Genomic DNA, 72,089 nt, shown 5'->3' with positions numbered 1-72,089 from the left:
AAATACTTTTGGTTGGGCATATTAATAACCGAAAGACAGTTGCTGGCTTGATTTATGCACGGCGTGGGGTTTTTTCAATACCCTCACGCTAAGATGCTTACCGCTCTTATCGTTTATCGCTGGCATTTCGCTGTCTTCCACATGTGTCAGCTTCGGTAGGAATTTATTTCTTATTCCGAGAGTTATATCCAAGGATTATGCAATTGACCACAGTATAATTGATATGGAGTCGAACGCTTGCTGGAGCATTTGCCCAAATGATACTGCTGATGGGGAAATTAAAAAACCAATTATAATTAATTATCATTCCGAGCTAGGACCCTGCACGAAAGTTGCGCAAAAATAATTTACATATATTTTGCGAGCGAAATCAACTAATTACATTCTGAAGACCCAAACTGAACGCAACTATGAACTGTGGCCCACCTTCCCCCCTTTTCACTTAGCAGCCATGCGAACCAACGCAACGCGGCGTATACGTAATCTGAATTTTGCGACGCTTGCCTGCACAAAAAGTTATCGATTTAATTGGTGTTAAAATTTATGCGCACCAAAAATTGTGGCAGGCTTTTCCTTCTGCCCCATCCCCGCAATAAAAGTTTTCGAAATCCATGCAAATCACCCTACCGAAGCCATCAAAGAGTGCTGCGCCAACATTTTTCAAATTATAAAACCAAAAATGTTTTACGGTAGCGCAAAATTGTGATAGTCTATGGGATATGCTCTTTAATTATGTGTTGAGGTATTTTTGTTTCAAACTAACATATAATTGTACACTTCTATGTAAATCATATTTATTTGAAAAACCAATAATTAAAACATTTTCCATCTTCTTAAATAAGTGGTAACGAAAAATACTTTTTGATTCTCGTAACAAAATGAATCGCAAATTTAATAGAGTCGAATATATATGCTTTCAATTGACTTGTGCTAAAGCTATCGTCAAGTGGTCGAATTCGAATAGCAGTGGGTGCTAACATCGTTTTTTAGTTGAATTATTATTTGGTGAGTTCGGTAAACGTTCATAAATTTGCGGCCAATTAACTGGGATTTTATTTTCGCAAGGCCACTGAAAATAAAATGAAAGCAAAAATGTTTTCGTTTTTATTTTCAAGGCAACGCTGTTGTTTTGTTATGAATATTGGCCTTACTGATGGTGTGGTTGTTATTGGAGCTTTTATCGGTCTTCATTTTAATGGATAATCGCGCAACCTTGTTAGTTGTATTAAATATTTTATAAATGTGCAATAAAATAATTTTAAATAAAATTAGGTTTTGTTTTAGTTAAACAAAAAGGAATGTGAAGAGCTTACTTTAAATACGATCTCAAATTTAAGATTTATCCAATCAACGCTATTAAACACTCGAAGTTAGGAATTCGATGATGTCGGCAATTGTAATGGTAAATACCTGGCGGATGTTTTAGAGATTGCATGCCAAGATTATGACCGATCAATCAAAGGGCACGGCAAACACGATGCCCAGCAAACACGGCTCTGTTCGCATACAAATTGAATCCCCGGCCAGACGGCTGTAAACGGCTGCTAATCCCGGTAACTGCATCATTTTAATGCAGCCTGAAACTGCGATGACATTTATTGCAGTCAATAAATTTGCAATTAGCGCTCGAGCCGGTCTCGCCATTTGCGTGGGCGTGGCCGCACTCTCGATATACATATATTCTAATTGTAATTGCATTTGCGACATTCGAGGATGGTGCCCGTCTGTGTGTGTATGTGTGTGTGTGTAAGTGTGTGAGTGTGGATTTAAGTGGGGCTTTTGAAAGGGATTGCCATTGAATGTCAATGCGCCAACGGCTTTCGTCGCCTGTCAACACAGCGCCAAGTGCCAAGGTGCAGCTGTATTAGTGAGTAATTGCGAGCGTGGTAGTGTGCGAAAGAGCATTTCAAATATATCGCTGCAGCTAATGAATATTTAAGTATCATTTGCAGTGCAAGCTGATGGAATTTCCATGCCAAGTCCCTCGAAATCAGCACTTCCGTGCTCCGGCTTTCTTTCTCTCTAATGGATTCACTATATTTTGGATAATTAAATTTCCATTCCTCTGCCTATTTGTTTAGCTTCACTTTGTTTGCACAACCCTGCAGCCGGATGTTTATTGTGCTTTATTTGATTAAATGCCAAAATTAGAATAGAATACAATAAACCTTTTAAATGGTTTAAGTCCATTTAATGACTATGAATTATTTTAAAGCTTTTTAATATGGAAAAAATAATTTAAATAAAATAAATGAAATAAGAGGGCAACCTGAAGTTTTAATTTAACCTAACAACTGTCCATTAGTTGTTTTATTTTTTCGGTGTATTCGCACTAGATTATTTTTACCATCTGGTTGAAAGCACAATAATCACCTTAAATCGCACCTGAAACTATGCTGAAGTTTCACCAAGGACCTCTAGCAATGCATTTCACTTTTATATATGTTTTTTCTGCCACTTGTGAAACTATTTTCGAACGCCAGGCGCATACCAAAAAGCGGCGATAATGATTCCGTTAAAGATATTTTCGCACCATCGTTCGCACGATGGCCCAGGAGAATGTTTTCTAATGTGTTTGCCACGGTTTGTTCGGCTGACTGTGTGTGTATGTGCGTGTGTTTCTGTTCGATTGCAGTGCTGAGGTCAAAACTTTGCCTGGTGCAAACCCGCAAAATCAGCGAAAATATTCGAGCTCAGAAAATGAAATGAGTTTCCCCAGCGCGAGACCCCTTATTCCCACCTGCACTGAATTTTCCCCCAGCGAGTTGAAGGGAGTTGTGGCTGCCATTATGCGGTCTTCAAGCGAAGAACACTTTCGCTCGCGTTTCACCGGCTTTTGATCATAATTGCGTTGCGCGTTGATGATGCAGCACGATTATTGAGTTGGCAATGCAACGGCGGGTGCTGCCACCAGTCTATGCAGATAGCTACCGCCCATCTCCCAGGCAACCCAATGAAAACCCACTAACTGGCAGCACCTTTTTGTCCCAATATTCCCAGGCACACTGAAGAAAGAAGAGCTTAACTAAGATTAATTTTTATCTTTTATAAGCAATACAAAAATGTTTGTTTAAGAAATTTACAGTTTAAATAATTTTGTTTTAGCTTCTATAACTACAACAATTTCAATTCAAAAGTTAAATGTTTTTAAAACTGAATATATATAAGGCAAAGTTTTAAGATATAAACAACGTTCACCTCGCAACATATTTTGTGAAGTGTTGAAGCTTGGCTAACTTGACGACCTGGCTTTAAGGTAACCCATAAAAGTGGATCTTTGGCGCTGATTCACAAAAGCACTTTATGAAAGACATAATCATAGCGCAACCAATGGCCACCATAAATTGCAATTAGCCTAAAGTTCCTTTGGCTTATAGACGGTTTATCAGTCACTAACAACTGGCTTACAAAGTAGGTAAAACGACTTGAATTTTAAAGTCACTGGGGAGTCTTCCAGTCTTGTCAGTCGTTCCCCTTATCACGAATTCACACACACTACAGCCGTGTCGAGTGGAAGATGAATGGACACGGACTTAAATGAATTGTCTGAGTCTTGAGACAGGGCAACAACATGGCGGCAGCAGCAACACATCGCAGCAGCAGCAACATATCGCAGCAGCAGCGGCAACAACAACAGTAGATGTGGCAACACATCAGCAGGGGACTTGCCACGCCACGCAGACGTCTCGGGCAATGACAGCTGTCAAAATTGGTGGGAATAAGTCGTTTGGCATGCCGAAAATTCCACAACCTATGTGTGGTGCTAACTGCATGAATAAGTGGCCATATGTATGTATATAGGTGTTGGGCGAGAATTGTCTCTAGTTTGGTATTCACACCCATATCCAATTTGCATGTTGACTGTCAAGGAAAACCGAGTTGTTTTTTTTCTTTTTGTTATTTTGGCAGAGAGGTGTAGAAGCGAAGCCATTGACATTGATTGGTGATGCCTTTCTATTTTTTTTGGAGAGGGTGAGGGGCTCGGGAATATTGTATATTCGAAATTGAAACGGAACACAAAAGATTGCCCCCTCGGTTCAATCTGTTCGATGGCAAATACCTGCAGTGTCCATCAGCCGCAAACACACACACACACACAATACCATTTCGCAATTACTTAAGAATATGCAAAACATTTCAAAATTGCATTCCGCAAACAAAACATATATATGCACGTATCCTAAAACCCATTGCCTGACCAGCTCACGTGCCAAGGTCCTGGTTGGCATCCGGATTCGGGATCGCAGACGAGCTGCATGCCAAGTGCCGAGCCCTAAGTCCTCGCAAAAGTCAATTCAACGTCTCCTTCGCCTTGAGAGATGCCACCGGGACACATGCCTCGCTCGCCGCAAGTCTCAGTCTCGGTTTAAAACAGAACCTCGGGGAGACACTCGTGCCGGAAACGAAAGTGCAGCTCCCTTCCTCCCAAAAACCAGAACAATGTCCATTGTCGTAAAATAGAATTCTGTCGTGAAGAGCTTTGAGGGTTATTGCGATTGAAGTGGAGCTGTAAATGATAGTACCCATTAAGTGAATTCGGATCTCCATAAGGTAACAAAGTAAGTGATTGGGGATGCATTCACAGATGCGGAGGGAAATTAAGTGTTCTTCAAATCAAGTATTTAAACAAACAAAGCTCTGGATTATTATTTCGAAGAAGCACAATGTAATTAGAGCTTAGAAAATACGTTTTGAATCACATAAAGGATACCAATAAAAGTTTATAATCCTTTAATGAAATCATTTAATTTGTTGTATCCATTTATGTTTAAAAACTTTCTCAACTATGCAAGTTATTAAAAAACATTAAACAGTATAAAAAGTTTAACAACAATTATTTTACATGTTCTTATAATGATTCCCAGTATGTGGAACTCGTTGCATAATATTTTCTGCAATTTTGCTCTCACCTCAAAAATATTTAAATCATTTGAAGACCCAAAAATGCAAATTGAATGAAATTTAAGCAGACTGGCTGTGGCATGCGGGGCTCAATGGCATCAGGATTGCACAAGGACTCGCTTGAGGCCAGGAACAGGATGCTGGCGGGCTGAGCAAGGCAGACTGTTGGCCGCAAAACAAATTACGCTGCAAATAGACAACATTTACATCGTCGTGTTGTTGCTGCGGCTCCAACGATGGTGGCGAGAAAAATTGGCATCAAATATTTCACGCTAGCTTTTTCCGTGGGCCACCACATACATTTATCTTAATTTAGGGGCCGCTGCAGGTTCAGGTGGGAGCTTTTCGGCGGTGTGGCGCAACCAGTTGGGGCCTATAGGCAAGACTGCTAATGGCGTTCGCCGTCGAATCCTTCACGTGTCCTTGGCATGTGCCTCAGACCCTGCTAACGGCCTTTATGTCGGCCAAACCGAAGTGTATTTACCCCGAAAATTTGTCTCGTGTGTGTATTTTACACGCGCACCACCCCCTCCGCACCGCCTCTCCGCCAACTGGCCTAAGGTCTCACCTGCATTTATAATAGAGTTTGAGCAGCTCGGGGCACGAAACACGAAAGGAGCCGCAGAAAGTTCGTTGCCTTCGTCAGCCGCAGGCAAGTCGATGTCGATGTCGATGCCTCGCCATGTGTGCCGTATGATGTACTGAAAAAACTTCTTTAGTTTGCGGTCTCTTTAAGAACTTATAATATCTAGCGATTTATTTCAACGGCCAAATTCTACGATAAAGGGTTGATATGTGTGTATATCTAAAGTTTGTTTTATTGACTTTTTATTTCATTAAAAATGTTGTTGAATTGATATAAAAACTATTATTAAACTGTATATTTTGTTTCAGAACAATTCTTCACTAAATACGTAATCTATAAATCATCTCCAACTCAGAAATAAATATTTCTGTAAAAGAATTAAAGTCATTATTGGATTAATGTTCCTTATCCTTTCTTTTTATAATCAATTATAATATATATAATATAAAATATGAAGGATTATCCCGATTATTATTTATTATATTTTAATCCTGTTTTTAGCTTAGTGTACAACCAGCCCACCTCCCCGAAAATTAGCTGTGCTGTGTAGAAATTGTATATGCCACACATGATTGGCATTGCAATGCAGTGGGGGGCAGGTTGAAGGGGGCGACAGGTGGAACGGGTGGCAGCTCGATTACAACAATGCGGAACGTGGGACACGTGTAGCAAGGCAGCTGCAAAATGGGGGGAAGAAAGGGGAAAGGGGGTTTTGGTCATGCGAGTGCGGAACAATTTTTATTGATTGCATTGATTTTAGTGCTCGATTTGTTGCGTTCCAAGCGACCGATATTGTTACGCTTCTCACAAACTTGCCAAGCTGTTTGTCGGTCCCTTCAAAGTGGCCTAATTAGACTGGCTTACTGCAGGTATCCCCTCTATTATTCAAGTGCTCAGTTGCAATTATTTTTCACTTAACCAGAGCTAATTAAATACAGTTCTAGTCCCCTTTATACTTCCCAACAAAATTATATTTAATTAACTGTTAAAAGATATAAATTTTACCCGGTTTCGGAGTTAAATTAAGCCGCAGGGGAAATTGTTTTTCGTTTCTTGTCAAACTTTCAGTCCTTCGTTTTATTTTTTTCCAACTTTACATAGAAAAGGTGTTTGCCTCTAATTGATGGCCAGAAAATTAATTGAGTGGCATTTTGGAGCCAGTCAGGCGGCACGCCCCGAAAATGTTGTTGTCCGGGGTTTTTTGTCGTCCAATTCTGTTTTCCCTGTAAACCAGGTTTGTTTAGAACTTTTTACGTGCAGATTCGCTTTGAAAGTTACTACGAACTTTCGCTGAATTACATTTTTTTGCTGCCCATTTCCAACTCTCTGTAATTAACTTTATCGATAAACATTTTTTTTCCCCCAAATGCCCCCCTTGTTTGCTGGCCAGCCACCTATGAGTTGTAAAAATTTCGGGTTTACGGAAGTTTAGCAGCCACTTTAGAGCACTTGCTGGCATTTGTTTGGATTATTAATTAGTTTGTTGGCTGGTTTACCGGCTGGTTAAAAAGTTGTGCCTTTCAGTTTGACAGATTGCACAAAAGGCAAATGCACGGCGTAGCGGCGACAACAATTCGGCGGTTTCGTTTGTGAAATTCGTTAACAATTGTTTAACAAAAGGGTGGTGCTCTAACCCGGCGGCAAGGACATGCAGCGCATTGCAATTTACGGGCTCCCTAGCCAAACCCATAGCCATTGCCAGGCCAGACCCGAACCAAACCAGACCCCAATCCAAATCCCCCATGGCAAGTTGCCTCGAATGGCAAACACCGGCGGCGGAAGGATGGAAACTGGGCGGTGGCGCCGCCAACTGGAGCAGTGGTAAATACTCGGGCGTTTGTTGTATAATCCCCTGGCAGCTAACAAATGTGCGCACATCCGTATTCCCGGCCACTAAAGCCCCGCCTGCAATCCCAGCGCCGATTCCGAGCAAACACGAGCTCAGCTATACTCAGCTATACTCCATTCCCCTCCGCTCCACTTCCCTGCACTCCACTCGATTCCAAGTTGCCACCAAACTCGGGCAAACTCAACCCAACTCGACTCCACTTTCCTCGCCTCGACACGCAACATGCAAACATACGCATTGCAGTCGGGCAAATGTGTTGAGCACACAGAGCGACGTTGTTTTCTGGTCCATTGCCATCACCTGGCTATAACTCTATCTGGGCTATCTGCGATAACTGGGCTATCTGGACTATCTGGTCTATCTGGTCTATCTGGGTCTCGGGTCGTCAACGACTTGTACCTAGCGCAAATTGCTTAGTGAAAGCAAACAAATTAATCAAAATCAACTGGAAAGGTGTGCCACAGAGCCGGCATCAAACAATGTCCGCAAAACCTGCAGTTCCGTGCACTTCTTCGACGCCTTTTCCAACTTTTTACTGAAAGAAAAACTTTCTTAAACTCTCTCGGTCAATGGAGGTCTTTATTTCATTTTCCTTTTCTTCTTACAGAAGGAAACAACTAAAAACTAAAGGTAAAAGGTGATAATGTTGTTCCATTTTAAGTAATTAACGTAAACAAGTATATTTACAAGCATATTGATTTCCAAATTTCAACACTTTTTATTTTTAAGTAGCAGTAGTATTTGGATTTAGTTAAATATATATTACTTAAAATGAGTGAATGAGTGTATTTTCAGATATTCACATATCTAATGTTGGATTTTATTCCACTAAAAATCTTATTTCTATTTATCAACGAAGTGTGAAATTATTTTCGTCCTCCTTAAGATTAATTCTAGCAATTCATGGAATTATTTTAAATTTTGAACTATTAAACATATATGAATAAGATTTTGTTAGATAGTACTAAATTTTTCCCCAGTGTGTCGAGCATGGAGTCATCAGTGACCGGGACTCACCGCTTGCATCCCACGTTCGAGTTTTGCTCTTATTTGGACAGTGCCATCTGCAGGTGGAGCCGGTTGAGGTGGCTTACAATTGGGAGTGAAAGGTCTCCGGAGAGCTGTTGGCATGGGGTTAACTAACGCAACGATTGGCTTCGTTAGGCAAACCGAAAAATTGAGGTTTTCGTAGGTCACTTTGTTTTCGAGTGGTGCCCATATTGGCATTTCCTCACCCACAAGCAGTTCAAATTGCGAGCCAAGGAGCCTTTCTCAACCTAACCTGGCTGTATTGTTTTTGGATGCATTTCGGTACATTTGGGAAAAGTTTTGTATGCTTTGGGCGGAGATATAAAAGCCAAGTAAAGTTCAGAGAGGCCAGCTGGGAAAATTCGGTTCAACGGAAGGTTTTCCCACAAACTTTGGAGACGTAAGATAGATTGGAGGCTAGCGAAGTTAATTTACATTGTGCATAACAGGGTTGCGAAAACTAAGTTTTAAAGTTTATTTGGTTAAATTTCATATCAAGAAACATAAATTTAAAAAACATAAAAAAGCGTTTAGGTAGTTGGGAAATGTTTTGGATTGATCAACCTGCTTACCCTTAAAAGCATTTTTTTTTTCAAAAGGGTAAGTAATCAGTGACAATATGGTGTTATCTTGTATATCAAAACCAAGTAAGTATTTTTACTACAAATCAATAACAAATTACAATCCCAGCACTTTAGGAATTTCATTATAAGTAATAAAGGGAATGCTATCATAACCTTTTAATTATATTGTAGAAAATAATTTGTAAAGAAAACGTTACCACTCCGGTGGTCAAATACTCCCTAGACCATATCCAAAAGCAATCACTTTCAGGAATGGTAGTCTTTGGGAGGACACAGCGACACATGCACACGATTTGAGGTAATCATTCCCCCCGAAAGACAGCACATTAGACTAGGCAATTACGTCACTTTCCTGGCCCACATTGAATTGGTTTATTTTGGGCAGGTGGCATGGGTCTAATATGTGGGTAGAAGAGAGCCATGCGACCCCTATTTTCGTGCGTGGGAGTTTTCCGCAGAAAAGGGGGACATTGATTGTGCAACAATTGTGCACAACGAACCGAAAGCAGCAACGGCGGGCAAAAAAAAGAGAGGGAACGGGAAACAAGCGTGGGAGTTCAGGTGAGGTCAGGCATATTGGCTCGTCCTCTCACCTGACTTTACCCTGCCGGCGCCTGACGTTTAACCTTTTTTGACGGAGCCAAAATAGAGCACGCAGCCCCATCCCTTCGCCTTTCGCTTTTGCCTTGTACCTGCGTGCCAGCCTGATAATACCCCACCGGCAATTTTTCGCATTTGCCGCCATGTCACAGCCGCCGTTTCGATTGTTTTGCGGGGGTGGGGGGAGAAAGGGGGTAAAGGGGGTAAAGGGGGGCCGGGTGAAAGGGACCAGCTGAGCCGCTGACAACACACGCTAATTGCCATGTATGAAACAATTTTTGTGTTGTCGTGTGTCGGCCTTTGGGCGCTACAACGGACTAAATGCAGCCGTGGTCCGGAACACAAGTGACCTGCGGCCAACTTCCTTCTTACTATGGAATCAATTTTTTGCCCAGCCTCACCCCCCCCTTATCCGCTTTCTGTTTTTGTATATGCTTTCTATGGGGTATAGCGAAAATGCAAAAACGTTTTATAAGGATAAAGAAATTTCGTAATTATAATGAATCCAAAAAACGTTTATTTATATTATGTATATTTAAATTAAAGAGTTCTGATTTTCTAAAGAAAGTCAAGCTAATTCGTTTTCTTAAAATAAGGTCATATGTAAAAAAATTTGATTTTGACCATGTTTGGTTTAATGTAATATTAATTTTAATTTATTCCAGTTTATTCCATTTCTTTATATTCAATATTTTTCATATTTCGGGATTAAATTATACTTACAAAATATTTATTTATTTATATTTTTTTATTTCGTTTATCTTGTTATACTTACTGAGTAATTTTTTAGAAGGGTATTTTTGGATTCTTTTTTTTTTTTGCAGGCAATTTCGATTGAGGATTGCTGATTTGATAGTTTGGCCGCTGGCTGTGGTGTTGAGCAGCTGCTTGGGACTTAAGTGTTGGCATCAGATGTGGTGTCGCCGGAAGAGCGGAGATGGTGGCGGAATTGGAAAAGAAATGCGAAACCATCCGTAAAAAGCAAACAAAAGTGTGAGACCCAATTTCTCAGCTCGCTTTCCGGGGCTTTCGCCCTTTAAGAGTGTCCCCCTTTGCATTAAGGCTCTTGGGGGGCTGCATAGCAAATTTGAAGGGAGTGAGCGGGTGAACCCCACATTAAATATGCATGGCCAGAGTGGATCCCCACCGCCGGGGAGCGCATCAACTCATCATCTTCGGGGGATGCGTGTTTGCATAATGGGGATGCGAGTGCGAGTGGGAGTGCGAGTGCGGATGTGTGACGAGCAGAAGCCCGACACATGCTTGCTTAATTAGCCAATTTAATAGTTGGCTTTCTTGTTTATGGGGCCAACGACGAATCCTGGGCCCTGAAGCTGCTCAAGTCTCTGGCACGCATGGCGAGGACATGAAACTCTAATTAAGCGACAAATATAAAAGTCTGCCCGGCGATTATTTATTATTTGCCATCGGAATAAGAATTCGCCTTCTTTCCGAAAGCGAAAAATTACGCCCCAAGGAGCAAAATTTTCTAATTAAACCGAATGCTGCACAAAAAAAGTAAAAAAAAAAAAAAAAAAAACTGAGCGGAAAACAGAAAATAAAAGGAAACAGAGCTAAACAACCCGAAATGCTTTCTAATTAAAATGGAACACAATTCGAAACATGCAAAGAAAGAAGCCAAGAGAAAGCAATTTGTGTGAGAAAAATGAAAAGTTAGCAGCCGGACAAAAAGTGAAACGAAGTAAAAGCAACAAATCACCGAAGAAGGTAGGCTCGAGCCATCAAAGGAAGTGCGGGGGAAAATGGACCACGCCCCTACACAAGAGTGGTCAGAAACTTTCAAAATTAATTTTCAACTTTAGTCTGCAGCCAGAGCATAAAAGAAATATAATAAACAAGTCGGCAACCAAAGGCCCTCTCGCCCCGGCGACAATGTGTGTGACTGTCAGGTCTGCTGAAAACCACTCCCTTTTCGCCAGCAACAAAGGCACAAAAATATCAATTAAAATGGCAGCTTGACTTGAGAACTGCTCCTAAGCAGGCAACGTTGTAGTTGTTCCCGGTGTGGTTGTTCTTGTACTAGTTGTTGACTCAACAACCGCACCGAAAGAAACTTTAGAGTGGGAGAACGAATTAGAAATGCTGTGTGGGGGCAAAGTTGCTGGAACAATTCCCCACTCGCCCAGTCGAGCTTAAAGTTGTTTCTGCCGCTGCGGCAGACAGTTTTGATAGTTGGCAGCAGTTCCCCAGCCCAAGCTCCCCGATCCCACCTCCCCCCGCCCACAATCAGTCAGCCAAAGTTGAATGGCATCTCGGGCAGAAAGTTCAAAATGCAACCCCTGCTGCTGAAGTATTTTCCAGGCTGACGTGAAGATGACTATCAATAAATCCAGGCATTCGTATATGTTTGCGCACAGTTGTGAGTACGATTATATAAGCTTTTCTTTAAATTTTAAATAACTTAATTATTAAATAAATTTAATATAATAGTAATTTAATACATACGTTTCAATAAAAAAAAAGATTTGAATAACCTTTAGTATATACCTATGTACATTTAAATAGCTAGAAGCTAATAGCTTGATAATCTCTTAATTATATTATTCATTTATTTAAACGATTCTATTAAAAAGCTAAATTTACTTTAGAATCTTTTTTCGTGCTTTAAGGATGTGAATATAAATTTGTAGCCGCTATTGCGAACAAACATTTTTGGAAGCGAATTGGTGCCGTTGGCGACATGGCGTATGCGCAACGCGCAGTCAGATGCTAAGTTAATTAATCATACGCACCGCATGCAAACATTTCCAATAAGTTAAATTGAATTTTCAATAAAATGTGCGCAAAACAGATTCAGCAATGAAACACAGAACTTTAAGAGATCTTAAGTGAAATCAATCACAAATGCAAAGAAGTATATCAAGTGAACTGAATATTAAAACGTCGTTAAGTGAGCAAGCTTAACTTGTAGGTACGTTGCCGAAATACAAAAGGCAAGCTGATAAATGATTCCTTATCGCTTATTAAAAAGTTTGTTAAGTGGATAAAAAAGCTTCTCCACATAAACAAAGAAAAGTAGAACTCTTAAACTTGATTTCAAGTTTTTTTTAACAAATTTAAAACAATATTTAATTGAAACAGAAAGAAAACCATTTGAGTTTAACGTTTTAAATAAAGAACGTCTAGCTTTTTGCACTTGGTTGAATTTCCTAAATTTACGTTGGCTGTCATCGTATAACCCCTGGCATCTGTGTCAGTTTTCATTTGAGCCCTGGCCGTGGCTATACTTTTTCCCAGTCAACCGACTTTGTCCGTGGCCCATTTTTGCTGCTGCTGCCGCTATGCACGATGTGATTTAGCCCATACAAATTGTGTACGGCATTCGGTGCACCAGCAGTAGCAGAATCAGCAGGTGATGGAGCAACAGCAGCAGGAGCAGCAGGAGCAGGAGCAATCCAGAAAACGGGAGGCGAACTACCGCGGCAGCAACAGTTAAATGAATCAAATCCATTTCAAAGCTATTCATCAAATGTCAGCGCTTTTGCTGGCCAACCGCGCACCAGGCAAAAGCCACATCCACTCGCAACAGCAACAACAACAACAATAAGAACCAAAACAACAACAACAACAACAAAAGCATCATGCAGATGTAGATTTAGCGGGGGAAACATCGAAACGAAACGAAACGGATCCGGATCCGGGTCCCTCAGCTTCGGACGTGGAGCTCTGCGGAGTAAACTCGTTTTATAATTGAATTGATCCCATTATGTAGATGAAAACGTTTTTACGTTTCGTTTCGTTTCGCTTCGTGCAAAATGGCGGCCAGTGTCTGGCAGTGCAACTTCCGGCCAAATCCGAGAGTCGTGATAGAGGAGTGGGTCACCGGGGGGGGGCGGGGGGTGCGGTGAAGAAGATAGGACAGCTGGTTAAGGCAGTCCTGCCAAAAGCATAAACACCAAATGGAAGCTCTGCCCAGCTAAGAGCAAATGACGACCCTGTTGTTGTGGTTGCTAATGTTTAGTTATACTCTGACCTCCAAGGAGTGGTGTTTTCAATAAGGTTAAGGGATAGGGAATGGAATCAGGTTAATGGAAATTTAAAATTTATGTTAAACTATAACATAAAAAATTTAATATATTAGAATCAAAAGATTGCAAATGGAAAGTTTGTTCTCTTTATCATAATATATTATATATATTTGTATGTTTAAATTTAAATCTCAATTTAATATTCTTCAAATATTAAATGTATTTCACGTATCCAATTCGAGTTATGCTTTTTGAAAAAAAATATTTGCAATCATGAAATATACGAACGATCTCCAAAATCAATAAAATACAACGTGTGTAATTAAATTAGGCCTAATTAAGAGCAAGCTTTAGAGTATATTTTAAATTAATGAAATAGTGTTGACAGCTTTAAATTAATAAGTGGGCTTCCCACAAGAAGGTTACTAGTTTTGTCTGTTAATTTTACTATTAATATCAATTAATTCATAGACAACAAGAATAGCACTTTAATCTTTACAGGCAAATAGTCCCTTGACTCCACTAGAGCATTAGCCTTTCGAAGTCACATTTTCAAGAAAGTCTTGCTCTCTGCTTCCACTCTGCTGTCTTTGTTGCCGTTGGCTTTACTAGGAAAATGCAAGGAAAGGATACAGTTTGAGCAAAATAAATTGAATTTAGTGCTTATGTCCTGACATTCGCTTTTAATTTCATTTGGTCTTAAGCCGAGCCACCCTGAAAGCAAACACGGCCGAGGGGGTACATAAAAGTAGGTGGACTATGGGCGTGGGGCGAAATGGCTAGCGATTCGCTGGTTCGCGTTTAATTTGCCACAGTTTCCAACGTTTTCCGTTGTTGTTTCTGTTGCTCTCGCTCGCTTAGTTTGTTTGATTGCCTCGGTTGCGAATGCATTCTGCACTGAAAACTAGACCGCACCCAATATTCCCAGACACAAGTGCACTGGGAAAATTTCCTTATACTAACTATACATTTAATGAATTTATAAACTAACAAAATTGATTCAAAAAGTTAAAATAAGAGTATGTTTGCATTTTATAATCCTTTTTTAACAAAAATTTCTTATTCAGTTAATTTAAATGTTATGTGTTATATATTTGTTATGATATGAAAAAAGCGTTTTTTAAAAAGTACCTTATAAAATAGATTTGGCCGCTTTAAATCACTTGATTTATATCGTTTCAATTTTCAAAATTTAAAAAAATTTTTTTGTGTAGTGCCAGCCACCTCGGCACACATCCTGAGGGCAAGATATCCTTTCAGAAATCAGCAGTTTAATTGCAAATTGCCAGCCGGTAATTCTGTTAGCGCTCAGTGGTTATGATTTCTAATTGGCTTTTAAGGTGAATCTGGAAAAAAACCTCATCGAGAATATTGTACAAAAATTTGCATTTGGAATAAAGAATCGTTTCTCCGACGTCAGTCATGTATTCGGTCAGCCAAAACCCTTGGGTTCGAGTGCGAATGGGAGTCCTTATCGATATGGGTTCGGTTCTGTGCATTTAAGCCGCAGACAATGCACAACTCAACTCTTTCAACAATGTGGCACATTGGAAGTACAAAATGCATAAATCATTTTGCTCGCTCCTCATGCAGCAAACTACTTTTGCATGCGGCACCAAAACATAAATGTTTAAGCGTGTTTTGTTCGGTTTTGTTTTCCCCATAATGAAAGATACGCACACACAGCACACACACAGTTCACACACTCACACACACACACACACACAGGGAAGCAATGCTATTCACATCTCGAAACAATGTGCAGGAGGCTGAGCAGCCTCGAACATTTTGTTGCACAAAACTTTCAATGGGGTAAATCTGTTCAACAAAATCGATGCACAATAAATTTCGTTGCAACATTTTTGCGACTGGAATAAAGTCTATCGAGCATGTGAAATGGCCAAAAACCCTACATCAATTCGGGGCAGCTTCGGTGCAGTGCAGCTGTCCTCGTTTCTAGGTTGAGGTCTAAGGATTATCAATGTGGATTTTGATGTATTACAAGTCCTGGCAAGCTCATTGATATGCAGCAGCAATCGGGACTGAGCTCCTTTGTAATCGGAGTCAGAGGACTTCTGGCACAGGTCAGCATGGAAAGGAAAAAGGGAATTTGAATGACTGTTGGTAAGTTCACTGGGACATACGTTTAAAATATAAACTTCGGTAAGCTGCTTTGCTTTCTTAAATCAATAAACCTTTGTAAAGATAACAACTTATAAATTAATTTGCAACGAAGGAAAAAGCTGATCAAAATTCATACGGAAATAAGTCGACAAGCAAAATGTCTGGGAAGATTTAGACAAGACTTGAAACCAAGTACTTTGAAAAAATTTTCGTTTTCTAACAGTTAAATATAATAATAAATACTTATGAGATGTAAATTAAAGTTTAAGTTAAGCAACCTAGTATCAGTCAAAATGTGAGTAATTTTATTAAAAGTTAATGACTGAGGTCCAAGTTAAGTTGATTTTTTGATATTTTTGTGATGACCACTAAAGCAATTTACTTAGTCCCGCGGAAAAAACGTTTTAAAAATATTTATATATTCCAGCTGAAAGCTCGTTGCCAACAAATCAGGATCTTGTTGCTGGCCAGCTGGACACTCTGTATCCCGGCTGATGGCAGCATGATTGGCCTTAAGCTGCATTTGTCTTTGACCAACACTGCGATGCGGATGCATGGAGCTCCACCTGCAGGTCGTCACGCGTTTTTGGCATAAATTATCCATGGCATATGTGCCATAGCGCTCTTGCCAACACCACCCGAATAGCTCTATAAAAAACCCCTCCCCCTTCCTCCCCTTCTCCTCGCTTGAACATTGCACTGGTTCAATCCCTTGCCAATCTATCGTGTCATGTCAGCAGCTGCTGTGTTTAATTTACGCCCCCCAACTAAAACACAGGTAAATCCCGTAAAGCGTTTCCACAATGCACAATACAACACCGCCGGACTGCATCCATATAAATGGGCAAAGCATACAGAAGGATACGGATATATGTACACCTCGGGTAGGGGCAGCGGATATATATGCATCAAATATCAACGCCATTATTTGTGTTTTGCTTCCAGTGATGTTGTTACTCCCGCTGTTGTTGTTGTTTGCTGCTGCTCGTTCTATTGAATAAGCGGGCACCGTAACTGGGTTAATTTATATATATCGCTTGTGGGCTAAGCTGTTGATATATAATATCGTGGTATAAATTGTGAACATGGCGGCGGAATCCCAGGCAAACAGCACTAAAGCCGCATTCATCGTGTTAGGCCAATAAGTTTGCAACTCTATACAATTTATGAGAAAGGCGAGAATATTATTTCAAAGTTTAAAACAGCTTCTTCTTTTTATCATATTTTTAAGAACAATTTTGGGTCAAAGTTTAAAAAGTAGTACACAACAAGGGCAAAAGAGTAGAATGTCAAGTGCTATAAAATTGCATTGCTCGTCTACCTTTCCTTCCTTCTCCTGTTCTTCATTCCGCAAATATATCTCGCTCCTTTATTCTTTTATGTATTTTTGCCTCTTTTTTGCCAGCCTGTTGTGCCCTTCCAAACTGAGTGACTGACTATAAAGAAACGCGGTCTAGAGAGTCTTACTAAAAGTAACTATCGGAATAATACGAATTGGTAGTACCCTAACTATCCAGAAATATATAAATACATTTAATAGAGTAGAAGCAACGGTTTTTTATTTTCGGTAGAAGTAGAAATTATTTAACGTAGAAGTACAACTGCTGAAACGAAATCTTACACAATATAAAAGGTAACATTTAAAATCTTAATTTTAAAAACTAATTTAATCTAAACTCACGCTGAAATATAAATTATACAATATTACAATTACATTTATAAATATAAAGTATTCTTAAAATTGTGCATTATAATATATATATATTTTTTTAAATTAATATCTGTTAGAACAATTACTTATCATTTGGTAAATAGATTCTCACATCTGTGAAGAGCAGTGAAAAGCTTGCACTGCAAGAAGGATGAAGAGCATTTCTCCACAATAAACAGGCCAATTTTCAGGGCTGGCCGGGCAGACAGAGATGGAGTAAGATGGGGACAGACAAAGCGACAGACGTTCTGTCACATTTAGGGGCCAGGACAAAGTCCAAAGTCCACTTAGAAGCAACAAAAACGGGAGTGAAAAGCGCGACACAAATTGAAAACGAAATACCCCAACTGATGCCAGAGAGTGAAATGCCTTGCTTATATTTATTTTCCTCTATTCTGTCCACCATCGTTCTATAAATATTTTGATAAGTTCTTAAATCTCTTAAAGTGCAGGGCAGCGGACTCATTGCAGTGGACCAAAGACTTTTTGGGGGCGGCCAGCGTGCGGAATTTAAGTAATTTTCCAGGCTAAAAAGGACACCCAGCAGGACCTTTTTGGCCGGAGAAGGGCTCATCGAGTTCATTAATTTTATGCACATTGCCCTGCCAGTCACTCAGTCAGCTGCAGCTTCCTCCCCGATTTGCTCGCTTTTCACTCAAGAGCTCGGGCAATCAAATTAAAGCGTTCGACAATTCCGAATACTCTGTGCGGTTCATTGGGTTTTTACCCACTCTGACTTGGCCCCGAAGACTCGCTCTGGTTGCCATTGCACTTGCTGATGCCATTGCCGATGCCGATGCCGAAACTGCCACTGCCAACTCGAAGTGACAACGAAACTTCAGTTGCACTTTTCGTTTTGATTGCATTTAATTTGGGTTAAAGCCCGTGCAAATGAGCTTTCCAATTGAGCGCCGCCAATCAAATTGCCGGTGTCGGCATTTCACTGCAAGGATATCGAAGCTGCTCACAATAACACTGCTCAAATTTTCAAGACAAATCTTATATTTTCGAAAATAAAACCGATCGCCCCTGAAAAATTAAATTTAATTATTAATAAATCCCTGTTCTAAAACTTTTTATATAATTGCTGGTTTTTATGTTACGAATTATTTAATTCACATAAATATTTATTTAAAAGTTTTCGCTTTATAAATTCAAAGAACTTGTGTATGAATAGTGTATGAATTGTATTTTACAAACAAAAATAAAACGGTTTGTTTTTATATACTTAAGTTGCTGGTTTTCGCGAAAGCTTCATATAAAATGTAAAGCCATTACCATTTTAATTATTACTTCACTTAAACTCCAGAAGAAAAGAGTTCCCTAAAAGTTATACTTCCCTTTAACATATGTCACTGATGAGGGTTCGCATGGAAATCTCCAGAGTATTAAATTAACAAGTTGCCAACAACAGAAAGAGGCGCGAACACTTGCCAAGATTTTGACCAAGACGGAAGCGCAACTGGGACAACTCTCGGCTTCCGTCCGCAGTCCTTTGCCCCCTGCTACTAACTTCAGTTGGGTCCCTGTCGCCATCTCCGAATCCTGTTGGTGTTGCTCTGCCACTTCCTGCTGCGTTTGCCAAGATTAGAGCCGCAATGGTCGCGACAAACAGGCACGAACTCAAAAGCACAGACAAACACACTTACACACACACACATACTATACATATAGATACGCGCGTACTCACAACTTGAACCTATTTCCGTTTCCGGTCGGCTTTCTGAATACAATTAACAGTTTGCGGGCAAAATGGCCTGCCAAAAGGAGGGCGGGGAGGTGAACTTGGTTCACAAAAGCCTTTGCATAAATTATGAGCAGGGCCGCCAGATAAACGCGATAAATTATCGGGCAGACATCGCCAAAGTGAACCGAAAGTGCAATCTGCTGCATTTCCACATGCTTTCCTTTGCATTATCCTTTGTTTGAGTGTCAAGAAAAAGTACACCCACACCCACACCCACACCCACCACACCTCATGTCAAAAGCACACCCACACTCACACACACACACACATGGCCTTTGTTTTGTCTTAAGTAGCCCGGTTCGGCTTGTTGTTTTCGTTGTTTTCAGCTGTTTGCCGGCTTGCTTTTTATGGGCAACGTCTGACAGGAAGCGGAAGTTTCAACGCTCTGGCGGAAATTATTGTTTAGCTTTATTGTTTAGACTGCTTTAGAAATTTGTTTGCCGAATTATTTCTGTTCAGTCATCGCTTTTGCTAACGACGGCCGCTGCGTTCAGCAGTCCTAATTCGCTGGGCGTGTTTTATGCTCGCCAAATTTATGGATGGACCGAGTTGTCTGGCCCCTCAGTGCGTGTTTGCAAATGGAACCGCACACACACTCACATAAACACACGCACATCGGGCTTAGACAATGCTGAGCCCATAAAATAACAGAGAACACAAGCCCAACTCACATCCAGACAACAGCTTTGCATCCAAAATAGTTTTGTCTAGGCGAGTTTATGCAAACATACAGAGATTTTTACGCATGCCCTGGCAAACGGCAAAATTAAAGTTGAAATTCTTCTCTCGAATTGCATGTTGCCACAATGTTTATGTAACCCCTTTATTTATGCTCGAATTAAATGCGTTTCGCAAATATTTTGAAACATAATTTTACAATGCATATTTTAGAGTTGTTACTGCTTCATGTTTATTTGTCTTACGTTTTATTTAATTCATTTTCCTTGTGCATGGCAATATTTACTTTTAATCTAAACTTCGATTTAGTAAACTACCAGATATTTAAGATGTATTAATTTCTCCTGCCGTTAATGGCATAAAACAATTCAAACTTTTTCACAATTAAAAATTAAAAATATTACCTTTTAAATTGAAAAGCCAACAATATTTTTCCTTAATTTGAATTCTGTGTAAAATGTAATTGAAATTTCGGCGAGAGTTTTGTCTCTTCCGCCAAAATATAAAATTATATTTTTCCCTCCTCCGTCGCATCGATTTATTCAAATTAGAATTGCCTCTCAAATTGCCCGCATAATTTAATTAATTTTAAGACCCCTAATAAATACAAAACTCATTTAATGATAAAAGTTATGTTTGGCATTAATAAAAGTCGGAAATGCTTTCAAGGTAATTAAACATTTGTCACGCCAGCAAGGCCGCTGTGAGAAGACAAAACAAATGCTCAAATAAAGTGCGGCTTTGCCAAGGAAGAGGGTGTGCCCAAATATATATGTTTATGCATGTATGCAGGAGGCATTCATAACATTTTTTAATGCATTTTAAAGGCACGCTTTCCGGGCGACAGGCAGGTAATGCAAAGATTATGAGCGCAAACAAAGGCGCTCGGAAAACAAACCGGAAAGCTTCGCGCTTTCCTTTTAAGCAGAGAGCCTATTAAAATAAATTACAGTGCAGTTTTTTTTCTGCGCCCCGCTCTGTACGAAAATTAACAGCAACAAGAAGAGAAAAAATAAAACAAAGGCGGGGCTGGCAAAGTGTGTGTGGTGGACGGGGGCAGGCCAAGCAGAAGGACTACGCACTGAATAATTCATGAATGTCGCCGGCGCAAGCAAAGTATAGTGTTATATTTAATAAGCTGTGGGGTGGGGGATGGGAAGGGGGAGGGGATGTTTCGGGGCGACAGCATTGGGCAGCAGCTGAAATCAGACACAAAGGCCATGACTATCAAAAATTCAAAAGTCCTGCCGCCGCACAGAAACGAAAGCGGGCAGCTCAAATTTGACAAATTTCGTTGCCTACTTTCTGGGGTCCTCGGCCGATGCTTTAACTTAATCATTTAATAAAACTTTTATGCTGACGATGCCAACGCCAACGAAAGTCGATGTCGCCCCCTCGACTTCAATTACTTTTGTTGCCATTTTTTTTTTTTTTTGCTCTTGTCCCTGGTGGCGAAGGACTCTTATTAGCCCAGTGCCCTGTCCTGTGCTGTGCTGCCTTTTTATTTTGGCATCTTTGTCGCCCTTTTCGCGGCGCGTTCTTATATTTTAAAATTATGTCAATTTCTTTTGAGCATAAAGCGCGAATATTCAGCACATTGTCCCATGGAGCTGGCTTTCTTGGGCGGCAAGATGACAGGATGGGATCGAAGGACTGAGAGGACGCTTGAGCCGGCTGCAAAGGGTCGAACGTTTAAGCTGATTGTGTGTTAATCGCGGTTAACTTGACGGCTACCCCATAAAGAGGCCAAAGTTTAATTATAGCCTGTCGCTTTCGGGTAAAACTTTTGTCATAATTATTAAGTTGGCGGAGCTCAAACCCTTCCGGTTCAATAAAGAAAGTTGTATATATCAAACGAGGCATATCTATTTAAATGTTTTTGTCTAACTATTCAGTTTCCGTTTCAAAGAGTTTAAACTTTTAACAACTATTATTATAAATTGTTTACTTTCTTGTTTCTTTAAAAATAAGCTTAGGAATACTTTGGAAGTTGTGTGTTTAAAAATACAATACCTTTGTTTAAACCTACAACTAAATATTAGATATTATAGATGCATTACATACTTACAAAGAGTAAAGCTTCAAACTATTTTCCCAATAAACTTATGGCTTTTTTACATTTTGAATTTTAGAAAGTTTGTGAAACGTTAATAAATATTTCAATTACTCTGCACGTAAGTGTACTCACAGCGGTGCTCTTTTCCAGCTGGCATCGTAAACTGTCGAAAAAATGTACATGCTACGAAATTCTCAGCGTTCGGAGGAAATTCTACACATCCTTGCCATATAAAATATGCAAATCCGACTCACTTAGCTTGCAAAATGCTTCCCCCATAGTAGTTTTACCCCCATTTTCTCAGCGAGAATTCTTCCCCAGTGAGACGGCGGAGAGACACACCTGAAAATAACTCAATGACTGCCACAAATTTGCCATTTTTATGCGACTCATAAATACTGCCAGCCATCATTGGGCCCGAGGGCTGAGGAAACTCAGCTGTCTGTCCAGGGTTAAGACGGAAAATATGCAGGGGAAGCACGCCGATGCAGGTGAATGTTGTTGGGGAAATAAAAATAAAGCGGAAGCGCCGAGCAGAGCAGCAGCGCCGCAGCGCAGCATCGCTTGGCACATCACGCATACGCACCGTGGCACTTCGTGGACAAACATATGCAAAATCATCGACTCAGTATTTGCATACAAATGTCATGCGAGTACATATGCCTCGCTCCGGGGGTGTGTGTGGCAAGTATTTCTGTTGCAATTTCCGGCTACTATAACCGGAAGTGAAGCTGCTCAAAAATTCATGCAACCGTAAAAGGAGCAAAGTGCGCCAATAAGCAGTAGGAGAAACCCACGCCGACAGTCGGCATTTCTCCGGTTGCCATTTCGATTTTTTATTTTACTTTTTTTTGTTCCGTCTCCCTTTTTGCAATATTTCTTCCATGGCGAATACTCTTTGCATATTTCCTAGCGTCGCCAGAAATCGACGGTCGACTCTCGTCTTTCTCAGCAATTTACATATAAAATATTTTGTGCGAATTACACACACATTCGAGCATCAAGTGCTGGCATCGCATAAATCGCATTTGCCTGTGTATTTTTATTGATTTACGACAGAATTTTTAATAGTTTGGAAATGGCTCTCGATAAATATTTTCTATTTATGCATTATTGCATTTCTTGAATCGTAAATTTAATGCCAAACAAAGTCTTATGAGATGTGAGGGTGGTAACTCAATTTAAAATTTGAATTAAATGGGTATCTCTATTGCGATCCAACTTGAATATTAATGCCCTTTTGTTTTACTTCATTTACATGATTGAACTTAACAACAGTCTTATTTGGCTTTATTTTATTCAAACAGAGGCCGTTCATTTTGGATTAAATCTTTCATGTCCGCAACCCTTTGACAACGAATTAAATTCACTTGTGAACAGAAAGACAACCGAATGAATGTGAAATGTTTGCCATAAGAATTGTTCGGGCTCACGGCATTTTTAAATGGTTCGCCATTTTTTTTCAATTTGGACCTCAAACAAATCAGAGAAACGGAAATAATTAAATTTTTGGCGGCGAAAAAACACAATTTTTCGCACGGTTGCCAGGCAGGCCCTGCTCTGCAGATAAAAAAACATTGGAAAAATGCATCATACTGGGAGTCCTGCCCCCAATGAATGTTGCTCCTTGTGCCACCACGCAGGATGCCTATGAAATGCAGCTGCTGTAAAATGATTTTTGCTCCCTCATTCATTAAAAAACAATTAAATGTGCGACACGCGAACTTAATTACACTTTTATGTGGCCGGCTCGGATGACAACAAGCATGCTGCCAATGTCGGATCCACAGAGGGATTCACCTACTCATTCCCCAGCTCATCCCATCATCGTCATGCCGAACAGCCAGCCTACCATTTGTGGTTTTTAGTGCGTGCCCGTCGTGGGAAACTAAAACTCTTCAACTTGGATATTTTATGGCCTTGCAACGGACCGCCGCGTCCATGGGCTCCACGGGCATCAAACAATTTGTATAATCAACAATTAAAGTGCGGATCGGCCCGTGGCCGCGCATTAAGTGAACATTGTCTGGACTTCCTTCTCCATCCGCCGAAAGGGGGATTTACCAATTTGTACTGGCTACAAATTGCAAAGTTTTGTTTTGCGGTTGTTTCCATCTCGCTAGGACAACCGAACGGAAAGGCAGACAAGGCTTCGCATTTTCGGTTTTCGGACGGCTGTAAACTTCAATTGCGCGTTAAAAATCTCCATCGCCGCGGCCCGTCACCGTTTTTTGCGTTCTTAACCCATTAAAACATGCCTTTCCCAGCGCATCTTGTTGTTATTAATGGCATTAATTAAAAATTAAATTCGTTACAAGCCCGTTTAACGCCGCTCTGTCTGGAATTTGCGTAACGCAAAGTGTTTGAGATGCTGTCTGACGTTCTATAGTAGCTCATAAAATAATTTTTGACATTTCGCTATGCCCAACATGTATTTCCGTCAGGCAACTTTGTCGCTTTCGCGGAAATATGAAAATATTTCAAGGCAAAATTGCGCGTTACAAGCTATGCATAGAAAGGCAATAAATTAAACGAATCCACACACACGCTGTTATTTGCTAGTAAATATGTATATACATCAAAGTTATATATATATATATATACATGCTGTTCGTAATGTCAGATGTCCATGGTGGCATGGCTCAACATTTTTGGAGCTGGCAACTAAGCCTCACGGCTTTTGGTTTTTGTCAGCGCAAGAAATCCCAAAATTAAATAGAAAATAATTTGATTTATGTTTGTGTGCAAACCATTGTATGTATAAACTTTTGGCTGATTAGCCATTGTCATTTTGGAAAATTTTGAATGGGTGAAACAGACACCAGCCGAAAATTACAGGGAGTGCGGGCAATAACCTTTCATTAATCCAATTAGACATGAGACATCAAGCATCACGCATACGCAGTGTGTACCCTGCCGACTCAGCATGATTTCTGCTGCTACTTCATTAGACATTTCTGCGTCTGCTGCCTCGAAACAGACTTTTATTTATACATTTATTTATCGGACATTTATCATGAAATTACTGTAATAACTTGGCGTGCCATGATTTATGCTGGAAAATTATTTCCACTTGTTTTTCATCGCCCCCTTCGCAGGTCTCTCTCCGCCGCCTTTCGCTTTCAATTATGTCCAGGACTCGTTGTCCTTCGCCTTGTGTATGGATTTTCGATGATGGAATCACACGAACTGCGGTCAGATCGCACGCACGCTTGGCTCGGCAACATTTAGCTAACTGATTTGTCGCCATTCATTGAAATTGTCATTGTTGCTCTCAGGGTGGTTTTCGGATTTCTCGGCACTTTTGATGATGACAAAGGAGGTCGTGGCTGGCGAATCTGCTGCTGGTAAGCTGGCTTGTCTTGTTAGCGTTCTGCCCGTCGACATGTGTGAGATTTCCGACGCTTGGATTTATGGGGAAAAATTTATCACAAAGTTTCTGAGCTTAGGCTTTCAATCACTTAAAGAAATGGTTATTTGAAAAAGTTCTATCATTGATAAACTAAAAAAAAACAAGGTAAGTCATGTGCAGCATAAAATAACTTTAAATTGAATGGTGATTTCATGAATGCATTTAATATTAATGTAGTGATCATTTTTTAAAAGTTGAGATGCGCTTAGCATTAAAAACAACAAAAAGTTTTGCCTCTTTTACAAAAGTAACATTACAATTATATTTTTCTACTAGCGTATTCATTATGTACGTTCTTAAATCGTTTATTACTACGTACACGGTGTTAGTACCGTTGTTACTCCTCCCTAAAAGCCATTAAAGTATGGAATAAAAAACTCTGTCATCCGTCGAATAGGAAGTGGCATTGAGGAACCATTACCTGCCCCAATAAAAGCTGAGTGGGCCTGTCGCCATGTGACTACGGTAATAACGACGGCATAAAATTCGTAGAAAAGGGAAATCAAAGCGCAAAAACAAAAGAGAGGGAATTGCGGATGGGGGTGAAGAGGAATACAAAAAGAGAAACGGGCACCAAATTGACTTAATTCCCTATTGTTGTTTTGGTTTTTCCCAGGTTTTTTTCGGCTTCTGCAGGGGATGGAGCAAACAGCTGATTGCGTTTAAGAGAGCAAGCTTTGAATGCGTTCCACTTCCAGGTGCTCTTTCGCTCCCCAGAGAGAGAGAAGAGAGCGGATTCCTTTTGGAGCTTAACCCACATTGCCGAGGAGCTATGAAGCCTGGCCGCCAACGAAAGGCATCTTCAGTCGTTGGAATACACTCGTGCGTCGTGGTCACAACTTGAATCCTTCTGGCGTCGCGAACTTGCACGTGGCAGCGGTACTTAGTCCTTTTGCTCTCCTCTTCGCCGTGCGTGCGAGGTAGTGTGTGTGCGTGTATTGGTGTGCCGGACTGCGGCTGTGTGAGTGTATCATCGCAAGCTGTAAATGTGAGCAATTGAAAATGTGTTTCAGGCAGAAGTTGTCCTTTTATCTATGCGAAATTAAAGCGAATCGACAAACACATTTGCGTCTTCTGTTATGTGTGTGTGTGTGTGTGCGTGAAATGTAAATGTATGCCAAGGCTTAAGATTCCGTAAAGGAGCCGCGTCATCTTCTTCTTTGTCTGCTGCCTTGCGGCATTCCTTCATCTTTATTTATTTTACGCTCTTTCTCCTCTCACACTTATTTTGTTGCGTAGGACAGACGACCAAGTAGCGTTTGCAGAATCCCTGAAAAGAAGGACTTTGGGAACGTAAAACGTTAGCCACATTGCTCACATTCCACTTAACGGTCATTGACGCTCGCGTTTTTTTGGGAGACCATTTTGCATGGGGTTTATTTGCCCCGTCGCAGCACGACTTGCATGCAATTAGGCTCTTGTAAGTTTAATCGTCGTGGATGGAATAATTAAGCCTTGCAAACGCAAACGCCAACGACACCGTAACCCCTAAAAGCAGGCAATCAAAAGCTTCAATTGCTGGCGTTTCAAGTCTGCGCAACCTAAGGCCAGGACCCCAATTATACACTCCTTCTCGTTGACAATTTAGTCAACAATTTGCTTTTAATTCGCCCTCTTCATTTCAAATTATTTCATTTTTGGTCAAACGTTTTATCTTTCCATTATATATTTTACACAATAAACCAATAAACCTACCATTGCGACATACACTTATGTACGATTGATTGATTCATGTTATTTTGTTAATCCAAGTAACTTTTTTTTATTTTGAAGATTAATTGGTTTACTCACTTAAATATTAAAAAAAAAACTGACATATGTCAAATATTGTTGAAATGTATTTTTTTTTTGTGTTTTTAATTTTTTGAGCTTATCAACATGCAAATAATAAAAAAAAAACTGCCAATAATCCATTTACCACCATTATTATCTAGGTTTATTGCTCAGAAATTAAATATTTACCTTATACATTTTTATCAAAGAATGTGAAGAGCCAACAAGTATTACATGATTAACACATAGTTTTACTGTTGGTCATAAACTAGGCCAGTTAATACACGAAAAAATGCCAATCAATTCATATTGGGTTATTTCAACAGGGAGTTAAATTTGATTTTTTCAACAGTTTGGGCAAAAACCATGTCAGCATAACAATATGACAACAAAATATAAATTCACAGATTTAACCTTTGCAAATATAAAACAAAATTGAAATATGAGTGAATATTTAATGAACTTTATCCAAACGAACAAAAAGTGTCAATTTCAAACATAAGTGAATCCCCCGTTAATAAATTCCAAACTAAGAAATAAAACAAACGAAATGTAGCAAACGAATCAATTTTCAACAAAAGAATCTAATAAAAACGGAAGGCAGCGACGGCGACCAAAGCCAATAAAAGTTTTACCCCGTGAAAATCAATTGAAAATCGCTTTAAAACATGAAATGAAATATTTTTCGGTGCAGGATATATAAAAAATCAACAGAACGGTTTCCCAAAAGTATATACCAATAAGTGAGTGCGTGTGCAATTGTGTGAACACCTACAAATGAAATAAAAAAGGAAATAACAAATAAGGGGAGAAAAGGATATGCGAGCTTAAAGCAAAAGGACTTTCGACTGTCCCATTTGACCGAGCCGGAGTCGAGGATTATTTTCGCCAGCGGAGAAAACAATAAAACTGCCAATAGTCATAAAAGCATCGGTTATATACATGGATGCGTGTATATAGATCAGTGGCTTTAACAAGGTAAGTCGAGCAGAAAGAACAACAGCACTGCCATGAGCTTAAGTTGTCAATTTGGCAAAGCTAGGATGTGTCCGAAATAAATAATCGTGTCCACTTGCCCTCGGAGATCAGTGAATGATTTACCCATCACAAAAATTTGTTCAGCGCGCAGTTTGGTTTCCTGCTTAGATCAATCACGTTGCCTCCTAATTTACCCAGCGTCAACAAAAATAAAACCAATTCAATGAAGATAAATGAGTTCAAAGTGAAAACCGAGACGTCAAGCGTCTATATATAAACCTCGGGCCTTGTCCCAGTCGGGTTTCCAGGTTTCCACTTTCACTAGCGATTGGCAGCGGTAATAAGCGATTACAATGTCATGAATCTAAATCCGAGTCGCAACAAGGACGCCGCAGTCACGTGCGTGGGCCAGGAGCAGCCGCAGGACCTCAATAAGACGCAGGTGTTGCGTTCTTAGGATACCGGGAATGCGGATAAGAATAGGGCCATCGACTGGCGACGACAATGCGCACATCATAAGAGCTGGCTGGTGGAGGCCATAATTTACCCCGGCACCGAGGGGCTGTCATAAAAAGTTTCAGCTTATTACTCATACGCCCCCACGGCCAGAATCTGATGAGCAGGGAAATCATATTAATCATTCTGCCAATGATTGGGACGATTTCTCCTTCGCTCTCGGCCGTTTTTTTTGGCTTCCTTATCGATTCGGCGGATACTTTACTTTGCTATGACAGACACGCACACAATTAAGCAGCAAATACCTGACTTGCTATTTTTAGTTGGCCCAGCTGTTGGCTCACACTTTTTGGCAACGAAGAGAACAAGGTGTGCTTTCCGGGGAGTGCATAAATTAGCGCAAATAATTATGCAGATTTTTCCCGTTTTTATTGCCGTGTGCAAATAAACGCCGGCAGATGAAGAAAGACGAGCTCGGTTTGAACTTTTGAATATTTTAGCGCTACATAATTAGTCTACGGACAGGAAGCCACTTGAAAATTTCCCCTTTTGTTGCTATATTAGAGGTGAATATTTGCTGAGCGAACTTTGTCTATTTCTTGCCGTGAACTTTGGCTTCCTTTATTTTACCCAACGGAAACCAGACTCAGTGCTTTAATTTGCATTTAAATTTTGTGAATTCCGGGCTTGAGTTATTTTATGTAACTTTACGAACTTCTACGAAGAATGTCAATTTTTTGTATCATTGAGTATCCTTCTAAAGTTTCTTCAAATTACTCTATATTTTTTTTTGATATACATAAGTTTTCTGAAATGGTTGATGGATTCCGTTGTGTGCATTTATATAAGGTATTGCAATTATTTTTATGCATAAAAACAAGTTTTTTTAACCAATTATAATTTAATTAAACCCTTAGTTTTTTGTTGAATATTGTTTGTATATTGCCTTACATCATGTTTGTCCGATGTGTATTATATCAATATACAATTTATATAACTATAATTAATGTTTACTTTTTGAATAAAATTATAAAACATATTGAGGGATTGTGAAACAGCACAGGATAAAAAGCATGAATATCAGCTACTTTTTTATCCTGTGCTATCTCACTAACCATTTGAATTTTTTTATTTTATTATTAATTGGTAAATAATCAAAAAAAAAAATCAAATAATATCCTTGCTGTTTGCTAATTAAGTTAAACATTTTGACGAGCGGTTGACTTACAAAAGGGACTTGAATTGAATTATTGCATCTGTAGTTCTGGTTTTTTGCCCTTCATCTTGAGAGGGGCAATGCCAAACTTTGTGGCGAGTTCCTCCAGGACACAAAGGGTGCACTGTGACATTGTTAGTCCGCCCTGCTCGTCGACCATCGCCATGTGTTCCATCTCCTTGTCACCGGGCACCAACGCTGGTCTTCCCACCTTGCTGGGCATCGCCTGTCTCAATAGCCGGTGAAAATCGCCCAATCGGTCCTCAAAAGAGGGACAAAAGCGCATCGGATCGATGGCCACAAAAACTTGGCCCAGATCCGCTGGCCCGTTTTCTGTACTATAGACTCCGCGGCGCTGGATTTGATTTGCGTACCGAGCCCCTGTCATCACACCGCACAAAATATCCACCATGGCAGCCAGACCGAAACCCTTGTGCTCCGGCTGAAAGGCTCGTATTCTCTGGGCCCTCAAAGCCTCCTCCGTCGAGTTGGTCTCCTTTCCGTTCCTGTCCAAAGCCACTAATTTCGGCACTTCTCTCGACCAGCCGTTGCAATAGGAGAGCTCCAGTTCCTCCAGCGAGCAGGCGGCCATGCCAAAATCAGCCAGAAACTGTTCGTTTACACCGGCAGCAGCACAGGCGATGGGATTTTCGCCGAGAATGGGTTCAACTCCGCCCGAAGGCACCAGAGTGGGAGCTCCGTTGGTCATGCACAGACCAATCATTCGCTGTTCCAGAGCTTGACAGGCGTACCAGGAAGCAAAACCGATGCAATTTGAGCTGCGAGCCGAAACCCAACCGATTCCTACCTCTCGGGCCTTTTGCAGGGCCAGATCCATGCAGAAGTTGGCCACCACCGGACCGGGAGCATTGTGGCCGTCCACCAAGGCGATGGCCTTCTTTTCGGACACAATTCCCGGCGTGGCATTGCCAGCCACTGTGCAATTAAGAAGATCCGCTGCAATCGCTGGCAACCGATGGATGCCCATGGAACGCTGGCCCATGTAGTCGGCGGCTATCAAGGCGTCGGCCATTTCGCTGGCCGCCTGTTTGGGCACCTCCATGGCGGCGAAAACCTCGCTAACAAACCGCTGGGCCTCCAGTACATCCACCAGTCTCCTGGAGTCCTTCAACCGCTTCTTATCCTCAACGCCACCTGGTTTTGATTGACCACCACACATGAGCAGCACTCTCTTGATGTTCTGCCACAGCATTTCCGGTTCGGGTTGTTTCCCTTCTTTATTGTCGAGATCCGCATTGGACTTGTTGATCAACCGATCCTCGTCTTCCATGGACTTAGCTCCCCCATCTTCAATTCTAGGTGCTGCCAACCTTCTTGGTAACTGGTTGCTGTTTACTAGATTTCCCACCGACAACTTAAGTCGCACCTTTCGTAGGGCATCCAAAAAGTTCATCATTAGCCTCATTTTTAAAAAATATGTGTTTCAGTTACTTTTGTAGTATTTGTCTAAGGTATGATGAATTTTAAACTACTGCATTCTAGTACAAAGCAAGATAATGGAAGTTATAAAAGGAATTATAAAGCAATATATAAAATAACATAGTGGAATTAAAGTTTATTATATTCCTCTTGCGTTCCTTTTGTTAAAATTTATTTTTGTTGTTATGTTTTGTTTGTATTCATCTTGACTGATACATTATTGTTTTTAATTTATAAAATGGATATTTCTTTTGTCCAAAAAATGCTTTCTACACTGGCACTCAGACATGGACATTTTCAAACAAACTCCCCATGCAACTAGTTAGCTTTGCTATTCATGATGTTGTTTTCCCAACGGTTGGCTCGTAGCAACAGCTCACATTTCAGAAAGCAGCACATATAAGAAGATATATACGTTTTTCACAAATAAGCGTACATATCCAAATGAGCTAGTTTCGCAGGCAGCACCCGCTGTGCGTACTTGAATTGTCAGCGTAGGAACAACGAAATATCAGCACACAAATAAGCAGAGTAATGCCAAAAAAGGGAAAATAAATGCAGAGCAAAAGCTTAAAAATGCACACAAATTGCGCTGGCATAGTTAGGGATGTGTAAAGTAACCTTGAGGCGTGCATATACCATACAGATACATAAATGTACAGATACAGATACATTTTGAGGGTACCAGCTGCTTATTCAGTGTTCAGGGGATGTGGAAAATGTGCCGGTGACCTTGTTTATTCATGTGGCCTCCCAACTCGGTTCAGATAAAAATAAAATTTAATTCGTTGCCGTTTCAGCTTGTAGCGAATGGTTTAATACGAAAAATAAATACATTATGGTTGCATTTCATATTCATGATAATAAACGACCAATTAGTTTGCACGGCCATCGGTAAAATATAATTGAATTAGTTATCAGTCAACAGTTGGGATCTGAATTTATATGCCAAACACAAAAGATTTTATAATAACCACCTGGTGCTGTAGTTTGTTTTTATCCTGTCACATAAAGCAAATAGCAAAATGTAATATGAATTCATACGGATGTGGATTATTGTACTTTTAAAAATATAATTATATTATTATTTAAATATTTCTGACATACATTAATATTGATAAAAGGCGACTTAAACAGAGTTTAAACTTAAAATGACAACATCATAGAAAGCTATTGTATTAAACGCACAAATTATGTAATGAGAATTTCGAGAAGAAGCTTGTACAAAATTGTGAAAAGGATTTTTCCTACCTCTTATTAATTAGTGGCATGTTACATATTTCCAGATTCTATAAAAAGATGAAATCCAGTCAGCTGGCAGCTAGTCTCGTTAACCCAGCCCATCAGCACAGATAGTCTAAATGACCAGAAAGAAATCGCGTCAATCCAGAGCCACATCGAAATAGGTGAAGACAGTTCAACGATAGCTCGGTCAGGTCGCGCAACTCGAAGCTCCACTGTGCCAGGATGGGGGAAAGTCAGCTGCTGCTGTTGCTCCGGCTCCTGCTGCTTCCAACAGTCCTCCTTGGCTGGCTTCACTGTGCGCAAGCCTCCACGGCGGACATCTACAAGGGCGCCCGCCTGGGCCACCGAATCGTCCAGACGCGCTATGGCCGCCTGCACGGACTCATCCTGCCGCTGGACAGCTTCCGCTTCCTGCGCTCCGTGGAGGTCTTCCTCGGTGTGCCATATGCAACGCCTCCCACCAAACAAAATCGGTAAGTAGAGGGAAGAGTTGCACTTGTGTTTGTAAGCTTAAATTATTTAACAAATTCTGGGGTATTGGGTTGAAAAATTCTTATTTACTTTGGAACTTAAATAAATAAAAATAAATCAAATTTTAAAATAAAAATTTACAATTAATATTTTTTTCATAAATGTAAATATAATATAAATCCTCTTTACTTATTGAAATTTTTCCTAATTAATTAATTTATAATACATAATTAATTAATTTCCAATTGATTTTATTTTCATATGTGTAAATATAAATCTCGTTTACTAAATTAAGCTTTTCCCAATGATTACTTAAATAGAATTATAAAATATTGAAAAATATCAATAGTATTCATAAAGAAGGCAATAAGCGAACCAACGTTTTAAAGTTTTATATTAATACCCTCCTTTAGTTTTTATTGTTAATATTTATAACTATCTTTAAGCTTCAAGATATCTAAAGTCATAATTCGAAATTTGTAGGTTTAGTCCAACAAGAGCACCAGCGCCTTGGGACGGCATTCGGATATCGGACAAGTACAGTCCCGTCTGTCCGCAGCGAATGCCCAACATCCAAAACGAGACGGCGGCGCTGGAGAAGATGCCCAAGGGTCGGCTGGAGTACTTGAAGAGACTGCTGCCCTTTCTGGAGAACCAGTCCGAGGACTGCCTCTACCTGAATGTCTTCTCGCCGGTCAACGGTAAGCCCTGAAGTAAACATTAAGGCACTCTGCAGGAATCCCCAGAAAATACTTCGCAGCTACAATTTGAACACAAAAAGCCGCACATAAATCTCATTTAAATTCAATTAATTAAGATTAATCGTACGCCACGTAATGCCAATAATTTCTACGCAAAAGAAAACCTAGAGCTCACGTAACCATTGCGCAAATCTTATCGCAAGTGCCACCCCACTAAGCCCACAATCCGTGGGCCAAGCCGGATTCGGGGGAATCGCTAATCTGAAGCGATTCCTCCGCCGGAGTGCCGGCGAAATCCGCTTTGCACGCAAACGGAAACGTTTAATGGGTCATGAGCACTCTCGGGCACTTGGCGGTGTGTTGAAAGGGAAAAACGCGATATCACAGGTTTCGACTAAAAAATACAACTAATATATTTGTATCATGATTTCAACGGCTGATACACTAACACGATTTTGTTCACTCTTTTTTGCTGGTATTTTTACCATTTGCCAGCCGGAGCCAATGAGAAGAAATTGCCGGTGATTGTGTTCATACACGGCGAGTCCTTCGAGTGGAGCAGCGGAAATCCTTACGACGGCAGTGTCCTGGCGAGCTACGGCGAGGTGGTGGTGGTGACACTCAACTACCGGTTGGGGATATTGGGTAAGCAATGAATAAAATATATGCACAATAGTCAGCGGCAAAAAATAAACTGAAGTGCACTTAAATTACAAAATTGTTATAAATTTCTTAATAATTTAATAATTTAATACTTTATTTGATTTTTAAAAATGACTTTTTGTTACAAGAAAGAACTGCAATGGTTACAAATTAATCGATTTTTAGTAATTTTGTTTATATTATCTATTATATATGGTATTATTATATATTATCTTATCAGGTTTCCTCAACGCCAATCCCAATCCGCATGCTCATGCTAGAGTGGCCAACTATGGGTTGATGGATCAGATGGCCGCGCTTCATTGGATCCAGCAGAATATCCAAAAGTTCGGCGGGGATCCCAACTCAGTGACCTTGGCGGGTCATGGAACGGGTGCAGCCTGTATAAACTACCTGATGACCTCACCCACAATGGTTCGAGGTCTCTTCCATCGGGCTATTCTCATGTCTGGGTCTGCATATTCATCCTGGGCATTGGTTGAGGATCCGGTTCTATTCGCCATCAAGCTGGCCAAGGAGGTGAACTGCACCATTCCCGAGGACATCAATCGACACCACGAGCAGATAGTTGACTGCCTAAGGGATGTCCCACTCGAGGATTTATATTCCGCTGATATTCAGGCTCCCAACTTTCTTACCTCCTTTGGGCCCTCGGTGAGTTTTGTTCATATTCAAAATAATTTAATTAATTTTAAAGCCTTAAAAATATTCACCACAAAGCTTTATTGGTTTTCAAAGTCACGATTTCATTTCAAATTTAAAATCTACTTATAAGTTAAAGAGGACCATCAGTTGGCCGAACAAAAGGAGCTGTGCTTTATTGAAAAACTCAAAGCCATCTTAGAAAAGATTTAGTCAGCACAGGACACTCATTTAAAGCCATCGGTTTCGCTTTTTGTGGCACTTGCTCCCTTTGTTCGGTCGTCGCTTCAATGGACTTTATTACTTACTTACGCCGCTTGCCGCTCCTTGAGTTTGGACCACTACTCCTGTCATTTACTTGCGATTCCTTTTCCCTCCTCGATTTCAATTTAGGTTGATGGCGTTGTCATACGACCCGGACATTCCAATCTCGATATCGATGATTTAATGGCGCGCAACTCGAGGCGTTCGTCAGCGGACTCCGGCTTCCAGTCGTCCGCCGGCGGTGGTGGTGGTTCTGGAGGCGGTTCCGGTGGCGGGGGAGGTGGCTCCCCCTTTGGCGGTGGATACTTTGGCGGCGGTGGTGCGGGAACGGCAAACATGGGCGGTCACTATGACGTCCTGTTTGGCGTCGTTACGGGCGAATCGATTTGGCGCTTCAGTGCTCATGATATACAAAATGGTTTCGAGGGCGAGAGACGCGACAAAATTATCCGCACCTACGTCCGCAATGCCTACAATTATCACCTCAACGAGATATTCTATACGGTAAGTACTTTTACTTTTTTCCACATCTATATATATATATATATATAAATTGAGAGCAAGGGATGTCTGCCAAGTCGCGCCATTAATCTTGCCATCAGATTTATCTCCCCTCCAAATGACTTTATGTGGTTCGCTAGTCTGCCATCAGTTAAAGCTTAATTATTGCCTTTATCTTGGAGCTTACTTTTCAACTTGAAAAGTTTCTGCTTAAAACTTTATAGACGGTTTGCGGATGAAAGAAATATGTTTCGCCATAGTGAATCATCTATTTTCTTTCCATTTCTTTTGCTTTGGAATTTTGTATGCAAATTGAGTATTGACTAGACTTATGGATGCTTATGCAAATTTAATTCCCCTGGTTCTTTTACACTTTACATTTCGCTGAATTCTTAAAAAATCATAAATCATTTGCATGCAAACTAAGCATAATGAATTTTATTTTTGTGAATGCTTTCTTTTTTCTAATGATTCCTTTACAGTGAGGCCCTGACCTAAATTGTTTTATCGCCTTAAAAGTATCCTTCAATTCTAATGCATTAGAATGATTAAATCCACTTTTGCGAGGGCAGTGGAAAAGTTCATATTTCCTCTAGGGTAATTGGCTGAAAGTAAACACTTCTAGAGCCAAAGCTCAAACAGCAACAACGGTTGCAACTGAAAAAAGTCAATTAAAATGTTGGTACTCTGTTTGAGTATGTGCGAGTGTAATTATAATTTCACATTGCGTATGGGTAACATTCTCCACTCAAACAGACATACACACCCCACACACCCACACACACAGTGTGTGTAGATGTTTGTCTCATGTTTCAGGGCATTTGTAACTTTTTAACATTTTTTTACATTTGGCCGTTGTATATATTTATTTTATGCTCTCTTGCCGGCTTTTTGTTTTTATTTTTGTTTTGTGCAAGCGAGCGAAATGGAAGGCAGTTAACACGCCATTGCTGCCAAAACATTAACACGCTTTATTTGGCAAATGTGTGCAAGGACATAGGCGCACACCCACACACTTGCACGCGGGCACACACACACTCGTACGTGCGCGCACACAGACACACACACATGTACCTACTTAAAAGCGCACAAGCAGCACTTAACCCAAATCACAGCAAACAGCAGCAGCGGAGAAAACAGAGAAGCATCCAACGACAACCGTCACCAGTCGACGTCTGAAACTGGAACTGAATCTGAATCTGAATCTGTAGCTGGTTGATGGTAGCTGTATCTGTATCTGTATCCGTAGCTGTATCTGTATCTGTATATGAATCTGAATCCGTAGCTGTAGCTGTATCTGAACCTCAGCCTCGGTCACCATTCGTCGCATTAACACACACGCATCCTGAATGCGCTTATGTGTGCGTGTGTAAGTGCCGGGCACAGATACATTCACACACTCACACGCACACTCGCATTTATCAAGAAGTCGTAAATTGCCAGGGCATATATCACGATTATAGCGCTTAAGTCCGTATTTATTTTACTTCATTATACTTTTGTATAACCACAGCGCAATCCCGCTCTTTATACTTCAGAAAGCTCAATTTATATAGGTCACAGTGCAGTTCAGCGTGACTCGCAGGCAGTAAAAAGGCTTCGATCGAAACCACAAGCTAATCATGACAAATCAAATACTTTTAATAATTCATTCGAGTTCGAACTTAAAAATAACAAACTTTTCAAAACAAAAATCAATGGTAATCCAAAAATAAATGCAAGTCGAATAACCATGTAAATGTATTCCGCGCACAATTTTTAGAATCGGTTTCTGTTCCATTTTTTTTTTTTTTTGGTTTTCGTTCCATTCTTTATGATAGGGTTTCTAAATTATGCATGACATCGATTTTACAGATGCATTTTGCGGTCGTTTATTTTTTGAACACATGCTGGGTAGAAATAATCATAGTGGTGGTAACAGGTCCTCCTACTCCTCCTCCTGCTCGCTCTGCGGTGGCGAATGGCCACCGCAAACAAGGACAGCAAACAGTTGCAATCCGCTTGTAATCCAGCCAGGATTTGACTTGGCACACATGCAGCCAATGCAAATCTAAAATTCCCCTCTCTGTTTTACACTCTCCAAAAGAAGCGAAGAAAAATCATTGTTTGAAATGTGTTTTAAAATAAAACAAGACAAGAATAATCGGTGCATCATTTGGAAACTTAATAACGGTTTAAAAATTTTAATTAATATTCATTATTATTTTTTCTGACTTGTATATATTTCGAATTTTAATTTGCAATTCAGGGGATATTTAACTTTATGCTTTAGTCTCAATGAAATGTAAAATCATTTTCCCTTTTTCATTGTAGGCACAAGTAACTAGAAATCTCAAATTACAATTTTTGCGTTAATACTCTTTATAAATCAAAATGATTCAATAGAATATTTTTTTTTATTTCTCTTATAATTCTTCCACGAATTATATACATTTATATATATTTTTATAACTATTGAAAACTCGAGTAAAGAAAATTAGTTAGTAAAGTTGAAGTGTAATTTTTGTTGGTACACAAACTGTTTTTGCAAACCAAATCTGAGCTGGAAAATCCTTTCGCCCCCAGATCGTCAACGAGTACACGGATTGGGATCGCACCTCGCAGCACCCGATCAACACGCGGGACACCGCCGTGGCCGCTCTCTCGGATGCCCAGTTCGTGGCTCCAATTGTCCGGGCAGGTGACATCCTGGCAGCCAATTCCCCGCCGCCTGTCAGCTCATCCTCGCCTGCTGGCTCATCGGGAGCAAATGCAGCTGCCTCAACTTCGGCGGGGACCTCAACTCAGCCCTCCGGTCGCTGCTATTTCTATGTGTTCGATTACCAGACGAAGGACGGCGACTATCCCCAGAGGATGGGCACCGTGCACGGCGAGGACTTGCCCTACATTTTCGGAGCCCCACTGGTCGATGGTTTCAGCCACTTTCCGCAGAACTACACCAAATCGGAAACGGCTCTGTCCGAGGCGGTGATGATATTCTGGACCAACTTTGCACGCACCGGGTAAGTTGGGGAAGCTTTGAGCTCCGAAAGTGTCCCTGAGCAGACTTAGGACACCTGCTGTCCGCTCGACACTTTTAAGCCCCACTTAAACGTCTTACTAACTTATGCACTGAACGAAAAGTGCCACTCAAAATCAACATCGACATGAGAGTTTTTGAAAGGCTTCGAAGAAGTTTTAAGTATTTTTTGCTACAAACAGGAGCTTCAGTAAACACTTGGAAAAATATTCCTGATTGCAAAGATTAGATTGCATCGGTGAACTAAAAAAAGATAAACAAAAAAAGTTTTTTGTTATTAGCATAATTTTTTGTGTCCAAACGGATTTTTCCAAAGTGTTATATTTGCATATTTGGGTCACTATGTCTCCGTAAAATGATTTTCTATGAGAATAATAGTCTTAAAGTTTTCATAACGATTTAGTGACAGTGCATCTTGAACATTTTCCTTTTTCTTTCAGGAATCCGAATGAACATCATCGGCAGGACTCGTCGCTGCCGGTTTCAAAGGAGCGCAACCGCTTCCGCAGCATCACCTGGGAAAATTATGATCCGCTGCACCAAAAGTATTTGGAAATAGGTGAGTCTGAAGAAACTTTACCGTTCCCCCACTGAGATTGCAATTTTTCTATCTTTGTGCGAATGGCTCAAAGAAAATTCTTTGCGTAAGCTTCTAACGAAATGGTAGTTTGTTTGTCTGTTGCTCAGAAATGGAAATGGAAAACTATTTAAAAGTTTGATACCTGTGTGAAACTTTGCTTGTGTTTTCTCTTTTAATACGGCCATGTTTTAAATGGAATTTGAGTTGCTTGTTAATATGCAAGTGGCTTTAGCAACAAAACCATTTCTTATAAAACGCTCACCCCGAAAACGGCTGCAAAATGTTGTATGGCTACTTTGGCATGCAGTAAAAAGAATTCATGGAATTCATGCCAAATAAAAGCTACAAATTTCCCCAAAAAGGAGAAGAGCCTAAGCACACACAGCCAGCTAAAAAAGGGAGAATCAAATTTAATTTGAATTTTAAAGAAGGCAGCATGCTTTGCTTGCTAACAACAACAAATTGGAGAGGAAAAACGAGGGAGTTAACACACAAGTACTTCAACGAAATGTGAGTGGGAAAAAACATCACACGGGGCGACTGTAGGTGTACAGTGAAGCACCGGCAGAACCACGATGTAGATGAAGGGCAATCAAAACGCCCAGAGATTGTAGAAACATTACCTGAAGTGAGGGGTCCTGTATCCTTGGGGGACTGAAGGGGGCTGAGGGGGTCTGAGGGGATCTGAGTGGGCGGCAGCGCATAAAGCTTTATGTGTGCGTTAAAATGGCACCGTTGCTTCATGTCAAATGTACGAAAATGTTATTAATTTCAAATTTTTCACACCTTTTGTGCCCGAACGCGACAAGGAACATGGGAAAATTCACAAAGCCGATAGAGGGTGTTGAACATTTGATTTACATAATGCTACGATTATTAAATACCCTTAACTGTTTAAAAATAAATAAATGAAAATTGTAACCAATCAAATCAATTACAAAAAAACTGTGTTTTAAATTTAAAGTAAACCCATTCAAGAAATAACATACTAGACCAAATTGATTGCATACTCAAATAACATAGGTTCAAATTTATGATATCTAAAATAAATTGTAATAGTGAGTAATTATTTAAGTTTATTTTAAACTTTTAGTTTCCCAGTAAAAATATGTTTTTAAAGGAAGGAGCAAAATAAGTAAAAGAAAAATGCTTGCAATACTTGAAAATCAATATACCCACTTGACACACACAAATAAGCTTTACACCCACACACACACACCTACACTCACGCACACGTGGATAGCGACAGATACGCGCGCTTAACGCTTTATGAAAATTACGCACAGGTTATGGCAATGGATTTGCTTTACATTGTGCACGCGAGAATGGCTTTTTTATACTTTTAGTGAGCTAAGAGGTGCAAAAAAATAAGGGGAAGGGAGAGGAGCCCTGCCGACACGCACTTTACGCAGATGTAAGCATTGAAGGACGATACGTATCAAAAGATATATCTGCGCACATGTACAACGTTCTCCATCTTCACCCCACATATCTTTTTTATTCGCTTGATTTTAATTGAAACGACACACAGCGACAGCTGACATTCTATACAGTACCGCCTGCACTTTACATAAGCAAGTTGAAAGGATTCCGCCGTGGAGTGGCGGACACAGTTTTCATTTGATACGCCTGCAAACTGAAATCGAAATCAAATAATGTTTGTTGGGGAGCTCGCACAAAGGATCTCCGGCATACAAAGCCACCTGTCATACATATATATGGCAAACATACTATATGTATATATGTTCAGATCGAACTATAAGAATATCTTATGTAAAAGCCAGCTTGTATGAAAGTTCTGTTGCGTGAATTATGCAGCGAGCAGAATGCGTGCCATATTTATTTGGATTTCGGATTTCGACTTGCGATTGATGATTGCAGGTGCAGAGGTCCTTTGCCCAGCAATCATATTTTCTCGTGAATGCCTCCCTGGGCGGGGAATAAGAGCTCAAAGGTGTGTAAGAGCTTTCTGAATATTTGAAAGTCGTTCTCGGTACTTTTCAGATATTTATAAATACGTGCAGATATGAGGAAGCGCTCACTTCCACTTCCACTTCCACTTCCCCAGGATTTTCCTTCAAAGATGTGGGGTATGAAACTCCAGTCATTTGTGGCTCGGTTCTGCATAGGAGAAACCATATTTGGCTACACTCGGAAAACGACATATATTTTTCAATAATTTGCAAGAAATCATCATCAAATATTCCTCTTTATGATTTCTAGTTTAACAAAGCCTAATAACAATTAACTCTTTTGGTTATATTTCGTAAATCTAAATAGGTGACCCAATCATTAAGATTTTTTTGAAGACTTGTGTAATTAATAAGTTTATGTTATTTAATTAACCAAATGCTTAAAAGGACTATTTATATGGATTTTCTTGAAGTGCACCAGGCAGGTCCTTACAGGAATAGGTGGGGCATCAAAAATTAAACAGTTATGTCGCTTTCACCCGCCGAGGTAAACAAGACATCAGGTCTCGGAACCGAGGGTGGAGCCCTGCAACCCGGAGAACCGAGGAGGTCTGGCCTCAATTGAGCCAAGTGTCTGTCGCTCACCTTTTTGGCATGCAAATGACTCGAAAGTGGCCCAAAAGCAGCCCAGGCAACGGCCAAATGGAATAGTTTAGCATTAGAGCTATTTGCATGCATGTTCCGTGTGTGTGTGGATGAGTGTGTGTTTTGGTATCTGTCACATGGAAATGAAAATGAAGATGTTTACATTGGAACTTCCCCCCTTTCCTGCTTTATCACCCAACTTACTTGAACTAACCGGGATACTCTTTAAATTCCAGGAATGAAGCCGCGCATTAAGAATCACTTTCGGGCCCATCAACTCTCGATTTGGCTGCGCCTGATACCGGAGCTCCATCGCGCCGGGATGGAGGATGTGATAGCCCGGCACAATCTGTTCCGCAATCACGACGATATGGACCTGTACGAGGGACCCGTTAAACCGGATCCGTTTGGCATATCGACAGCAGCCGCCGCCGGAGCGGCCGGCTCCTCATCCTCCTCATCGTCGTCGTCGTCGTCATCGCGACTCCTGCTCATCGATGAGCAATTGATGATGAAGAAGGGTCGTGGACTGAACGCCTCCGCCTATTTGAACGGGATATTGGGCGGTAAGTAGCCTGCAAAAACCCTCAACCTCAGCCTCCCCTCCACTTTCACCCAACCCACAAAACAAACACAGACAGGCATTCATACGCTCGCTGCGGCTTGTCGCTGTCACTTAAATGCCTAAAAACAACAAATAAGCCGGCACAAAACGGCAAACCGAGCCCAAAGGAATAAGGCCTATCGCCTTTGTAGATTGTATTTCGGCCTCGTCCCTTTTGGCCCTTTGCACAGTCTGCAGTTGTCGTTTAATACGCTTGACAAAGGCCAAGCAAAAAGGACACTTCACTGGCCTTTGGGCTTGACTTATTTAATTGCAGATTCTGCGTAAGTCCGACAAATTAGAATAGGGCTAAATACTCCTTTTCGATTTATTTTTTGACATTTTATTGCGATATATGTTTTTAGGTAATCAACGAAATAAGTAATCAATAGGCCTTCCAATTTCATTAATCATACTTTACTCTAAAGTAAGCCAATCAAATATGCACATCATAACTGCTTTCCATAGCTGGCCTCAAACATTCGGTTATTCAGTTTGTTTTACCAATATTACTCATACGCCACGTATGTGCCTTGATGATCAAGCTGTTTGAGATCCAAAGCCAAATATTTAGGATGAGGCCACAAATTCGTACGCACATGTGCGCATTTGTTTAATAACTCGACGGCAGATGAAATATATTCCGAATAGCCATGTGGGGTCCCCCTTTCAAATAAAGCCAAATTCAAAAGGAGAAAACTCGTTCTATTTATTTGGCTCCTCTTCCATTTTTTTTGCCTCTTTTTTTGCGAAAGGTTTGTTTGCCGGGGAGTGAGTTGAAAATCAACACTTTCGGCAGCAAAGATTTCTGTTTACTCTTGACGTTGGCCTCGGCCTAGTCAGTGTTTACTTCACTTTGTGGTCTCGCAGCAAGTAAATTGCAAAGTTGGCATTTTTGTGGGGCCATTCTGTCCCAAGCCGGCATGACATTTCCATTTGACCCAGCCCCGAACTTGGACCTCCAGCTGGGGCTCTCTCTGCTTATTGAAATTGCGTCCGGCCCGGGATACGGTTTGGCTTTTGAATTTATATTGTGTCGAGTGCTGACTTTTGGAAATGCACTCAACTGTAATCTCTATAAGCATTAAGTGTGTGTAACCTTTTTTCAAACATCCCCTTACCCCTTTCCCCTTGCCCCTTCGTCATTTCCCAACCCAAACTGTCTGTGGCACAAATTTCTCGTTTACATTCACCCGACTGCAAGGAGGGTTTCGGATGAAAGAGAGAGGGTCTTTTCTGTCTAAGATGCCACAAATGTAAATAGCGCATAATTTTAATGCACTTGCCCCCACCCCCTTCCCTCCCATTTCTCGTTCTCGCTCTCGGATGGGAAGTCATTAAACCAGTTTATGTAAAACTCGTTGGCGGAAACTTTTTCAACACTTACTCTAAATTAACAGCAAACTTTGCTGCTTGTTTTTTCCTCGTTTTCTTTATGTTTTTGCCATTTTTAATAAACTGTCCCCGCAGCTGGGGCAACTGCAGCTGCATTTCACTGGCGGCAAGGGGAACGGATGGAAATCCAACTCAAACATCAAATGCTTATGTGCGGCGTTTCTGGGGGGCGGACCATTGCCTTGTGGGCGTGGCCTTGTTTCAAGCCATAGCAACTGCTACCACTTTTCCACCGACACTGGCTTATCTCAAAGTCAAAACTAAGACAGTCAATTTCAGGCAAACTTTCCACTTTCCCCCAGCCAAGCTACTAAATGCCCCCGCCATTTTCTATATCCCGCACTTTGCCAAGTTGGCCAATGCAAAATGCATTAGCTCTTGGGGGCAGGGGCGTCGTCGGGGGCGTGGCAGTCGAGAACGCTTTCGCTTGGGAACCGGGTAAATTAAAAATTATTGTAATGTTGACTCTGGTCGGTCGAGAGATGGAGGAGTCTTTAGATTAAATGTCTAAATCATGCTGTTGGCACTGCAATTAAATTGTTTGCTTCTTAGAAACAAAGAAAGAAATTTGTTTTACTTCAGAGAAAGAGCCATACAAACCGATAAAAGTTTAGTTCATTCAAATCACTTCATGCTTACAGTTTATTAGGGATGAACTATACTCTAAAGATTGTAGTTTAGTTCCTAGAAATTACATAAAAAGTTCAAGATAAAACAAACCTATTTAATATTAAATCCCAGTTTCCTCCGGTTAGCCTTTACTTCCGTTAAAAACAAGCTGCGTTTAAATTTAATCACTTCAGTTCGGGTTTTGGCAGACATACGACTAATCTGTTACCCAAACAAACAAACTGCCGAATGGGTGGAGGTCAAAGGGCGGCTTGCGGTGGCTAATGTTGGATGCTGATGAGGGGGTGTTGGACCACAGACAACAAATGTTCATTTCAATTAGTGCAGGGGCTCCGAATGCTGCAAAACTAAATCCGGCCATCAAAACAAACTTGCAAACCGGCCAAGACCAGAAGCAAAAAACTAGAGATGGAGATGAGAGCGATGAGCGGTAGATAAAAGCGAACTGGAGTGTGGAGTGTAGAGGGGTGGGGGGCAAAAAAGTGGAAGTAGAAGATGATAAAATGCCTGAAATGCGACAAACAGCTGTCAGGTTGACAGTCGTCGACGACGCAGCCAGGCCACAGAAAACACCCGGCACTAGCTGGGAAATTCGAGGGTGTTGTGGGCGGCAGGGAGGAAAAAATAGGGGAGGTGCGGGGGTGAAGGAAAATCTCTGGAGATTGGAGAGCCACCGAAAAACCCCAGACTCGCTGCGAGGCAGCGACCGAGTCACAGTGTCATATGGACTCGACATACTTTGACATGCTTTTCATTTAAGCGTTGACTTTGCCAACTGTGCCGCCTTGTCTTGCCTCCTTCTCCAGTTTTTCCCGCACCTCCCCTGTCATCGACGACGTCGCCACCTCAGCCGTTGGCTGTTCAACTTGGCCGAATTGGGGCGACAGAGATATGCTGCTAAAAGCCAAAAAACCCACAAGCCAAACGAGAGTCTTCTCCGTAAACAAAGCAGCCGCAACAAAACACAAATCGAAAGACGTGCAAAACTAAAAAACGGAGAGAGCATACATATTCCAAGTTTTCGGCAAGAAGTTTAAGTCGGGCTGGCGATGTGCTGAAGTACTTGAAAATTTCTGTTTTTCATGGGTATGGTTTTTTTGTTGAGTGCTTTCGACGAAAACGTCAAGTGTCTTTTCATCAAAGGAGCTGACACCGGCTAAGGATGCCAAGATGTATGGTGCCCGAATATTCTAGCTTAATGGGACTCAAAATTGAATATAATTTAAATATATTATATTTTCAAAAAGAGATTAATAGTAAATTTGGTAAAATCACAAATATTGTTAATCGCTTTTGCAATACCAAATTCATTTGTATAGATTGGTTTTCAATTTATATAGTTTCACTCATTAATCTTCTCTTGCAGTCTTAAAGCCATTAAATATATTTTCAAAAGCATTCCACATGGTGATTAATTCTAAAATCGCTGTACCCATTAATTTAGTCGTTAACAAAATTGCTGTTGATTTCTTACCACAAATTCAAATCGTAAAGTTGTTTGGCTTAGGTTCGGATGTATAGCAAAACCACTCAATAATTACGTCTGCTTTAACAGATTCGCAGTCTTAGAAGTCTTCCTCATTTTCAATCCCACTGAGTACGCTTTCAATGCCGTTTATCCCATCATCAAGTTTCCTGCGTCTTCCTAAGCTCTGGTTACCAGTTTTGCAGAATAAAAAAAAAACAAACAAACCACATCCTACGGCACACACACAAAATCAACTCTGTGCTACTTTGCCTGACCTGGATTCCTGGGAAAAATGGAAATAGAAAGGAAAACCAGGCAGGAGTCGGCTCACCTGAGTTATTTGGCAAAGAGATGGAGATAACGCAACATGTGGAACCAGACTTAGCCGAAAGCCTACTGCGAAAATCCCTCGCCATTTTGCCCTCCGATCATTTGCATAATTCCTGCGATTCGTTGTTTTTTTTTTCTCGGGGAAGCCTGGCTGATTAAGCTGGGAAATGTCAAACTATCAGTGAAAATTGAAATGGTTCACTTAATAAATGCCAGAGTGTCCTTCGCAGAATGGCAGCTTCAGCTTCAGCTGATGCCGTTGCCCCGGCTAATATCTAATTTATGCAAGGACATTTCGGCCTCAAATATTTTTCGCTTTCGTGGCACAAAAAGGCAGCCAGGGCTTTCGGTTTGATTTTATGGCATGGTGTTGGCTTGCCCTGCATCTTTCCTACGTTCTTATTATTTTCGTTTTGGCCTTTTTTTTTTTTGTGATTCCACTAATTAAAGCCACATTAAGCATTGCTTTTGCCCCCTGCCTTTTTGGTTATCTGTCTGCCTCAAGCTGGGGGCCATGTGTCCTCGTAACATAATTATCAGGGGTCCTTGAACGCATGCGGCCCTTGGAAGGGCGAAATGGAAATGGGAATAAAAATAAAAATAAAAAGGAATTAAAAACAAGAGGGAAATGGGGAAATTCCAAATGCTGCACACCAACTGAAAAGTATTTGTACTTGCAAAATTAAATGCAAAATGGGGCGGAATGATAAAGAGCTTAGTGGCCAGGGTCGGATCTGCTGATGGGGGGATCACAATTTATCTGGTTATGCAATTTAGCAAAAGGGTTGTCCACCCACGCTAAAAAAAAAAGGAAGGAAAAAAGGGTCTCAAGCAGGTTCCCAAGTGAGCTCAAGTGACAGGCTGAGAGTTTTTGAGCCTGAGAGCGGCCGACTTTGCCGCCATGATTGATGGACAAAGTTGGCAAGAAATTATTATGTATAGATAGGGGATAATTCCAAATTGAATTGCCTTGCCCGAGAGCAAAAAAGTTCGAGACCGAGCTCACCTGATGCTTTTCCGACCAAACAATCTTGAGTAAATTAAATGCCACACTTGAATGCAAATTGAAAAAGCTCTTAGACAAAGCAGCAAGTGGTTGAATGGCAGCTGCAAATCTTCACACGATTATTGACACCCGACTTAGGTGGCGGCATATGGCCCCAGTTTTGCCACTCCTCTTTCGATTATCAAGAGAGATTTATTTGGGAAATATTTATGCAAAATACGTGCACAAGTCTTTAATCTTGAGACGAGTAACTTTGGCGAAATTGTTTGATATGCAGAAAATTGAAAGGCGAAACTTTGCAGACACACGACATTCGTTTACCCACACTTGATACAAATACAAAACAATGCCAAGTGTAGGAAGCACTTGAGGGGACTGCAGAACAATGCCAGGACACCAGGACACTTCCAGCACAATGACAAATACATTTTCAAGGGGAGCCCGGCCCAGGGCTTCAAAGGCAGCGAGAAACCCATTTGTTTTCACAGACATTTGCTCTTCCAACTCCTCCAGTCGCTTTCGAATACCTTCGCAAATACAATGGCGGACAAGTGGAGCGCGAAATATTCCAGCGCTCCTACAGGAAATGGAAATAATTCCGTATTCTGGACATTTGAGACAAAGGAGCCAGCGCCGTGAAGGATTGCGGCACAAAAGCCCCTAAGCCTGCTAATCCGAATGCAAGCTCCATCCATTACTTGCACAAATATTGAACTTAATAATAGTAGAACTTAATAACTTTTATGTAAATCACAAGGACAGATATAATTCCTAAAAGGGGATATAAACTTAAATATATAAATACCGAATACTCCAAACTTATTAATCATTAACCAAACTTAAAATATAATTGAAAAAATGTATTTATTTGGAAGCGCCCTGCATAACTTAAAGCCGACATTCAAAAGGCATTTTCTAAAATTTCAGCGAGTTTCGCACATTTAATTAAACTTGATAATATAATTTGACCTGTTGTTTGCTTTCTTTTATGCAGTTGCATCAGTTTATTCATCGATTTCATTGTAGCTAATTTTCCTGACAGCACAAAAGGCAACACATACCGTTGAACAAAAACAAACAAGACAAAGGCATTTAACAGAATTACACGACAGCTGCAGGCAAAGATTTCCTTTTGTTAGGTGCTAAGCGAATTAAGTTGTTTTTAATTAAACTTCAATTTTAAACAACTTCAAGTTACCTGGGGCAATTTGTGCTTTACATTAAAGTGTGTCAGAAGATACGAAACAGAAACAATATTTCGACCCGATCTCCGATTTTCACGGGTATAAATTGTTTCGCCGGGCAGTGGACATTACTCATACGACCCGTGCACTCGCTTTCGACCCCCTGTGAACGAAATGAACTACAGCCAGCCCGCGGAGATTAATATGCAACCCACTTCTCGTTTCAGTTACCACCGTGGAGCCGAACAACATGTACACCACCTGCATTCCCATCGGAGGAAATTACTCCGGTGGAGGAGGTGTCTTCGCTCCCACAACTCTGGCAAATGCCTCCTCGGATACTTTGGCCTCTGGCTTTGAGGCGGCAGGCTACGCGGCATATTCGACGGCCCTCAGCGTCACGATTGCCATTGGCTGCAGCCTGCTCATACTTAATGTCCTGATTTTCGCCGGCGTCTACTATCAGCGGGACAAGACGCGACTGGAGGTGAAGACCCTGCAGAAGCAGTACCAGCAGCGCAGCCTGCACCAGCAGGTCCCGTACCCCCGGAGCCCATCAAGCACGCCCACTACCACATGGGTCACTCGCAGAGCTCGGCCAACGTCATCGTGGACGTGGAGAGCCATCAGGACCAGGCCGGCCAGGCGGCGATGCTCCTCCAGGCTGCGGCGGCCGCGGCTGCAGCGGCGGCCAACGACGTCAAGCCACCGCCACCGCACATCTGCTCCAACACAGGTAGGTGAAGGCAACTTGGCCCCAAGAGAAATGCACTCGCCAGGAACTTTAAGTATGTTGCAAGAGTTTTCAAGAGTACAATATTCCACGAAACAATCATGAGAAAGAAAAAACATTTATATTGTGTGCTCTACAATAAATGTACATTAAATAACTATTTAAAAGAGGAAAACGTTTTGTTTAAAACGCTTTCAAGAAACGAATTTAACCTTTTTAAAGATTATTTTGTAAATTATAAATCAAAATGAACTTACTTATTTTCGACTTACTCGGATGTTGTCAATAACTTTATAATCCTTTTCAATGCACAATTTAATTATCTTATTAATATGATTTGCTCAAAATTGGATAATTTAGGGTCTAAAAAACTAAATAACTCACTAATTGTAAATAACATTTATAGAAGTTTTATGGATAGCATTTTTGTTTTCGATTTCTAGAATGTCAAAACTAGGTTCTTCTGTTAGACTTAATTCAAACAATGGTAATTTCCTCTCTGGCAGGTATGCAGCAGCAGGTGGGCGGTGGCAGCGGCGGCGCCCTCAACAACGGCGGGATCGAGGGGTCAAAGGTGACCACAGACAGCCTGGGCAACGTCACCTACAGCACCAGTGCCAAGCAGCAGCAGCAGCAACAGCAGCAGCAGCAACATCAGCAGCAGCAGCAGCAGCAAAGGGAGCACATGCAAATCAAGGGAATGACCGGCACGCAAACCTTCGGAAGAGGCGGCTCCGGGTCAGCGGGGGGCGGGGCCGGTGGGGGCGGGGGTTCCGTTTCCGGTGGCGCCTCCGTGGTGGTCTCCGGCAGCAGTGTGAGCTACAATCCCGGCATGATGACGCTGCCCAAGTCGGGCGGACTCCATCACGCGGCCACTTTGAATTACGCTCGCAACACGGCCGCCTTGAATTTGGCGGGCGGCGGCACCGCCCTCGTCGACAGTCGCGGCAATGTCCTGCTCACCAGCACCGCAGTGGGTCCTGGCCTGGGAGGTGGTGCTGGTGGTGGTGGTGGTGGCGGCGGCGTCGGAGGAGGAGGTGGATCCACCGGCAGTGACTGCATGACCCTGCCACGCAATCTTAGTCTGGCGGCCGCAGGACGACACAATCCCACGACAGGTGAGTGCAACTCGAAGACGCCATGGCGCATTGCCAAAGTATATGCAATTGAATTCGGCTCGCAGCGCGCAGCTTGTTGCCAAAGTTGCAAGTTTGTTTTCCGCCCTTTCCACACTTTTCCCACTTTTCCTGAGCTTCGGCAGGAAGGCAACAATATTGCGGGTAGACTGCAATCAAGCTGAAATGTGATAAGATTTCATTTCATTATGAAGTGCTTGTTTCCTCTTCGCTTGTATCTTGAGTCCCGAACCTCGTTTCTCTTATCTCACTACTCGATTCTCTGTTTCTCCTCCTGCGATTCTCCAAGTCTGCTTATTCGATTTCAAGCAAATGAATTCGAGATTGAAAAGCTTTTGTGAGAGTTCACACTCGGCAAGAACTGCAGATGTTAAGATACAGTTTGCATTACAAGCAGGCAGAAACTTTGATGCGGTTGAAAATCAGAGTTTATTGGGTTCAGGATAAGTTGGATAAGACGGAAATGCAGAAAGTTGCAAATGGGCCAACCAATTTATTTTATTTGGGCCAACAAACACGGCAAAAGTAAAGTTTATAATTAAAACTTAAATAAATTTTCCTGTCAGGTGTAGATATAAAAACAGTTTGTTACGAGATACATCCAAAGAGGCAATTAATATTAAATTAAGAGTGAGAAAATAGTCTAACTTTTTTTTACAGCAGTTGTTTATACATTATTTAAAAATTTATATTACTTATTCAACCCGAATAATGAAAACTTAAATTCTCTGCGCTAAAGAAACACTTTAGTTTAAAAAACAAAAACCTTTTTCATCAGCAAATAATGTTTATACAAAATTTATAAAGTATTTCCACGAGCCTTTGGCTGCCATTTGAGTCCTTAAACCCAAACAATGGGTTAATGGATGACTAAGGGTTCCCCCAAACCCAAATTGTCAGAAAAAGAGAGACGAGCATGACAGTGGAATGTTGGACCTGTCACGGTTCGTGCGCCCACATACACATAACTTTCCTGCTAAATCATCCCAAACAAACGAAAATATTGCTTAATCAAATTGAATGACCTTCGTGCCCAAAGGACTGACGATGCAAAAAGCCAGAGGCAACGAAAAACGACAATGTCCGCGTGAAAATTGAAATTGCTCTAATCAGCCGTCGAGGAGGTTGTTTCGCTCTTGTTTCTTTGCTTCTTGTATTTTTTTTTCTCTGGCTGTGGGCCGACTAACACGTGTTATTGAATCATTGGAAAGGAAAAACGGAACTCCAAAGGAAAAACCAGAAGAGGGCCGGGAAAAACATTTACGCTTCGCCGGGGTTCAACGGACTTTTGACTTTTGACCACACCGAAACACAGATACCAAGGAAGGCGAAGCCGAACCGTAATCCCGGTTTGAGGACTCGGTCTGCAGCGGAAATTGTTGTACAAATTATGCTCCACTGATTGCCAGGGTTTTTAGTGCTTTTCCCTGCTCCGACTGCTGTTCGTTTGCCCGATGAGCTGTTAAATGTGGGGGAGGCGGCAGTGGGGGCAGCAGGAGCAGCAGGAGCAGGAGGAGGATCTCCATCCATCGCCCAGCTATTGACAGTTTTGCCCAGCCATCACGCAATAAAGTCGTTATGGGCCACTTGAAGAAATATGCCCCGTCTAATAAATCTCCAATATAAACGGCAAATAAAATAAAGATTCGTTTTGCTGCAGTCAGCCCCATTACCATTTTCCAAGTCACGACATGATTTTATGATAAGATTTTCAATTTCAATCGACAGACCAATGAAACGATAACGATAAAGAATATCCACAGCTCTACAGCTCTGCCGCAAAAGGTAGCGACCGCCGTAAAACAACTGGATAACCACGATTCCGTGGAGCGCATTAAACCCATAAAAAAGAATCGCATAAAACTGTTGGTTTTAGTTTAGCATAATAAAATGTAAACATTAACCGGGCCAGCGGTGCAGAATAAGTTTGGAGTGGGTAGTGGGAGTGGGTTGCTTGGCCCGCCATCTGCAATCTCTGCATGTGGAATTATGGGTATTTTATTGCGGGTCCCGCACTGCTAAGCCCACAAAATCTCTGCTCCCGGCCAATGTCGCTACCATATTTGTTCGTAAATACAATTTTAGCCATCGATGGCAAATAAACCAACCATTCGATGAGCTGACCAGGTCGTCGAGCTCCAATTGTTTTTTCACATAACAAAACTGTTGTTTTTTTCCTGTTCATTTCGTTTCTGAACCTGACAGATGAGGGAACAACTCGTTTTCATTTTTCCCCAAAATAAATTAGGGTTGAGCGATGAAAATACGAAAAACATACACATTTTAGCATGACTTTGACAGATAATTTATACAAAAATAAATTGCGGGAAATTTTTAGGCGGAATTTAAAATTAAAATCAAAACGCCGAGGCATATTGTATTTATAGATTTTGATTACAAAATTGAATACATTTCCAGCTAAATGGTTTTAGCTTTCTCATTGGGTTATTTAAATATTTGTGTTTACGATTTAATCTGGCAAGGTGTTGGAAATTTTAAAGTCATAAAACAAATTTTTCCCAATATGATTATTGTAAATCCTAAGCTTTTAGTTAATGTTTTTAGCAAGGCTTTATAGTTTTCATTGGAAACGGTGGTACTTAAATTGATTTAATCAAAACTGTATACTCCATGAACACCTTCAAACCACTCAATCGAAAACTTTCACCCTAGAACCAATTTCCATGGACGAGAAAATCCAGGGAATGCAACTTTTAGCTACTTGAACAGGTTTATGCACTTACATTTTGTCAGCTCTCTAATTGCTGGTCGATAACGGTAAAATTGTGGAAATGCATAGAAAAACAGAACGAAAAGAAAATCGTGAGCCAAAAAGACTTTTTTTTATTGGATTGGCAGGACAGAAAGCGTTACATTTCGAATTTGCATAGAATATTTTGTTGCTGATTTAATTTAACGCTGACGCCTTCGCGGAAGCGGAAATTCGTAGTGGTTAAGTAGGATGGTGGGCGTGGCACTTGATGATGTTTTCCCCTGATGATGATGACAATCATGATAATGATGTCGCCGCCATCAGGTGGCGACGTTGTCGGAAGTGGCGAGTGTTTCTCTGTTGGCATTTTGAGCGCTTTTTGCATTATTTATAATTATTGCGAATTTTCATATAATTATGCGTGGGCGCATATTTCCAGCGTCTCCTTGCTGCTCAATTTTCTTTCTCGACTCTCCGCTCTGCATATATTTTGTGTTCATTTTTATTTTTTTTTTGTTGTTGTTGTTTTTTGTTTCCCGTCAGTTATTTATTAAAGCACCAAATTTTTCCTGCCAGCGGAGAGGAGGAGACTATAAATATTAAAGTCAACGGTAGTTTGTGTCTGGGCGAGAATCCTTGTGTAATTAATGTTTGTTCTGAGATTTTTGCTGGCTGGCCTGCCGGTTGGCTCGAGGCACTCAAGTGGCACATTACAGTCATTGTTGTTGCTGAACTTCCTCTTACTTTTGTGTTTGTGAAGCCCGGTGGATTATGTGAGCTTGCTGACATTGTTGAACGGCAGTTAAATGCCTCATTAGGTTAAGTTGCTTTCACTTAAATTTGTTTCCGGCCCAGGTTTTTATCGGTATATGGGCAAAAGATTTCATAATTTAATTGAAAGTCATTCAAACTCAGCTTTGGTTTAAATTTAATTCCCTGGCAAAAAATGTTTTTGCGAAGAGTGGAAGCAAAGCTTTCTCTATTTATGCATTCCTTTGGTTAATAAGCATGTATTTTGTGAATTTCATTATTCAAATAATTAAATTTTGAATTGTACACTTTTAACCCGTTTATCAATTCACCATTAAATGGTTTAAAAATTGCATTGAATACAAAATATGCAAAGCATTATTATAATATTTTCATAACCTATGAGTTGTTGTTTTGTTTATGGAATGTTCGCACCATAAATTGCTTTTGCATATTTATGTATTTAAATTTACGATCTTCCATTAGAAAAACAAAGCTAAGTCTTACCTTTTTCCACCCACTCATAAATCATCAAACAACTTTATTTACACATGCACACGCTAAGCGTTCAATTTAGGGACTTGCAAAGTGAATTGGAAAATGTGTAGCCAACTTTTGGGGCAATGGAATGCCGGCGTATTATGTTTGTGGAAAGGGCAAACTTTATTCGCCAAAAAATTTGATTAGAAATAGACTTAAAACTAAGCTGGCCCATGCATATATGAATGGGAATTGGGAACTTCGGTCCGTTCAATCGATAAAAATCCTTAGTCAGCCTTTTTCGAGCCTTAATCATTTTCGATCATATATGTATTTTTTGTTCTCGTGCAATGGGCAACGATTTTGAGCTCTTTGAAGCCAGCGTTAAGCACTCAAAGTGAGGCTATTTCATATTTGCTTTTTTCCTGGTGGCACTTTTCAATTTATTCAGATTTATACTTTGCATAGAGAACTTTTGGCGGATGAGCGCAGATGTGGAGCACAAATAAAAGAGCCGACCTCCCACAAAAGAAAGGAAGGCAAAAAAAAGAAGAAAAAAGGAAAGTGGGGGAGGCAGGCAAGTGAGCGGGAAAAAATCAACAAAATTGAGTAAAAACAATGAAGCGTAAACGATTTTTGCTGACATGTGTGTGGGGAGCTGCAGCAGCATAAATATAATAAAAATAAGGCAGCAAACAAAAGGCAAACGCGAGTTGCCTGTTAAGCACCACGAGCCCGGCCAAAGTAATATATGATGGGTGCTAAAGTATAGAGAGGGGCCCAAAGCACCTTATCCGTGACGTGACATGATTGTCATCCACATTGTCAACGGCAGGCAACCGCAGAACAACGGTTCCCTCGGCCGCCAGGACATAAACAGCTTCATACAAATGTTATTATTGAAATTTCAGAAGGGAAAGCAGGAAAAACACACGGGAAAAAAAGAGAGCGAGAGAAAAGAGAGTGCAAAAACTGTTCATCACACATACGCCGTGTGTACGCAACGGAAAATGACAAAAAATGATGAAAAATCTATTTGCAAACCAGCCCCGGCCAACTCTGACCATATTTTTCTGCCCCTTGCCATCAGCATATGTTTGCCGTTTGTCCCGAAATCCCGACCAGAAAAAAGGGGCCTCGATGGGGAGAAGACCAAACCAAACATTATTCGAAGCCATCGATGCCGTCACATTGTGTGCGGTTATTCTCCCCCTTCATTCATTCATATATACACATACATATATATATATATATATATATATATATATATATATATATATATATCTCCCTTTCTGTTTACGATTCGGCTTCTTTGGTTTTATTATTTCGTCTAGGCCTTGACGATTCGCCCAAATTGATAGACGCTTGCCAGCTGCGGGCATACGAATAATACAAACCGCCGTTCCCCGCCGGAAATTCCCTCATCGAAAATAGTTGGCGCACTTTTTCCATTTGTTCTTTTGTTGTTGTGCATTGCGCACATAGTTAGATAAGACAATATTATTTTATTGCCCTGGGGTGGGGGATTTCCGGAGAGGGATTCGGTTTCCCTGTTAGTGGTCAGTTTGGTTTCAACTCCAGCTTTTTGCCTCTGGCGAAGGGTCGCAAATGGGAACAATACTACGGAAAAAATTGGGAGCGGAGTAAAAAAAAGTAAGGAAAGACCATTCGAAAAGTCGGACTTCTCTGGATCTATGGGTTCTACAAAAGAACTACGATAATGATTGACTTTTATCTTATTTTCAATGTTTAGTTACATAAAAGAGCCAAACAAACTTTCAAAATTAATCTGTTAAAATTTCAATATTATTATTACTATCTTATTTTTTAAGAAAAAAATATATCCAAAAATTTATAATAATTCCATTAACTTTCTTAAAATTAACTTAAATAGACGTTAGAGCACAAATTTATTTTTTTTGTTTAAAAAGTCAACCCAAAAACCAACCTTTTTGGAAGCCAATGTATTGAATATTCGTTTACAATTTGGAAATCGCAATTTCCGAGCACATAACCCGTTAATTTACAACTCTTTTGTAAAGATAGCAAACTCATTTCGATCAGCCTCTCGATGCGAAGATAAATGATTTCATATTTGCCGGAAGTTAAGGAACTTTTTCCGCTGGCCATTTGTCATCAATCAATTAGAAGCGTTTCCCCTGTCAAATGTGTCAAACTATTGCATAAACTAACATTAACCCGGGACAACTATGACCGGCTGGGTGGCTAATAAATTTTTCAGGCCCGCCAACAGACTGGGCCAACATAAATCTACATGGCCGGCGATTCGTGCATATTTCATTGGTGCGCAGCGCTCCGATTTCCCGTTCAACTTTGGCCCAACATGAGCGTTTGCTGAGTTTCATTTCCTTGGCACTTCCTTGCAATACTTTCCCTTTTTTAATATGCTCATTCAATTTACTCGCGTCCCGTTCCCGTTCCCGACTGCTCCTCGATTATTGATGACATGACAAACAAGGTACGATTTCCGCCCGGCGCCCGAGGAAGAAGTTCGAGAATCATTTTTCTTTCAGCTCGATTGTATTTGTATGCGCATTAACTTCATTTTGCAATCATGCGCGCCATAAATCCAATTTAATTGTGCTGCTTGCTCACACACACCCATACACACACACACACACTAGCAGGGAGTAACGGACACGGACACAAATACAAAAACACACGCATGAGCTGCTTGAGTGCACGACGGCGTATACTTAATTTTTGCTCGTTCGTGCGCTCAAATCCGCTTCCTCGCAACTTCTAACTCGATGCTAAATAGAAGCACATAAATTTCCGTTCCACCAGCCAGCCAACCCCCACCTCACCCCCTCGATATCCGGTTTGATTTCTTTGGATTGCATTTTGAAAAATAGATTTTTTATACTGTTGCTCCTTTGCCTTTGGCTCTGCCTTTCGCTTTATCTACCTGTCTCTGTCTGCATCGGCGTCTATCTCTCTCCCGCATTGATTTACTACGCACAATTTCGTACCTTTTGCTGGAAGTGGTAGAGGTTCAGCTCAGGTCCAGTCTGAGTAGCTCGTTGTGATTTATGTTTGATTGAAATGCTCTAAATTGTATGCTAATCTGGACTTTGACACAAAGCTCATTTGTTTGTTGCCCCCGCGTTGCTGCCTCGGCCACTTCTGTTGCAATCGCATTTAAACGTTGTGCTTGGCTTTTGGCAGTTTGCCTAAGCGTTTGCTAATTTGAAAACCATTTCGGTTTCGAGCTGCCGTCAAGGGGTTGCCTCTTCGAATGCTTAAATCATTTGTCAGGCTTTTAGGTTCTCGTTTTGCATTCAACACAATTAGTTTCGCTCGGAGGAGAATCCGTAGGAATCTGTTCTGGCCAAACGGACTGTTAATTGCCGAAGAATGTTTTAGAGAACTTTAAATATTTAGCACAATTTTGGAAATGAAAATTTGATTATGGGTTGGAGCTTCATTGAGATTGTGGTCAATTATGCCTGCTAGCTTTATGAACTCTTTCCTTGAATTTCCAATTATAAGCCACATCAACAAACGTACTTTCAACACAGATAATTATAAGTGTGTTTCTTTCGGAATACATATTCTTATGCATGGACTTTTTCCATTTTTTTCTAAATAGGAGACAGTTTTAGCCAATCAAACTTTTTGATTGTTTTGAGTAATGCTTTCAAAGCTTTGTAAAGTTTTTTATCTAAAATTAAAAACTCAAAAGTCGCACTACTATAAATAGGTCGGTATTCATAAAAGCAAGTTGAAAACATACTTCAAGTTTGTCTTTGGTTACTTCCATTCCAATTTAAAACTGTCCCCATCGCTGGACACATAATCTCTTTATAATCACGTAGCACCCATCACGAGTTGATGTGATTGCAGACATTATGTGCAGCTGGCTGGGCGCGGTTACTTCACTATCTCTTGACCATAAATTCCGGCGGATCCCATTCCACCAATTTCCTGTCGCATGCCCTGCTAAGTATGCTATATAGTTTTTTTTTTTTTTTTTAATAACTCCCACAACTGTCAAATGCGAGGGGAAACAGCTGAAATGCAGCAATAAATTGCCGTGAGTGAGTCAGAGTGGGGCATGCTTCATTAATGCGACAAGCGTGGGCTGACCCCTGACCCCTCAACCCTTAACCCTTACTGTAACAGCACACCACCCTCCCCCCTCACACACAGACAAACAACACAATTGGCTGCACTTGTGTATCCACTTAGTTGGGCGAACAAAACCCACAATATCCACATGGCCGAGTGGTTGCACTCACGAGCACCGCCCATTAACCCCCTTGACCCTCTCTGAGCCACCCTGAGCCTCCCTGAAACCCCCTTTCACCAACCAACTGGCCAGTGGTGTGGTCAAGCGAGCTCCGTGCGGCTGGCAGTTCTGTTTTATTTTTGCCTTTTTTGAGTTATGCGCGGCATTTCCGGTCTTGTCATTTCATACTAATCAACATCCGTTGAGCGGAATTTTTGGCCAAGCACTCTGGACTGCATTATTTCGCGGCTATAGTTCGTGGGTAGCCCCGATATTCGGCGTAATATTTTCTGACCCGCATTATACGCATTTGTTGCAGCATTTACATTGTAATTGCAACAGTGCGTATAAGTGATGTGCATATAAATTAGATTTGCTGCGCTGTGGGTTGTCGGTTGTCGGACAAAAAGTCCAACTGTGGAAATTGAAAATTTATTGCATACCCCGTGGCCAGCGCTCAGTTGGTGGTGTGGGCGTGGCTTTGGTCAGGTTAGCTTCGGTTTTGCCTGGCTTTCATTACAAATTACGCATACGCATACGCACCGTTGTTAATTTCATATTCATAAATGATGGCCGCTCTCCTTGGGGAAATTGCATGAAGCACTCCAGCTCTGCGGTCCTTTATGCCACAGGTCTCGTTTGCCTCTGTGTGTGTGTGTTTACGCATGTGTGTGTATTATTTGCTAACAAAAAATTGGTTAAATTATGCCTTAGTTGAGGCCTTCCTTTAGCCGTCTTTGATCTCCGCCCTCCGAGCTTTGCCGAAAATCTCTGCTTTGGTCTACTCCAACTAGCCAAAGCCAGGCAACATAATCCGGTACATTTGAGTCTGAATACCCTCTTAGGTCCAGTCCATTTGGCCACTTGACTGGCCCGAAAAGCGGAGTTGGCCATCAAATCCCCAAAAAGTCCTGCCCATAAACATAAAAACCAAAAGGGCACTGCTCTTCTCAACTGGTCCGCTCGGCCATCGAGTACTTTGTTGAATTAAACCTCTAATTAGTAAAAGCGGTTTTTGGCCGGGATTAAAGGTTGCCCAGGGACATCTTGAATCACTAATGAAAATTTCTTTGCATTTTTTAAGATTTACTTCTAAGAAGAGGCTCCGCAATTCTGGAGCTGGCTTGATTAAAAATGTTCATTAAGCTTCCAGCTTAAGCAAAGCAGGAAGGCTCCTTAACTCTAGAGATTGAAATGGGGGAAATTATGGATTTGGGAAATTTGTAGGGATACCCAATTCTCTGAAGGCTTAAGCAAAGCAATGGGATTAATAAACTCTTAAGAAATTATAAAAGGTTCTAGTAACAGGAAATTAAAACAGTAGGAAACAATTTACAAAATTGCTGTTAAAGGAAAGTAAATTATTTGATTGTTTTATAAAACTTGCATGAAAAAAATTCGTTAGTGTTTATAATTTTCTAGATTAAAATAATTATTTTGTAAGGATTGATTTTTTAATTTTTATACCACGTCTGCAAAGTATTCACTTGCTAGCAAAAGAAAACTAAAACTGAAAAATGTGATTAAACCCTTTTCGCACGAATCCACCTCTCTAGTTGGTACTTGCATCAAATTTCGTATGCTACCAAGATCTTATTTCTCCTTTTGTCTCCATGACAGTTAGCACTTGCCACTTGCCCGTTACCAACTTCAGCTTTTATTACATGACACGACATTTCAACCGAGGCAGTCTGCACTTTTAGTGCCGACTCACCAATAAAACTGCATTGTGTCTATAGAAGCCGGGCAAACAAATTAGTTCTGCCCAGACACACACACACACTCACACACTCGGTGGCAAAAACGGGGGTGTTTGAGGGGCGGGGGGGCATCAAAATATTAGACGCGTCAATAGCTGTGCACATTTTGTGCGCTTTTGCATTTCGAAGGCAATCGGGGCGACAAGTTGAACGACATCGAATACGAAGTGAGGGCAGGATTCACATTGGCAATTCAATGGAACAAAAAGTGCAACCAACTCTGATGACGCGCACTCTCTGTTCGTCGATGAGGATGTCGATGATATGGGAATGTGTGTTTAATGGTTGACATTGTTGTTTACAAATTGACTTTTTGTTGCTGCCACTGCCGCTGCCTCTTCGTCTGCCTCTGCCTCTGCCACAGGCACTGCTGCTCGTCAATAAACATTTGCCTGATAATATGCCAACATATGCATAACGTACATAAGTAGCTTACATTCCCATTCTCATCAGCACTGTCAAAAAACGTCATCACAATCGGTCGTCAGTTTGTGAAATACGAGCATAAATCATATAATACATTTACTCTATAATTTGAATACTAAAAATAGGAAAGGTGAAGATAGGACTTGATTGGATTATTCCAACTTTTGCTTCTACTATAAAAATAAAACCAACTTTTAGTAAAACATGAAAAATATTATTTTTAATTTATTCAAATAACTTTTCTTTAACTAGTTACTCAGTTACATAATTCTATAACCACATTCTATAAAAATATTTAGTTTTTGTAAAATAATTTTAAAACGGGTATTTTGAATTTTAATTAAGTTTAAGAATTCCCATAGATGATCTCGAATTTATCTCGACTTATCTTTTATTTCCTCTGTGCAGCAGAACTGCAGCAATATCAACAGCAGTCGAGCAAACATCAGGCAAATGGAGCTGTCCTCAGTGGCATGCCGTCGCATCACATACGCGGACCACGCCCACCGCTGCGCACCGCCTCCTCGACGACAACGAACAGCAGCAGCAATAACTCGGCGATGGGCGTGGCCGTGGGCGGGGGCGGCGGCGGCAGCGGCGGCAACATGCTGCTGGACCAAACGCCATCCGGCGGCAGCAGCAGCAGCGGCGTGAGCAGTGCGCCGAGCTCCTCGAAGGGCCACCACACCCACTCGCACTCCCACGCCGCCCACCTGGTCCACTCGCACGGCGACGGGCTGGTCCTGACCTCCGCCTCCCCAGTGGGCGGCCAGCAGCAGCATCCGCAGCAGCATCAGCACTCGCAGCAGCAGCAACAGCAGCAGGTGCCGCAGGCGGCGATGGACGAGATGCGCGTCTGATAGGTATCGGTCTTTGAGTTGGACTTATAGTCATCAACGGGGTAAGCATTGCATCCAAAATATAATACTGCTACACACTTTCAATTCCGATTTCACTTATAGTTATTTCATGTAAATTTCTTTTCCATTATAAGGCGATCAGCAAATAACGAAATCTAAAAGATACAAAGTTGCTGTTAAATTTTTGATAACAATGTTTTGCTTCAAAAGTTTTATACAAAGGAATAAATTGCAATAAATTTAAAGTCAAGATTTTATATTTATAAAAAATTAATAATAATTTTATTATAATTCTGTAATACAAAATTTAAATTTTTAAAAAGTTCACTTATCCCCCAACCCTTTTTGTTTATTGATTCTCCGATTTGAACACTATATAACTCTGCTCAGAGTGTTCCTTCTTTTCTTTCTCCTCCTCCATCTTTTCCTCCTCATTCTCTTCATTATCCTCTTCCTCCTCCTCTTCTTCTTTTATGGAACGAAGAGGACTTATGGGATTGTCAGTGAACTCGTATGTAATTTCTCCAAATGAGTTTATTTTCGCGTATTCATACAGATAATACTTATTATTCATTTCGCGTATTATGCCAAATCGAAGACCAACCTCCAAGGCCTTTTTCAATTCTTTAGTATAATATTTGGGTCGCCACGTGGAGTTCAAGGTGGCCAGGACGAACTCCAAAATGTCCTTCCAGTCAGTTGGCGGGTCAAGTTTCTTCAAGGCGAGGGTTAGGTAGTGGGATATTGTAAGCTTCTCCATGTTATATATGTTTTTTTTTAATTTATAACGAGACAACTAGTTCAAAACGATATGGAATACAAAATCGAGTTAAAATTCTCCAATCTTAAAGTCGATTTAGTGGGAAATTTCTTTAAAATGCAGAACCCGTACCTCACCAACCAAAAGGAATGACAAACATGCTGAACCCTTTGGAGAGCCGAAAAAAGCAAAGGTCGTGACGGGACATCCGAAAAAAGGTAAAATAAAATATCTGCGCACACAGGCTCTGATCAAAAATAACAAACGGCATGTCAAACATGCGGCAGCAAAAAATGCTGGCTCTTTATTTGATAAAAAAAGAGAACAAATAAAACATAAATATGCATGAAAAGCACGGAGTATAGCCGAGTTCATGGTTCAAGGTGGACTCAAATGTCGCAGTCGCTGGAATGGAAAAATGCCAAAGAGTGGGCGGAAAAATATAAACCCGAGTGAAAAGCTTTAATGGCGAGCAATTCGCTGGTCACAAAAAAATAAATAACCAGCAACTGCGAATTAAATATAGGTGGGTAATAATGCCAGACTCGAGTGCAGTGAAATTATAAACGAAATTAAAAATGGAACCAGCAGACCAAGCCATAACAAGTGGCAAGGTGCAAAGCAATTTGCGGCATGCAACTTGAAACCGAGCGCCCAACTAATTTATGAGCCCAGTGTCGGACTCTGGAAATTCGAGCTAAACCAAGTTAAAACTGAAGTGTGGCCAGAAAAAAAACTTAAAAATTGCATTAGCTGGAACCAGGCTGTGTAACCGAAACTGTACCCCAATTTCATTGCTGCCAAGTCAAAATAAAGTGGCAAAACCAACAATTACTTTGGCAGGAAGTTAAGCCAGTTTACAAAAAAACATTTAATGCTGTAGGATTTATGAATGGGTAACGGCCATGTCAGTTGTTGACTAGGTCAATATAAAATTAAACTGTTCTTAGAGATAAATGGAGATGTGTTTGTTTCTTCCTTTCAAAATTCCCAACAAAATTCAATTCAAGTATAATATATTTTTTTCAATACTTGAAAACCTTAGCTTGCGAATCACTGTTCATTTTATTAATTAAATTTTCCCACAATGGTGGAATTTTCCCCTCACCTGCTGAAAACCCCTGCCGAAAAGCTCAACCCACCGAAAGAACATTTTATCACCTACTTCGCTGCCCACTTGCAGCCACTTTTGCATGGGCTCGTGTGTGAATGTGTGAATATGTGAATGTGTGGGTGGGTCAGGACACTATTTCACCGGGCGTACAATTAAATTTGCATTTCTTTCCGTTTTTTTTTTTTTTTTTTGTTTAACCCACGCTGCCTGCGCAGCCTCCGCCTTGGTTTCCTTAACTTTTAGCTGATTAACATTTCTGAGCTGTGCTCTTGGCGCGGTGGAAAATGCAATTTTCCCTTCCTGCTTAAGTGAATGGGGGGCACAGGGCAAATGGCAACTTTTATGTAAATTTACACCCACAAACACGCACACAGGTGGGGATGGGGGGCGTGTCGAAGTGTGTATGTGTTAAAAGCGCAATAAACATTAATTTCGCATTCTTTTTTCTTAAGCCACTCCACTGACTTTGAGCTCCTTACACTTTGTTTAAGTTTCTTCTGCTTCTGAATTTTTTTTTTGGCACTTGTTTAAATTATGATCAAAAGGTTGGAAAATGGGGGAAAACCAACAAAAGTTTCAGAAGCAGACGCTGAAAATTTATTTGATTGCATTGCGTTAATGAAAACAAACAGAGAATAAACTTTAAGAAGACCCAATTCATTTAAGACCAAATTTAAATTGAGATTTCCGAAAATGCAAATATCTGGTATTTAATCACTCGGCAAATTTGGGAATTTGTTAAGCCTTATTTCCATTTAATTTGTGCAGCAAACATAAATAATTTCAATTTACTTGTTTGCATTTCGACACAATTGATGCTACCATCCGACACATTGCTAACCAATTAAATCAACAAATGGCAGAAAATGCAGCTTACATTTCTCATTAATTTGGGCTTGTCCTAAAATCAAATGTGGTCAACTTGGTCGCCCGAAGCTGTTGTTATTTGGGAAATTATTGGGCGATTAAATAAGTTTTGCCGCTGAGAAGTGAGAGGAATCTTTAAAAAGTGTTATGCCAGAATTGCATGACTTGGACCACACTGAAACAGGGAATCCGCTTATACACAAATTCCACAACGACTTGTGGGCTAAATGTGTTGAGTTTACTGATGGTTAAATGTTAAAGGGATTAACTTCTTATGGGTTAGATTTTAACGTAAATATACAGGCACGTATGCACTCATGTCAACTCATCCAGAAAACATTTAACATAAATACTGACTTACGAAAAAATTGGCTAATTGGCTAAAATAATTCGCAATATTTAATTGCGTCCAATATTTTTCTTTGAACTCTGATTTTTATATTTGGTATCTTATATTGGCTTTTATTTATTCCAATTCTGAAAAAATTATTTAAAGTTATTTAATACTTGCAGTTCAACTAGTAAAGTGTTTGAATTGCCCATTTTCCATTTTTTATATTTACATATATTTGTTTATTTAGCCAGTACGCATATTTAGGGTATTTATTGCCCGAAAACTTAAAAAATTAAATGATGTTTTTTTTGAGGCAGAATGTTCTGCCGGAATTGGTTAAAATTTGGTTGGAAGACATATTTTAAAAACCCCTGATTACCCACTGCTACTAATCGCTTTATTAATGTAAAGATCCTGTGAACCTGAATTGGTTCGGCCCTTGAGTGATGTTTATTATTTCTCGGGAACTTAAGACCCAGTACCCTGCTTTTCTTCTCCAGAGCCAGTTGGTCCCCTCTTTAGGAGCACAAGATATGCAAAGTGGCTGCACAAACATGCGCGTAATACGTTAATGATGGTCTCTGCCTTTTCCCCCGCTTTTCCTCCCCTCGAACTCCCCTTTTTGCCACCCGTAACTTGCACACATTGTAGCAGCGATTTGCATTACGCGCATTACTCAGTTCACTCATTTTGCAGGGGCTTCTTTTTCTTTTGGTTCTGGTATCTTGCAAGGAGAAGGTCTAAGCTGCATAGCTGCACCACTTCCCCCGAAAAACCACTCACACCACCACCCCCTTCTATCAACCCCAGTCAACAATCTGCGCCAAATTGTGCGCTCAACTGTGCTGCTGCATTGCCTGCACCTACATCAACCACCCACCACCCACCACCACCCCCTTAACCCTTGGTCGGCCCCCAATCTAACACGGAGCACCACCCAACCCACCAAAGAGCTGGCAAAACAAAAGGCAGCCGCGCATTTTTCGAAACTGCACTTTACTTTGCACTTTTCGCTTTCTTTGCATAAATTCTCGCCCACCCGAGTTTACTGTACTGCAAAAATGGGCACGCATAGCGAAAAAGAAAGAAAACAAATTGGCAGAAGAGTGTCGGGAAAGTAGACTTAGACATACCCTGCTCCTAAAATGTTTATAAAAATTTGTCTTCAATTTTATTATACAAATTTATCGAAAACTCAATTTCAATTTTTAAATTCCTAGATTGAAAGAATCATGAAAAAAAGGAGTTGGCATAATTGCTAAGCTTAAAAACAGATCTAAGGACATAATTTCTATTTATCTTCAAAAGTATTATACCTATTCTGACCAAGTAAACAAAATACCCTACGAAATTTTCAAGGCACTGGGTACAAAAATACAAACAGCGGTAGATGAAGAAAAAGTTGAAGAAGGGAATGTAGGGAAAAAAGAGAAAGCTGAATAAATATGGCTTGCAGCTGCTGCAGAAGATTTCCCGCTGAATTTTAAACTAAACACAAAAGCATAATGGAAAAATGGAAAGCGCCAACAGAGCGCAATGAAGTGTATGGCCGTGAGAACGGCGTAACATCAGCGGATCCGCGACCAAATGGAGCCGAGCTCTACGATAGGACAGATATGGACGGGACCGGCGATATAGCGCGGCCAACTGAGTGGCACTGATGGGGCTGCACTTCTGGCAGGCACTGTGTCGTTAGCGTGGCTTTCGGGGGGTAGCAAAAAACAGGGGGAAAAGTCAAGACTACAACTGCCACTCGAACTGGAGTTCTGACTTCTGTGAAGGAATTCCCTGATAAAGGGAAAAGATTTCCAGAACCACCAATAAAAACAAACAAAGTCGATACAGAATGCTGACTCCTCTAAAAGAATTCTTTAAAAAAGGGAAGAAATTGCCAAAACACCAAAAAATTTGATAAGACCAAAATAGTTATTTAAACCTCACCTTCATGATCCAAACCTTTCTTCTTGATTTTTAAAAGCAAAAACTTTTGCAGTGAGACATATGTTTTTATTTATTTCTTTATCAAATTGTTTAAATACAACTACCTAGTTGTTAAATGGTCTTTGAAACTGAACTTCATATTGAAATCCAAAGATTTCTTCCCGCTTTTGAAACGCAAAAACTTCTGCAATGATAAATATGTTTATATTTATTTGTTTATTTATTTGTTTGAATCCAACTCTACGAAGACTTATATTTATTGCGTTAGTCGCATCTTTTGTTGTTTAAATGTTAAATAACAAAGTAAATATATCAATAGCAGGATTATGGGTTGCAAATTAGTCAGTTTTTATGATGAATATAACAACATAATGTGGCTACATTTAATCACATTTTAATAAGTCAATATGTGAAGCAGGCAGATGATTCAGTCTCTCTTAAAAATAATATATTATTTATGAATATTTACTAGATTAATTAAATAGTATTAAAGGATTGTTCTGTTAAAACAGGAATGCGATTAAATTAAAAATGCGTAAAGCTACTTTAGCTTTTTTTATTTAAAGCACAATTTTTGCAAGGACACGTTCCACTTTATTTATATATTATTTTTAAATAATACGCTTTCACCTTTAACCAGAGACATGTTTAAAAAGGCCACCGGCTGTGCTGAAGAAATTAATCCGCAACATCAACATTTCTGTTTGCAGCTCCATAGAAACGCTGCGAGCGGAAACGCCCGAGGAGTTCTATGCACCGAAGCAGGCGGATGACGACGGCCAACTCAATGGGACACCAGCAGATGCCGAGGCAGCGGGAAGGGCGGAGCGGGGAGGAGGAGGAGGCGGAGCAGCCACGCCCACCTCCGCCGGTGACCACAAGCAGCGGCAGCTAAAGAAGCTGCGCTTCAAGCGGGAGATCCACGCACTGGCCCTCGAAGGAGGCGATGTGGCGCGGGGCTACTGCTCCTGCGACGAGCAGTGGACCAACTCCTCCTCGCCGACGTCCACCACCACGTCGGCCACCATGTCGCCCACGCTGCCGGCGGCCGGAAACGCCAGCGGCGGACGCCATGCGACCGGAAACGGGCCGGGAAACTCGAGCGCCGGCAGCAGCGGCATTGTCAAAATGGCGGCGGCAACGGCAACGGCAACAGCGGGAAAGCGGAGCGGACGCCTCAAGCAGCAGCACCACGTGCGCTTCTCCGACGAGAAGAACTTCTCGGATTGAGCGGGAAAACCAACTACTAGACTGCACCTAATCTCTGTTTAGTCATTAAAAACTCAAAAACAAAAAAGAAAACAAATCATCAGAAACCTAAAAACAAAAAGTTATATACGAAAATCCGTAGATAAAAGTAATCAACTAAGAAGCCTGTAAATATAGTTCGGAAGTGTTAGTTAAATATCTGTGTTTAGTTGCTCGATAGATCTGTTGTGAAACCATATATGCATATATATAAATATGTATGAATATAATCAAGTAATCAAGTAAGTGTAGCACAAATGCATTTTTTCCATTCAACAGCTAATTGAAAGCAAATATTGATGGAAATTGTTGATAACGGAATTCGGTTGACGGCATTGTAAATATTCTAGTCAAAATAAACATAAAATGTGGTATTATTTACTTAAAGTAAAACATGAAAATGAAATTCAAGAACACTAAACATGAAAAAACACAGACATGGCTCAAAATAGATTAGATTAACGAAGAAAGTAATGGGATGCATAATTGAAAACAAATAAATAGTTAATTATTTAAATTGAATCTCCGAGGATGATAAATAATCATGTGACGCTTTTTTTTACTGTGTACAAAGCCAATCAATGCACAAAATAGAATCAATGAATAAATGCTTCATTTAACAAGAATTTCACAAAAAAATTAATTATAAAATACACAAAAATTGTCACCTAAATTCAAACAGTCAAATGAGTTATGATACTTTTAAATAATCTGTTTATTCGTTTATTAAAACGAAAAAAAAGAAAATCACTTTTGTACTTTACATTCGCTATTATGTAATCCAATGTAAAAGTTACCTCAACCTAACAAAAACTGCCAATATATAAATTAAATAAATCTTTTTCTAGTTTTTCACACGATTTCACACATTTTTTGTTTTATTTTTCTCGGTCTGCATTTCAAACTCTTCCATTTGATAATTCAAACACATTAAGTTCACACCAAAAAGCGTCGCCAAAAACACAAAGTATGATATTTGTATTTGTAAGACTAAATTTATAATCGTCTAGTTTACAATATAAAACCGAAAATGATTGCAGGATATGCAAAAATCTAATTTAAGGGATTAATATGAAGTAAAGTTAAACTAAATGAGATATAAACAAACCATTAAACTAAAAACAATAAAAACTAAATAAAATAAATACTAAATAAGGATTTTTATTTGCGGATATGGAAACCATATTTCTGTTATTATTTAGTGAACTTAAAACTCAGATTTTAAAATGGACAGTGAAATATTACTCGCTGCTTAATACTCCTAATATTTTACCATTAAGCATAAAATAGGCGTGGTTTTCAAATCCCATAACCGAAAAACTCGAAACCAGGTTTATGAACCTTGGGAATGCCTGCTAACAGCTAATAAAGACCTTAAGACCCCGGAGAACCCGATCTAACCCAAGGATTGTTGGATTCATTTCGTTTTAAATGCTCTTCGTTTATGAGCCAAAAATTTCGTTCTGGCAAATTTTAATGGCGCAAATTTTTATGGCTGCCAGCAGCGGTTATTAAATCAAGTTTTATGTCTGGCCAGCAATATGCTTCGGAGGATCTCCGAAGTGGGGAAGAAAGTTTGTTAAGTTCAGACCAGAAATTCAAGGTTCTTTGCGAATTAATTTATATGATGAAGCTCAGTTCTTGGCAGCGAACACATCAAATATATATGCAAACCACGCCCACCGCCCCCAAAACCGCCGCACTTTCAGCTCTTAAAGCTTGTTTATGTTTGGTGAAAACTATTCCAATTAACTTGGCCAAAAACGAAAACAAGAATTTCGGAAAATAGAAAACGAAAGCTAAAAAACAAAATACCCGCTGGTCATTTTGTAACTCTTTTGTAGACTGACTTTTCCGTCCATTTTCCGTCCATTTCCCGCCCAGTTCGTTTGTTTTGTTTGATGTGTGGTACATGCATTTTTTGTGTTTTCCTTATTTTGCCCGCTTTTGTTGTACTCGCTTACAAAAAGGCAAAGTTTTATGCGCAAATTTCATTATAATATGTAAAATGTGCTGGTAAATGAGTACGAGTATGTGTATCGCGGAAGCACGGTTAAAAAGTACATGTGGAAAAAGAAGTTAGCTGACGGGCATAATTAATTTAAAATTAAACACATTTCACACACGCCAAAACATTTTGATGCCGTCTAAAGTTAGTGGAAATATTTCGTGCTTTTTTTGAAATTGTCATTTGACGCGAAGGTAGTTCGGTAGTAATTGGTAATTTTAATTACTTGTCAAAAAATATGGCAGTCACGAACTAACTAATTTTTGGCTTGCGGATATAAATCTGTTTTAAAGCCATATCTATAATATACAAATTTATTTATTTATCGAGGTATTTGACTTTTTAATCTAATCAAAACTACACCAGTTTGAAGTAATATCCTTTAGCCATTAGGGAACTCATCCGCAAGAGCAAAACTCCATCCACAACCATAAACGACCCCCTATATTTCCCCCCATAAACCACAACTTGCCGTAATGTCGGTTTCGAAGTGAATATTCGCTTTTAATGTTTGCTTTTTATTACGAACTAAATGCGAAAAATGTGTTGGCCAAGAGAGTTATGCGAGAAGAGGGTTTTGCTCGGGGTGTCTTTGCTTGACACTTGCTACCTTTTTATTATAAATGTTTTATAGCGGGGAATTTTACAAATTACTTTTTGTGCAGCCCCAGTCACACACATGCGAGCATAAAAACTTGATGACAGGTGTAGCAAATTAGGATTATTATTTTAAATGCCAAAAAACCAACGTCGACCCTCCGCTGTTATATCTCCAATGCTAATTATTGCGTTATCCAGACTGCAAAAACTTTACGGTGCACTTCAGCATGATTTTTATTTTCGTTTTAACCAGTGATAAAAATGTATAGCAAGAAGTGTATAAAGATCAGTATTTTTTTGAGTACTCTGACGGATATTGGTAGATGGTAATTTAGTTTCCAATTTAAGTGTAAAGCTTTCAGGTTTTTTATAGTTTCCATCACATTTATGTGGCTTTTTGTAAAAGTTTATGTACTTTATAAACTATTTTAACCTCTGCCTTAATGAAATTAGTGTGTGTGTTACATTGCTTTTCACTTACCGCTTCAATTAATTAATTGAACCTAATATATTTGGGTCCTGTCTCTTAACTTGCACTTTCCGACTCATTAAACTTTAGGTGTTACATTTCCATCGGCCAAACTCGATGAAGAAACCTGATTTCGTCTCAGACTTCTCTGCTCATAAAAGTCTAAAGTTATGGCAATAATAGGAGCAGCAGCAGAAGGTACAACAATTTGTTTTTGCCGCTGTCGTGTGGGAGGCAAACACATTTATATGTTTTCCCACGGTTAACACGACGTATGCGTAATTTATGTCGCTCACCGGCAGCAGGTGTACAGGTCACATAGCGCGGTTTTCATATTTCTAAAGTTCGGGCGTAAATTTGATGAATGTTTGCACTTTTTACGGCGATCCCATACGAGCGGGTCTCATTTGGAGATAGTGCATTCATAAATTATCCACTCAAGAAAGCGCAGTTTAATGAGAAATCATCAAGCGGGGTTTTGGTTTTTAAAACTGGCGCGTTTGATCTATTATTTCGAAAACACCCACACTGATTCTTACGGATGTTGTTGTGTGGAATCGTCCCTGCAAGCCTTTTCTATCGCGGAAGACACTTCTGAGTGACTTCTGGAAGATAAAACTATCTTCCGCGACTATCGCTTTCGGATCGCGGAAGTGACGTCCGTCGGGAAGAACTGTGACACTTCTGCGTCACCCCCCAGAAGAGACTTCCGCGACACTTCCAGAAGTGACTTCTGCGTCACCCCCCAGAAGAGACTTCTGCGACACTTCCAGAAGTGTCTTCCGCGACACTTCTAGAAGTGACTTCCGCGACACTTCTAGAAGTGACTTCCGCGACACTTCCAGAAGTTACCCAGAAGAATATTCCCAATTGGAAAAAAATAATAGAAAATATTTTTACTATTTTTATTAAAAATTAAATTTTTTTTTAATGTAATAATTTATATGTTAATATATTTTTTTTAATATAATTTTGTATATTTTCGACGCTTGTACAACCGATGAGCTGTTGATGGAAGATTTTTTGATTTTTCAGCTCTGAATCATCCGGAAATTTAACAAACGTAAACTCTATAAGAAAACACACAAATAACATTATTAAAATGAAAAGCATATTTAGAAACTGATGTGCATTACCTTTATATAAAAAAATAGTTGATCTTAACATGTGCTGCATTTTTTTCCGGCATTGTACGCGTTGTTAGACGTAATAATATTTTTAAACACTTAACAATTTTCAGACTTGAA

General features: G+C 40.4%; 2 protein-coding genes across 2 annotated transcripts; one reads left to right on the top strand and one right to left on the bottom strand.

Annotated features, from left to right (window-relative positions):
• The first annotated feature begins 26,080 nt into the window (after window positions 1–26,080).
• On the top strand, window positions 26,081–68,917 carry LOC108101106 (neuroligin 4-like). The gene is given in 15 exon segments (XM_043208984.1): window positions 26,081–26,146; window positions 27,393–28,018; window positions 32,417–32,848; window positions 33,330–33,547; window positions 34,043–34,192; window positions 34,431–34,864; window positions 35,246–35,620; window positions 38,183–38,619; window positions 39,077–39,195; window positions 42,011–42,340; window positions 48,619–48,930; window positions 48,933–49,127; window positions 49,631–50,242; window positions 61,053–61,495; window positions 67,262–68,917. Coding segments are annotated over 13 exon segments (4,362 nt in total). The 5' UTR covers window positions 26,081–26,146; window positions 27,393–28,018; window positions 32,417–32,597; the 3' UTR covers window positions 67,748–68,917.
• Window positions 29,489–31,152, bottom strand: LOC108101105 (uncharacterized oxidoreductase YjmC). The gene has a single exon (XM_017205318.2). The coding sequence runs from the start codon at window positions 31,114–31,116 to the stop codon at window positions 29,722–29,724; it is 1,395 nt and encodes a 464-aa protein (XP_017060807.1). The 5' UTR covers window positions 31,117–31,152; the 3' UTR covers window positions 29,489–29,721.
• Window positions 68,918–72,089: the final 3,172 nt, after the last annotated feature.

The sequence above is a fragment of the Drosophila ficusphila genome, unplaced genomic scaffold (genome assembly GCF_018152265.1).
Source record: "Drosophila ficusphila isolate 14025-0441.05 unplaced genomic scaffold, ASM1815226v1 contig_791, whole genome shotgun sequence".
Lineage (NCBI taxonomy): Eukaryota > Metazoa > Arthropoda > Insecta > Diptera > Drosophilidae > Drosophila > Drosophila ficusphila.
The sequence above is the reverse complement of the archived record's forward strand: the minus strand, read 5'-3'. Positions and strand labels throughout refer to the sequence as shown.

What these genes read in the sequence shown, in the direction of transcription:
- LOC108101105 (XM_017205318.2), bottom strand. Translation starts at nt 31,116, where the DNA reads ATGAGGCTAATGATGAACTTTTTGGATGCCCTACGAAAGGTGCGACTT.